The sequence below is a fragment of the Apium graveolens genome, chromosome 7 (assembly GCF_009905375.1).
Source record: "Apium graveolens cultivar Ventura chromosome 7, ASM990537v1, whole genome shotgun sequence".
Taxonomy (NCBI): domain Eukaryota; kingdom Viridiplantae; phylum Streptophyta; class Magnoliopsida; order Apiales; family Apiaceae; genus Apium; species Apium graveolens.
In genome coordinates this window covers 31,983,615-32,055,703 of record NC_133653.1, presented here as the reverse complement: position 1 = coordinate 32,055,703, position 72,089 = coordinate 31,983,615, and the positions used below count along the sequence as shown (strand labels likewise).

Genomic DNA, 72,089 nt, shown 5'->3' with positions numbered 1-72,089 from the left:
TGACTGAGTTGCCCTCCACTTTCTCCAGATAAATCTGCGAGTGGAGAATCCCGTGAGGGAGCCAGAGGTGTTGGATCTGGGAGGGGAGAAAATGACTCTATTAAAGGTGGCTGAGAGTCAGATTTTCCCGCAGAAGCATGTGACTGCTCTTCTGCCGTAACTATGGCAGGCACTGTAACAGACTCTATGTGCACTCCTCGCTCCGTGTCTTGAGTATCATCTACGGGTATGTATGGTTCCATTGTGAGTAATGGAATTGTGCTTGACTCAGTACAAGATGCCATAGCCCTATGGCGAATTCCAATAGATTCATCATGTTGAGAGAATGTCTCTAGTAACTGTTCATTGGCCATTTCAAAGTCCATGTCCTGTTGGGAGGACAAGGATGGGCTTTCAGATGCCTCAGTATATGTTCTTCTTTTCTTGGGAGGAGGCAGAGCTGAGGGTTCACTCACATTCAACAATACACTACTTCCTATTAACCTTCTGGGTAACATTTTAGACAGTGGGGGAGAGGTTGAGATAGATTGTGACTCTGTGTTTGGCTCTATGACCTGGGATTGAAGCTGTGGTTCTACAACTTCATGGTTAGTCCTATCAACCACTGGGGGTCTTTCAACAGAAGTAGGAATGGAGTGAGAGTGAGGAATTACTACCTGTAATAGAAGAGCATCTGATATTGGAGGAGCCTGGGTGGCTTGAACCACTGGAGGTTGAGCTTGTTGTTCATGACCGGGAAGATTGAAAATAGGTAAGGGAATATAAGTGGCCATGAAAGCAGATACAAGTACTAGAACTTGCATGAATTTGAAGGTTGTGTCTTGGCGGGTGTAAATCTTTTTGCTTACAGGAGGGGGTTCGGTTACTGCGGAGTTAGCAAAAAGGGCTTTGTGCTCAGGTATGAGAAGATGATCTGCTATAAGCATGAGAAAACGAGCATAGTAACACGAGACCCTACGATTTGTGGAATGATCACGTAAAGCAGTAGTGAGACGTCTCAAGAGAATGGGTAAAAGTAGTTTGCCAAAATTGATCATTTGATTGAAAACAACCGCAAGACCAATATACTGCAGAGTGGAAGTGATGTTGTGAAAGTTGGATTTAGTGCAGTTGGCAAACACTTTAGAAAGTGTATCAAAGAAAATGTCCCATTCAGACACCAAATTGGATTTTGAAAGTTTGGTTAAATTGATCACCCCCTGATAGTGAATAGCATGGAAAAAGTTTGAAATATCATTTTCAGAGGGCAAATTACAGAAATTGTCCATAGGAAAATTTAAAGCTCGATTGACGACTGTTTCATCAACCACATACTGTGTATTTACCACAGTGAATGAAAACGATTTAAAATCATCGGCCACAGTAGAGGTTGTGCAAATCAGTCTTAGCAGATCAACATTTAAAATCACATTTGATTTAATAGCAGAGCTAACAATCGAATGGTCATTTAAAAATCTAATCCACGGTTTAAATTTTTCTACATCACATTTATCTGGATTAAAATAACCAACAAGATTATGCGAAACAATTTGGAAATTGAGAGCCATTTAAAATAATAATAAGACACACACTTTCAGAACTTTTTAAGAATAATATTAAGAAAATTCGAATTAATTAAATTAATTTAATAATTCGAATTAAATTAATTATAATCGAAAAATTTAGATAGAAATGTATCTCGTTAAAATTCTTAACTCACAAACTCAGATTTGAAAAGCCAAAAGACACAAAACAGAAATTAAAATTAAAAATAAAATAATAATAAAAAAAATGATTTTAGGGAAAAATCGAATTGAAGTAAAAGAAAAGAAAGAAAAAAATGGGCAGCACTTCTGTAAGTATGTATGTGTATGTATATATCACAAGAGTGAAGTTTTAGTTTGCTGAGTAAAAACTCGAGCAAGGAAGATAATGGAGGAAGATTATCTGGTTCGAATATGAGAGAGAGAGAGAGAAGAGAGAAAAATAACTGAAGACTGTTGAAATTTTTAACAAAAATAAAAACTGATTGAATGACTTAATAAAATAACAAAAAAAAACTTATAAGTAGACAGCTGGTATGACAATTTGGGATAGTCTTACCGATTGTCATACCGATAGTCTTACAAGGCAAAATCAAATTAGAAAATAGAAGAAATAAAAGTAATAAAAATAATAAATACTAAATATATATAACTGGTATGACAATCTGATAGTCATACCGATTGTCATACCAGTATAAAAATAAAAGGAAAATATTTATATATAAGGTTTATAACTGGCAAGATAATTGATAGTCATACCGATTGTCTTGCCAGTATAAAACTATACTGATAACAAAATAAAACACAAATTAGACTGAAATGACCTTCAGCAAGACAATTTCAATTGTCTTGCCGATTGTCATAGCAGCATTAAAATCAAAAAAACACACATAAATATATATATATATATATGTACTGAAATGATTTTCAGCAAGACAATTTAAATTGTCTTGCCGATTGTCATTTTAGTAGAGAGACAACTAAATATGTACAGAAAATATTAACAAATATGGAAAACTGAAATAAAGTCTTATATTAATAGTAAAAAATTCAGAAAATATTTACAAAATTAAGATAATTAAAATATTTTAGAGATAATAATATTTTCAGTCCAAAAATAGATTTCTTTTGAATTTTAACAAATAAAATTCATAGAAAAATATTTTTAGAGAAAGTAAAATATTCTGAGACATTAAAATTAACAAGTTGAGTAAATAAAACAGATGAGATAATAATAAAAAATACATAGAAATAAGCAAAAAATTTTGGAAAATGATAAAATAAATTTGCAAATGAATTTTTCATTTATGAAAAATTCATTTGTAAATTCACTCAAGAACAGATTTCAGATATTCACAAGTTTAATCACTAAAGCTATTCAACATACCCAATTTACCAACTAATTTGGTAAATGTGGATTCATCAAGAGTTTTAGTGAAAATATCTGCTATTTGTTCTTCTGTTGGAACAAAAAATAGTTCAACAGTACCATTCATGACGTGCTCTCTAATAAAATGATACCTGATGTCGATGTGCTTTGTCCTCGAGTGCTGCACAGGGTTGTTGGTGATGGCTATTGCACTTGTATTGTCACATAAAATAGGAATTTTGTTCAATACAGAGCCATAGTCTCGTAGCTGGTTCCTAATCCACAAGATCTGAGCACAGCAGCTTCCAGCAGCAATATATTCAGCCTCGACCGTTGAGTTGGAAACTGTTTGCTGTTTCTTGCTGTACCATGAGACTAGCCTGCTACCTAGGAATTGACAACTCCCTGAGGTGCTTTTCCTATCAACAACACTTCCTGCGTAATCTGAATCTGTATATCCAACAAGGTTAAAACCAGATTCTTTAGGGTACCAAATGCCTAGATTTGGTGTTCCCTTAAGATATCTTAAGATTCGTTTAACAGCAACGAGATGAATATCTCTAGGATCCGCTTGGAACCTTGCATATAAGCATGTAGCATACATAATATCTGGTCTACTTGCATTAAGATAGAGTAACGAGCCAATCATACCTCTGTAGCTTGTGACATCTACCTTAATGGAGTTTTCACATGGTCCAAGCTTGACAGCTGTAGTTGATGGAGTCCTTGCAGATGCAGAATCCTCTAGATTGACTTTTTGAGGAGTTCCTTGAGATACTTGGATTGACAAATAAATGTTCCATCTAACCTTTGATTTACTTGTAATCCAAGAAAGAACTTCAGCTCTCCCATCATGCTCATTTCAAACTTGTTGTGCATTAACTTAGCAAATCTCTTACAGAGATTATCATTAGTAGACCCAAATATTATATCATCCACATAGACTTGGACTAATATAGTATCATTCTTATGTTTTTTAGAAAAGAGAGTTTTGTCTATGACACCTCTAATAAAGCTATTTTCAATAAGAAATTCAGAGAGAGTGTCATACCATTTTCTTGGAGACTGTTTGAGCCCATAGATAGCCTTGAAAAGAAAGAAGACAAAATCCAAATGATCTGGATCTTCAAAACCAGGAGGTTTCTCTACATATACCTCTTCATCCAGCTTTCCATTCAGAAAGGCGCTCTTGGCATCCATTTGATAAACTTTAAAGTTAGAGAATGCTACAAATGCCAAAAATATCCTGATGGCCTCTAGTCTAGCCACTGGAGCATAGGTTTCATCATAATCAATGCCTTCAGCTTGAGAATACCCTTTAGCTACCAGTCTTGCTTTGTTTCTTGTAACCACACCATCTTCATCTAGTTTATTCCTGAATACCCACCTAGTACCAACAGCTTTCTTGTGTGTAGGTCTAGGTACCAGTTTCCAGACTTGTTGACTTTCAAACTGATTGAGTTCATCTTGCATAGCAATCACCCAATCTGGATCAGTCAGTGCTTCCTCAATCTTCTTAGGTTCCATCTCAGAAAGAAATCCTGAGAACAGACACTCATTTTGAGTAGCACGTCTAGTTCTGACTCCAACATCTGGATCACCAATAATCAACTCAAAAGGATGAGCTTTATTCCAGACAGTCTGTCTTGGAAGATTTGATCTTGATGATTCGCCTTAAAATTCATTGGGATGTTGTGTCCTACTAGATGATCCTTCAGCATCTCCCCCTGAGTTGTTGCCATGTTGACTTAAAGATTCTCCGTCAGTAGCAGTGGTATCTCCATTTTTGCCAAAGTTTCCATCACTATTACCTTGAGTATCATCATGATTAACAGGTTCTTCACCAGCAACAACCTCAGGTTCTTGACCATGTTCTGATTCTGAATCTGACATATCATCAAACTTCAGTTTCTCAGAAGGATCTTCAGTTTGGATACTAGGGAGTTTAGTGTCATCAAATGTAACATTGACACTTTCAGTTACTTTGTGTTGATCAATGATATACACTCTGTATGATCTTCTTCCATATCCAACAAAAATACCCTCGTATGCCTTTGCCTCGAATTTACCACGACGATCATCTCCATCCTTGAGCACGAAGCATCTGGCACCAAATACATGAAAGTATTTGATATAAGGTTTCTGTTCATTCAAAATCTCATAAGGAGTTTTCATGAAGTCTTTGTTGATTAGAGTTCGATTCTGAGTATAACATGCAGTATTGATAGTTTCAGCCCAAAAGTACATTGGAAGACCTGATTCACTTAACATCGTTCTTGCAGCTTCAATCAATGTACGATTCTTCCTTTCTACCACTCCATTTTGCTGAGGGGTTCTAGGAGCTGAAAATTATCTGGTAATCCCTTTGTATGTACAGAATCCATTGAGAAGTGAATTCTTGAATTCTGTTCCATTATCTGACCTTATTGCTCTAACAGGGACATTAAAATCTAACTCAATCATCTTGATATGATCAATCACAACTTGTGGTGTTTCATCCTTAGAGTGAAGAAATAAAACCCACGTATACTTGGAATAGTCATCAACTATCACAAGACAGTAACACTTCTTTGACATCGAAAGGACATTAACTGGTCCAAATAAATCCACGTGCAATAATTGCAGAACACCAGTTATGGAAGATGTGTCAGTGCCTCTGTGACTTGCTTTCTTTGACTTTCCTTTCTGGCAAGCCTCACATAGTCCTTCTGGGGAGAATTCCAGCTGAGGCAGACCTCTGACCAATTCTCTTTTGACAAGAGAATTCATTGTTTTGAAATTGAGATGAGAAAGTCTCTTGTGCCATAGCCAACTCTCATCTGACGATGCCTTTGCATAGAAACAATTGACTTCAGGATTGCTTCCAGAGTTCATGTCAGCTACGAACAGATTTCCTTTCCAGATTCCCATCAAGGAGGGTTTTTCACTTTTCTTGTGCAGAATCTGACACTTCAGCTTGTCGAATAAAACATTGTAGCCGTTATCACAGAACTGACTAATACTAAGCAGATTGTGTTCAAGTCCTTGCACAATATACACATTTTTAATGATAACATTTCCAGCTAGCAAACAGCCATATCCCTCCGTTAAACCTTTGCTGTTATCTCCAAAGGTAACCACTGGGCCAGCTTTCTCAACCATATTTGATAGTAGGGCTCTATCTCCGGTCATATGTCTTGACAATCCGCTGTCAAGAATCCACACTACCAGTTGTACCTGTTTAATGCCCTGCAATACAAATGGATTAGACCTTCTTCGGAACCCAAGCTTGGCTGGGTCCGGCATACTTTTAAAATTGGCCTTTATCAGGCAAAACAACATTCTTAATTTTAATATTCTCAACGTTCTCAATGACTGAACATTTGACCTTGTGAACAGCCTTGACAAATTTCTGTTTAGGCTTAGGCACAAATGTCTCCTTTATAGATTTAGGAGGACTAGCAGTCTTAGACCTATCATGCTTTCTATTATTCACATGCTGACGAGGAGTAGTCTTATTATTAGAAACATGCTTACCATTAAAATAAGCATACATCAGATTAAAAGCACAAGACATATAATCAGGAACACCACATGCTTTATGAGAGGGATTAACAATAGGCAACTTATGCATGGTAGACATGGAATTTGTGTTATCCAACTCATGTGTGTCTGAGTTAGTCTCAGTTGCTTTCACAACCTTGACTGGAACTTTTGACACACTTGACTTGGAGACAGCTTTCTCATTAGCATTATCTTCAGCACGGATTTCTTCTTGAATAATAAATGAGGTCTCATCAAATGGTTCAACAATTGATTCTTTATAGAGGAGTTCATCAACACCCTTAAGCACATATGGTACTTCCCTGCCTTTAGTACAGACATGAGGAGGGGAGTTTATGCCTAATTTTTCAATAGCAGCATTGTAATCATAACCTATTCCAGATGTTTGATTAACAGCTTGCTTATTGTAAAACTCTTTGGACTTCGAACAAGAATTAAAGTAAGCTTTAACCTTAGCCTCAAGACCGGTGATCTTGTCTTTGAGAATAGTTTCAAGTTGTCTATAACAGTCAACTCTATTCTCTAGAAAAGATACTTGTTCTTTTAATTTATCTTGATTAATGTGCACAATTCTTAATTCATTGACCTCTTTCTCAAGGTCTTTGATTTGTTGATTTAACAATTCATTATCACGACGAGCACAATCTAAGGAACCTCCTAGATGATAAACTAATTCAGCATCAGTAAATTTTACCTCTTTTCTTGACGATGAGGTATTTGCATCACTAGCCATGAGAGCAAGATTCCCAACTTCTTCATCTTCACTGTCAGTATCATCCCAGTTTCTTCCCTTTGCCAGGTAAGCCCTTTCAGATTTACTCTTCCGATTAGAATCATAAGAGTTCTTCATAAATTGTTTTGGCTTCCTGCATTCTGTGGCAAAGTGTCCCAACTCATTACAGTTGAAGCATCGAATGGTGCTTCGATCAACCATCCCTGTTTTGTACTCACCACTGCTGGTGTTAGAGGATGAAGATCCACCTTTCTAGAATCTGTTGTAGTTGGACTTGTACTTGAACTTGGGATTCCTTTTGAATCTGACATTTGAGAATCTCTTGACAATCAGGGCCATTGACTCATCCTCCAATTGCTCCAGTTCTTCCAATGAATAAAAATCATCTCCTGATTCATTTGTAGTAGGAGGATCAAATTCTGCTACTATCACATTTTCTTCAACCTTGGAAGACTGTACCATTCTTTCTGACTGTTGAGATTGTTGATGTTGTTGATCTTCAGCTACTAGAGCAGTAGACGTGCTGACCACTCTTCCTTTCCCATAAACTTCCTTCTACTGAATCTGCTCCAACTCATAAGTCTTTAACACACCATAAAGCCTTTCCAAAGAAATCTCACTCAGATCTCTTGCTTCTCTTATGGCAGTAATTCTATGTTCGAGATAAGTTGGTAGTGTTAAAAGGAACTTTTTGTTGACCTCCCTGATGGAATAGTATTTACCATTAATGTTCAGGTTGTTGATCAATGCATTGTACCTCTCAAACACTTTAGTGATTCCTTCTCCTGGATTGGATTTAAAGTATTCATACTCAGAGGTTAGGATTTCTAACTTGTTCTCCCTAACTTCCTCTGTGCCTTCATTAATAATCTCAATAGTTTCCCAGATATGTTTGGAATCTTTATAATTCATCACATGTCTATTCATCAAGGGATCAAGGGAATCTACTAAAATTAATTGAAGGCTAGCATCCAGGGAGGCTTCTTCTTTTTCAGCAGGAGAAAAATCCTCAGGATTCTTTACATAAGTTCTAGCTTTGGTGATCACCACATCATTTTCTATTACCTCTGGTTCAATAACCATTGGAATTTTTGGACCCTTCTTTAACACTTCCAGATATTTGGGATTAGCAACTTGTAAAAACAATAGCATCTTCTTCTTCCACATGATATAATTTTCTTTATCAAATAGTGGAATTTTAACGGTTCCAACTTTTTGTGAAGTCATTATGAATTTTTGAATAAATAAAAATTCAAGGAGTGAAAGAAACACAAAAGTCTAGGATCTTGATTTGTTCGTTAATCAGAAGGCTCTGATACCAATTGTTAGGTCCCAATTTATTTGTAGAAGGGGGGTTGAATGCAAACAATACCGTTTAATCGAATAAAATACGGAATAAAAAGGTGAAACAAAATTCAAGTTAAATAAAACTTTTATTAAACTTGAAATGTGTTACAACAACGGTATCTGTTACAAGAGATTAATCTCAAATCAATTATTACAAATCTAGAATAAATTCGACATGAACTTTTTCTATTTTTGCAATTAAAAGATCAAATGCTAAATGCGATTTGAGATTAAGTTCTAGGGATTTTAATCCGCTAGATTGTTACACAAGAACAAGATAAATAATTCTAGTGGTTTGAATTTAACTTTACAATCTAGAATTTTGATCTTGAATAGAGCAGATGAAAAATGAAATGTTTTGCTTTTGTTTCTGCTGAGTTCTTGACTTGTGTGTTCTGTATGATATTTTTTGCATGAATGTCTTCTGCTTCTTTTATCATAACAGCCGAATGGAAATGAACTGCAATGACAATCTCTTTGGCTCAGCAAGACTTTTGGTAGAACTATCTTTAGAGCTAGCAAGACAATCAGAATGAACTAGCAAGACTTTCGGTAAGACAATCAGATTGTTTTTGCTGAAAATAAATAGATTTAAATCCTATAAAAATTCTGGTAAGACAATCCTTTTGAATTAGCATGACTTTCGGTATGACTATTGATTGTCATACCGATTGTCATACTAATACAATCAGTTGTCTTGTTGAATTAAAACAGAATATTAAACCAATTTAAATTCTGAAAATTCTTAATATTAATTCAGAATTAATTAATCAATTAATTCAATTAATCAAATAAATTAATCTTTGAAGATATAATTTATTTTCTTAATTAAATTATATGACTTAATTAATTAATAGAGAATTAATACTAATCTTGAGCAACATCCATTCTTCTGTATATCTTCTGAAAATCACTGAAATATATGAATCAATTCCACCACTTCAATGTTGACACTCGATGTACTGTCTGATTCATGAGTGACTAACTTCCGTGACGTTTCTTCATGCCTTGACCTTGATACTCTTGATTTTCTTCAGACTAAATCCTTGTAATTAATTGATACCCTGACGAGATCTCTGTCACTTGATTAAATCTACAATCGTGATTTATATCACTGAGGCTTGATCAATTACTTGAGCTTCTTCCAGTGAATCTTCAAGTCTGTAGATGAACAATGTTTCTTAACCCTTTGACAGATGTTACTTTGTGAGATCTCTCCGACGATAGATCCACTATTTACATATTACATTCTTATTTGAGTTGAGTTAAATCCTCGAATAAACAAATATGCTTAACATATGCCTTTCAGGGCTCTTTAATACTCGAGTTATTAAGTTCTTAGGGGACTTTGTGCCTAGTGACCTAAGGCTTTTATAGTCTGGGATCCGCTAACCTAACGCTCCCTACATATGTATTATTGCATAAGTCTTTTGTGGACCTCGCTCATTGCATGATCAAATAAGCATATTTGTGTTTATTTATGTGTTATCAATAAAAGCATGAATCCTTGTATAACTCCAATAAAATTGAAGTGTTGTCAGTCATTCTGAATTTAACATTTATTCTATTTATAACCTTGTGATTGTCTTGGTGAGTAGTGAGTCCTGGTTATTAATCTAGTTGCGAGAGTATATTTGTTAAGCAAATGCACACACGCACATTTGTGGTTTGTGAGTTGAATTGTGGGATTTGATTGATTTGTGTGCGAATAATTGCATTTGTTGAGATGTTGCTCATTGGTTGGTTTATTTGTTCTGAGGGGATAGTTGCATTCATGTTAGTTGCATTCATGCATTTTTATTTTCTTGTTCTTTGAGTCTGTTTATGCTTGAGGACAAGCATCGATTCAAGTTTGGGGGTGTGTTAAGTGGCATTTATATCCACTTAGAATGCTTTATAAAGGCTCGAATTGGTGTTTTGTACTCAAGTTGTCTGTGTATTTAATGTGTTTTTGTAGTATTTTGCATTTCAGGGCATAGATAAAGGAAAGAGGAGATTTAGCATTGTTTTGGTGCTAAATTGGTGTTAGGAAGGTGCCTCGGATGATTGCTTGTTGATCGCCATCAAAAACCAGCCAATAAAACAGAAGTCAGAATTTTTTTCCAGGAGCTTAGCGCGCCCGCGCTATGTTAGGGTGCGCCCGCGCCGGTTGGACAGAAGTACAGCGCACGCGCGCTGGGATAGCGCGCAGCCGCGCTAGGTCGATTCTGCAGTTTCCTGATTCTTGTATGATTTTGACTGTTGGAGGCCCAGGATGATTCTACATCCTATATAAAGCCTAAATAAGATGTTTTAAAGCATGTGATACATAGGAGAGACAAAACAAGGAGCAAGGAGAAGACGTAAGAAGACCTTATAGCACAATTCAACGAAGGCGAAGAGGATCTAGTTCAATCTTGTGATTCTTTATTTAAGTTGTAATCTTGGATGCTAGTTTTCTTATTTGTTGAACCTTATACTCTTATGATCGTACTCTTGTTTATTATTCAGTTTTATAAAGACCTAGTTTATTATACCATGCTTTCATCGGAACCCACAGTGATGATGAGTTTGGTTATGAACTAATCGTTATCGTGGGGTTCTAACGGATTTAATTATGGATTTCTTTAGTTAATTTTTTTCGGTATCTTGGTGTGTGGTGATTGTATGATTTCCTAGTATTGGTTGTGTGTAATCGTCTTATGAGCATCGCGAACTTATAAGATAGTGTGTTAATCTCTATTGAAGCGAATGTGAATATAGGGGTTTAGAACTTGCCATGCTAGCATAGGTACATGTATTTGTTATGCATGATTCGTTAACTTGCGCATTAAACCTTTATGTTGTCAAATTCTATAGACATATATGGTCTCAACATATCCGGTGTCTATTCAGCTTCTATCTCTTTTGTGAATGTCTAGTAGTAGGGTATTCGTACAACGAAAGTTTGCGTTTACTAGTTTCGTGTTATCTGATTAGTTGTCATCAACATTGCATGCTAAGGTTAAGAACAATGACTTTGAATGAAGTTAGTAACGAAGTTAGAATCCCATGTTTATCTCATATAAGTAATTCAACCTCGATACTCTTAGTTAATGTTAATTAGTATAATCTCTTAATTAATTAAAACACAACTTGTTATTTGTCTTAGCATTGAACGATAGCCATATCATTGTTGCATAAGTGCATAAATTGAACTTAACCTAAATCAGTCCTTGTGGGAACGAACTAGAAAGAATTCTATATTACTTGTGAACGCGTATACTTGCATGTAAATTTAGCGCGTCTTTTTTTCCTAACAGAGGGTGTGCCCTTTCTCTCTCAGAAAGGGGGAAAGCCCTAATTTGAGTTGATCGTCATAATTTTGCCCAAATTTTGTCCAATTGACCCGATTTGACCTGAAGATTGCTTGTACCAAATTTTGAGCATAACAAATACCCCTCAAATTCCGTATGTCATTAAAAATGGGATTGGAATTTTCTACTCCCTGGCAAACTTGAAAAATTTGTATGAGCGTCTACCAATTTAAAGGTGTTCCCTTATGAACTTATTCATTCATCTTTCTTCATCCTAATCTATTTCTTCCTTAAACATGATAAGGAGTGCCCTAGATGAATGCGCGTCTTATGAATCTATACAACAACTTCACATCCCTAGAGAGGTTTACCACTTATGCACCACATCTCTAAGCTTACGTGAGCTAACTCGGTGTAAGAAATAAGATAAATTGTACAAAAGTGTGCACCTCGCATACATGGGGAAAGCATAATCCATTAACAAAGGTTTGGGGGTTTCTTCCAAATTTTTCATCCCAATATTGGTCTACTATGGGCTCGCCTTAAACTGAAAGGGTCATCATATGAGGGAGCGCTCTAAGGGAAGACGCGACCAGAATAAAAGACTAGCTCTCTCATCTTCAAGTAATAAATAATATTTGATGCAAGGAGGACGTGCCTTGTTGGTGAGAGTGATCCTTCCACCGATGACACAATACCATTCCATATTTTATTTCTTGCTTCTTGCCAAATCATAACTCCAAACCATTGATCTCGTCTTTTCAACAAATAGTGTGATTAATTTATTTAAATTCAAAGTCAAAACTTTTATGATCTTCTACCATCATTTATTTTTAGAGGGCGCGCTTTTTCGAGAGGCGACGTCTTTTTCGAAAAAATTAACATTCTTAGAGGGCGCGCCTGATAAGTGGCATTTTATACCACTTAGAACGTCTTATAATGGCTTATATTGATGTCTTGAAATCAAGTATTTTGTGTATTTGATGCGTTTTTCTAGTGTTTGTGCATTTCAGGGTATTACTTGTGTTTGAGGGGAGATTTTATTAGGATTAAGCCTAAGGGAGTGCTTGGCATTGCAAGTGGGAAGTTAGGAGCAGAACGCAGCAGAAAACAGAAGCAGAATAAAGTTTTTTTTCCAGTATGGTGCCAGGGCAGCGCCCTTTTTACGAGTAATGTCTTCCTCAACAAAGGTAACATTCTTGGAGGGTGTGTCATTTGTAAGAGGAGCATCTACCTTGATAAGGTTTCTTCCTTGGAGAGTGCATCCTTTGTATGAGGTGCATCATTGGAGGGCGCGTCCTCGGTAAGAGGAGCATTTACCTCGACAAGGAGAATCATCCTTGGAGGCCGCATCCTCTATAAGAGGAGCGTCCACCTCGACAAGGGGAATTATCCTTCGAGGGTGCGTCTTCTGTAAGTGGAGCATTTACCTCAACAAGGGGTTTCATCCTTGGAGGGCGCGTCCGCTATAAGAGGAGCATCTACCTTGGCAAGGGTATTCATCCTTGGAGGGCGCGTCCTTTGTAGAAGAGCATCTATCTCGGCAAGAGTATTCGTCCTTGGAAGGTATGTCCTCTGTAAGAGAAGCATCTACCTTGACAAGGGTATTCGTCCTTGGAGGGCTCAATAAGGGTTTTCGTCCTTGGAGGGCGTGTTCTCTGTAAGAGGAGCATCTACCTCGACAAGGGTATTCGTTCTTGGAGAGCGCATCAATAGAATCTACCTCGATAAGGGTATTCTTCCTTGGAGGGCGCATCCTCTATAAGAGGAGCATCTATCTCGACAAGGAGGATCGTCCTTGGAGGGCGCGTCCTCTGTAAGATGAGCATCTATCTCGACAAGGGTTTTCTACAGAATCTTCATGTAACAAAACCAAATCAAAGATCAACATTCTTAGAAGGCTTCTACCTTCAATGAAACTCAAGGGATGCAGAAGTTATCTCATGTAGAAATATCTCTTAGTGAGGCATCTCAAGAAGTGGCATCCAATAAAGGGCATCTCATTCTCAGAGACATTTTCTTGAAGTTTAACATTTCCTTGAACGTGGGTGTTTTCCTGAACTTGAGCATCTCCCTGATTTTTATGAAAAGCCATATATTTTACCCATGCGGCAATATGTAACACCACATAACTAATGAGAGGTGATCTACTCCCTGAGCGTGCACCATGTCAGAAGTACTTTAGAAGCCTTAACATATGAGACGGATATGTTCAAGGCGTGCCCTGAAAACTCACTAAAATTATTGAGGATGTGAGGGCGTGTTCCCTGAAACTAAACTCTCGACATACTAGGAAGATCATTGTACGTTATTTGCTTCTTTCTAAATCATGTATTTAATGTCGAGGAAGATGACATGGGTATTTCAATGAAGGCGCGCCTTAAGAGATATAGCCTTGTAGGGTTTACTTATAACTGCTAAGGATATAACATTATATCTTTATATGGAAAAGCTCGTTCATGTCATGGGGCCTCACCTTGATAGTCAAGGAGCGCATCATAGGATTCATGGTACCTCTACTGTTAGGTCACACAACACTGTAGAAGGGGGTTGAATACAGTGTTTAATACAATCAAATCGATTTCGAACACAAGTAACAGTAAACATATTCAATATAATAAACTCTGTTACAATGGAACTGTTCTCCCTCAGTGATGAACAAATATCATGAGAGCTGCTAGGTTACAATGTATGATCTTCTCGATAATGATAACACATATAGTGTAAACCTATGTCTGTGTTTAAATAGTACACAGTTACAAGATAACTTTTAATTGATATAGAATATAATTTTGTCTCCTAAAATATATCAATCAGATATCTTATACATGTTTTCTTATCTTCTTACTCTTTCCATGCATATCTTCTTTTGTATTAGTCTCGATCTTCTTTCCTGTGAATCAGCTTTTTTCCTTAACTGTAAGTCCTCCCGTACTTAAGTTCTGATATCTATCTTCTGGTATTTATCTTCTGATAACCTAAGTTCTGATATCCTTAAGTTTTGACTTCCAGTAAGTACTGATTCCAGTAAATACTGATATTTTCTGTTTGTTAAGATCTGAAAACTAAACATGAAATACATTAGACATGACATCTCAAATATATCTAACAATCTCCCACAACTTGTAAATTGTGCAAAAATATACAAGTTAATAAAATTTAATGATGTCAAAAACATTTAAGTTCAAATGCAATGAAAGTTTAATAAGACTATTAATTACAACTTACAGTCCTTGTAGCTTTACCATCATCACTGGATTAATCTGAATCCATAATAATTCTTAACAAAAACTTTTACCAGCTTATCTTCAGCTTTTCTCAGAACTTCAACTAACTGTGCTTTGACCTGCATCAGTTCTTCATCTTTACTATCACCAATTTGATAAATGGTTGTTCTGAGAGCTTGAATTGATGTTCTTTCAAGTCCATCACTAAGTCTGATAACTCTTGGATGTGAAGAGTTTTCATTATAACATAAGCATCTTCCTTTCAGAATAACTTCCACCTTAGCAGAGTTCTTCAGCATAGGAATTTCTCTTCCATCACCTTCAGTAATCATTGGTATATACTGAGAAGTCTTTGTACCAGAGATTCTAAGTAGATCTCTTATAGCCTTCAAAATGTATTCTGACCATCTTCTTGTAACATCAGATTTTAATTACAAAAGATAATGAATATGTTGAAGTTCTCTGACAGACTTCTTTAGCACATCAGTATTAGCTAGTCTGTAAGTTAGTCCATCATTGAGAAATAAAATCAATTTCTCCTTTAGATTATCCTTATCATGAGCATCTATCACAATTTGAGCAGACAGCACTTTGTCAAGGTGTTTTTGTTTGATTTGTTCATATGGTTTATCTGTCAACATGAAAGGATCTCTTAGAGTAACTTCTACTCCTGTTTGTATCTTCTCTTCATCAGAACCTAATCCAGCTCTATCTCTAGGTTGCTTGGATCCCAACCCAAATGTTGCGAGTTGATTAATCATAAGATTGGATTTTGGTTCAACTGGAGTAGCTTTCTTCCATAACAGCTTCTTTTTATCAGCAATTGTCATCTTTTCCAAATCAACTTAATCAGAATTTGTTGTTTCTTCTGTAACTTGATGTTCTTCATTCTGAACAACTTGAGCAATGTCAGAGGTTGTTTTAGATTCTTCAATTATCTTTCAGCTCTTCTGAATTTGAACAGTTTCATCTTCTATCAAATCATCATCATGTATTGTAGTTTGATAGACTGGAACGGAAGAACTTATCTTTTTCTCAATCTTTAAAGGTTCACCAACCTTTTCTTTTCCCTTTGACTTAGGATCATTCTCAGTTTGTGATCTAGTCTTGGACTTTGAAGTCTCAGAATTTGACTTTTCCCTGATCACAATCCCTTTTTCCTTAGGCCTTGGAGGTTTCTTTGCATCAGAAGCTTTAGACTTAAGATTTGTCTTTTCAGCTGCAAATCTAGCTTCTTCCTCCTTGAGAGTTTCCAAATCCATTCCTGGATTTTGTTTCAGAAATAATCTTCTAGCTATCTCCTCATCAAGTGTCTGAATTTTAGGATCTTTGTAATAAACAGTAGTCTGCTTCCCCTTTAGCTTCAGAGTTTATAAAAACTTTTGAGAGTCTTTAGATCCTGACTGAATCAGAATATCAGAACTTGACATCGGACTTTGCTTATCAGAACTTGACTTGTCCAATGTAGAAGATTTGCTAACATCAGAAACTGTTTTCTGTGAAGATTTTCCTTGAACTTTTCCTTGACCTCTGCTCTTATCAGAGTTTCCCTGGTCATCACCTTTATCATCCTTTTTCTTCAGTATTTGAGTAGGTGAGCATTTGGACTTAACTACCTTTTCCCCCTTTTTGGCATCATCAGGAAGTAAGAGAAAGAGAGAGAGAACAAGTTCAACCGAAGATTGGATTTCATCCATTTGAGCTTTCTGAGAAGCTTGCTTAGCCAGAACCTCATCAATTTGGGCCTGTTGCTTCTCTTGAATCTTCTCAATGGATTCAATTTTCTCAAGAGTAGGTCTGATATATCTATTCTTGTCAAGCTTGAGTTGTAGATCTAGCTTATCAGCATCTTCCTTTAGTGTATCAACCTTTCATGAGTTGAAGAATGTAGACCTTGAAGATTTTTGGTAGATAGAGCAGTAATCTTGAGTTGTGTCTTTAAATCAGCATTTGTGAGCAACTCATTAGCTTTAGAAATATGCTCTGTCAGAATTTTAGAGCTTGGAATAAAATCAGTGTCATTCCACTTTGTGGTCCACTCCACACCTCTATGAGTATCCTCCCAAGGAATAGGTGCTTCCTTTTCAACAAATTTCTTCACCAAATCTTCCTTGCCCAGAATGGGAACTGGAGTCTCAACAGAAACACTGTCTTCAGAACTTGAGGAAGACTCATTATGTTCTGACAGCACAAGAGTGTGTGATGCTACTGGAGATTCAGGAATTGCTTCATTTAAATTCTGAGCATCAGAATTTATCTCCAGAGCTGGTGTAGATGGTCTCTCAGCATCTAAGATTGGAGAGTTTACTGTAGATGGCTGAGCTTCTGTAGATGGAGCTTCCAGATAAAGAACATTTGGTATATTCAAATTGTGAATATCTATCTCAGAGTTTTCAGTTTGTTCTTTAGCATCATCTGTAGCTTTAATAGGAGAGACAGGAGGGGTAACCACTGTATCATTAGCAGTGTCTTTGGCTTGAGCTGGAAGGGCTTCAATGATAATCGGTTCTTGTGCGATCAGAGATTCCTGATCCCCTTCCTCAGCTTCTTCAGTATCTTCTGATGGAGCCTTAGCCAAATACCTCCTAGCCTTCATTTTCTTCAATCTCCATGCCAATGAAGGAGTTTCTTCAGCAGCAATACAACTTACAGATTTCTTTCTTTTCAAAGTATCAGAACTTTGAGCTGCTGTTTCTTTCTGAGAAGTAACATTCTCAGCTTCAACTGTCACAGGTTCTGATGCATGAACCTGTGCTTCAACTGTGTCTCAAATTATCACAATTTATTAATGACCATAATTTTAATCAAAACATTCATCAAAAGATATAGTTCAAATAGATGAAGTAAAGATTAACAATTACTGTGCACATGTAGTTTTTCAAGACAAACACATTTACCACTAACCATTAATAATTATGATTATTTTTATCTCACCTAATTATATTTTGATTAAATATGACTGTTTCAGTTTTTACCACAAATAAGTCAAGTAAAGAATAATGTCACGTAAGCATCAAGGATTCCATCAGGATTTAATATCAAAACTTAACTTATATCAGATTTTAAAACTCATCAGAATATGGATTATCAACTCAAAAAGTGAATATCTTTTTCTATGATTCTTCATACAAATACTGACTTGTTTCTTCAGAGTTGAATCATCAGAACTTCCATTAGAACTTGTCCTCAGAATTTATGCAAATGACACTTAACTGTTTTTCAAAAACAACTTAATCACCACAGTAATTTTCATCATTTATATGGAGTGAAAGTGTGTGCATTCAGCAGAATATCAGATAAAGATTAAAGTCTGATAAATTTCATTACATCTTAGAAATAAGGCATAACTAAGAAAAGTGTGTAAAATCTGTCATCAATCATGAAGTCTACTATAGAACAAATTAATGCAAGAGTCCACCTCGACTGTTTGTGCTAATTTTATGCATCTTTTGAAATTCCTTTTAACAATGGCTTCTCAGTGTAAGTTAGTCACAACTGCTTATCAGAATTTATGTTGTTGTCAGAGTATTTCTCCAGTAATCAGAGAATGTGAAAAGTCACCAAGAAAATTTATTTGCTTTTCTAATGCATATTACTTAATACCAGCAATGCACTTGGGTCTTCCCTTCCACATATTTACTCTAGATCTCAAAGGAGTACCTGACTTTTATTTTCTTTTATTTTCTTTTAATAAGTGAGGCTTATCAGCATTTAGTCCATCCTTAAGATTTACTGACATCAGAATCTGACAGATAAGAAGCAAGAATCTAGTTTGTGACTTAGTAATAAGATACACAAAGTAAACTTGACTAAACTCAATATCAGAATTTGCTTGTGTTAATGAGTTTCCACATAAACAACTAATTCAAACATGGGATTTCTAGTATGTTAAAGACTACTAGGTCAGCATCTAGCACAGTTATCCTCATTGGATTGAATAGTCACAGAACATTCAAAACACTTACAGAGTTGAAAGATCTACATCAGATAACAATCAGCATTTAATGAATTTTCAAATTAAGTACAGATTACATTAAGATAAGATAACCTATAAACAATGATCATAAAGTCTGATGCATGAGAACAAAAACTAAGCAGATTTAGAGAAAGAACCTGGAACCATTCCAAGTTCATTTACCAATCTTGTAAAAGTAGCTTCACGTAGTGGTTTTGTGAAGATATCTACTAGTTTTTGATCTGTTGGAACAAAATGCAATTCCATTGTACCTTCCATCACATGTTCCCTTATGAAATGGTACCTAATGCTGATGTGCTTTGTCATTGAGTGTTGAACTGGATTACCTGTCATAGCAATAGCACTTTGATTATGACAGTAAATAGGGATTTTAGAAAATTCTAACCCATAATCCAGTAACTGATTCTTCATCTAACGAATCCGTGCACAACAATTTCCTGCAGCAATATATTTTGCTTCTGCAGTTGATGTGGAAATTGACTTTTGTTTCTTGCTAAACCAAGAAACCAGTCTGCCTCCAAGAAATTGGCAGCTTCCACTAGTGCTTTTCCTGTCTACTTTGCATCCTGCAAAATCTGCATCTGAGTAACCTATTAGCTTAAAATCTAATTCTCTAGGATACCACAATCCCAGATCAGTTGTACTCTTAAGGTACTTGAAAATTCTTTTCACAGCTATTAAGTGAGGTTCTCTTGGATCATCCTGAAATCTTGCACAAAGACAGGTAGCATACATGATATCAGGTCTACTTGCAGTTAAATAGAGTAAAGAGCCAATTATACCTCTGTAGTTAGTATTATCTACTGATGAACCAGTATCTTTATCTAACTTGGTTGATGTGGCCATGGGAGTGGACGCAGTTGAACAATCTTGCATTCCAAATTTCTTCATTTAATTTCTGGTATACTTGGATTGGCAGATAAAAGTACCTTCTTCATTCAGCTTGACTTGAAAGCCCAGAAAATAACTAAGTTCTCCCATCATACTCATTTGCATTAACTTTGCAAACCTCTCACAGAGTTTGGCATTTGTAGAGCTAAATATGATATCATCAATATATATCTGTACCAAAAGTAAGTCTTTTCCATGGTTGAGGTAGAACAGTATTTTATCAATTGTACCTCTATGAAATCCACTTTCCAGAAGGAATTGAGTTAAAGTCTCATACCATGCTCTAGGAGCTTGCTTAAGGCAATAAAGTGCTTTGTCAAGCCTGTAGACATGATTTGGAAATTTTGAATCTACAAAGCCTGGAGGTTGTTCAACATACACCTCTTCTTCCAATTCTCCTTTAAGAAAAGCACTTTTCATATCCATTTGAAAGACTTTAAACTTTTTGTGAGCTTCATAAGCCAAAAAGATTCTTATGGCTTCTAATCTAGCAACTGGTGCAAATGTTTCATCATAATCAATACCCTCATGTTGAGAGTAACCCTTAGCAACCAGCCTTGCTTTATTTCTTGTAATTATGCCATCACTGTCAGTTTTGTTTCTGAACACCTATTTTGTGCCAACAACTGATCTGTTCTTTGGTCTTGGCACTAGGATCCAGACTTTATTTCTTTCAAATTCATTTAACTCTTCCTGCATTGCTTGCACCCAATCAGCATCTTGAAGAGCTTCTTCCACTTTCTTTGGTTCATTCTGAGATAGAAAAGAATGATAGAGACATTCATTTGATGTTGCAGTTCTAGTTCTGACACCTGCTTCAGGATCTCCAATAATTAAGTCAGGTGTATGTGATTTGGTCCACTTCCTTGCAGATTGAAGTTGACTTCTAGAACTGGATCCTCCCCCATTATCCAAGTTGTCTCCATCAGCATTTTCTGATGCTCCCGTGTAGTTATGCTCTCTGAGACTTCAGAATTTGACTTGGATCCTTCAGGATTTGAAGTATCAGGATTTCCAGAATTATCAGAATTTAGCTCATCAGAACTAGATGAATCAGAACTTGAAGAGCCAGTGACAGGTTCTGATGCTTCTTGAGAGTCTTGAGATGTGTAGGATCTTCAGCTTGCTCCCCCTCGACAGGTGCATTTTCCTTTGGAGTTTTTACCACAGATTCAGTGACAACAGTACTTACAGGATCAGAGCATAAGTCATCAAAATTTACAGAATCAGAATTTAAGTCTTCATTTTCAAATCTCAGCTGATCGTGATCATTGAAATCTTCAAGTCCAGTAATCTTCTTATCATCAAAAGATACATTGATAGATTCCATGACAACCCTTGTTCTTAAATTGTAGACTCTGAAGGCTTTTGTGGAAAGTGAATATCCAACAAAAAATCCTTCATCAGCTTTTAGATCAAATTTTGACAGCTGTTCAGGATGAGTCTTAAGAACAAAACACTTACATCCAAATACATGAAAGTATTTCATATTTGGCTTCTTTCTCTTCACCATCTCATATGGTGTTTTTCCATGCTTGTTTGTGAGTGTTGCATTCTGTGTAAAACAAGCAGGCTGCACAGCTTCAGTCCAAAAGTAGGTTGGCAGCTTTGCTTCATCAAGCATAGTTCGTGCAGCTTCAATGAGAGTCATGTTCTTTCTTTCTACAACTCCATTTTGCTGTGGAGTTCCAGGTGCAGAAAATTCATGTTTGATTTCATGCTCTTTGCAGAACTCTTCCATGATTGAATTCTTGAACTCAGTGCCATTATCACTTCTTATAATTTTAACAGAATCTTTGACCAACTTATCCAGCTGTCTGACATGATCAGTTAGAGTAGATGCAGTTTCATTCTTGTGCAAGAATTACATCCAAGTGTACCTTGCGAACTCATCCACTATAAACATAGCATATTTCTTCTTTGCAATAGACATGATATTTACTGGACCAAATAGATCAACATGCAGTGGTGATAAGGCTCAAGAATTGATGTCTCAGTTTTGCTCTTGAAAGAAGATTTTCTTTATTTTGCCTTTTGACATGAATCACAAAGGTCATCAGAAGCAAATACTGATTTTGGCAGTCCTCTCACAAGATCTTTCTTTACAAGCTCATTTATGTTGTTGAAGTTTAAATGAGAGAGTCTTCTGTGCCAATTCCAGCTTTCTTCAATTGATACTCTACTCAACAGACAGATTGCAGAACCATCAGAACTTGTTGAAAGTATGGCTTCATAAATGTTACCATGCCTGTAACCTTTCAGAACCACTTTGCCTGTAGAATGGCTTACAACTTCACAGTGTTCTTCAAAGAAATCCACATGATAACCTCTGTCAAAGATTTGACTTACACTCAGCAGATTGTGTTTAAGTTCTGAGGCAAGAGCTACTGTTTCAATGATGATATTCCCAAGATAATATTGCCATATCCCAGAGTTTTTCCCATGTTGTCATCTCCATAAGAAACTCCTAGTCCAGCTTTCTCCACAAAGTCTGAGAGCAGGGCTTTATTTCCAGTCATATGTCCTGAACATCCACTATCCAGTACTAGGATGTTTCTCCTGTTGCCCTGCAATCACGAAGACCACTAATGGTTAGTTTTAAGGACCCGGACTTGCTTGGATCCTTTAGCATTTTAAGTTTGTTAACATTTGCAGCGGATTTAATATCATAGTTTATGCTAACATGTTGTTTTATCAGAACTTATATCAGACTTTGCATCACACTTTACACTAGAAGAAATTAAAGTAACTTTCTTCAAAGAAGGTTTTATTTTATAATAATCATAGTACAAACTATGATATTCCTTACAAGTATAAATGGAATGCCTTAAACTACCACAATGAAAATAAGGATTTTGTGGCTTAAACCTAACAGACTGACTCTTAACTCCTGACTTAGGAGGTAAAGAGTTTATATTCTTATTCTTCCTGCAAAAAGAAGCAAGATGGTTAGAGTTTCCACAGTTATAACATATCTTTCCGGGAGCATTAGGAACAGGCATATAATTATTGCTTTTATTCACACCTTCCTTTCCATTCCTATTTTTCCTAGCTACCTTTACCTTGTTGACATTCCTTATTTCTTATAGCTTATGCTTAAGCTGCTTCTTTGTCATCAAGCCTATGTTAACTTTAGCTGGTTTATCATGTTCTAATTTGTCAGAAGTTGATTTCTCCTTAACTTCTGTCACAGACTCTTTCATCTTTTCATAATCAGACTTTACAGTTTTAGCTACAAACTTAACAGGATTTACCTTTAGCTTAGCAGTTTGTTTAACAATAATTGGCTCAATTTGTTCAGTTCCTTTCTCACTTTTATCATCTCCATAACCTAAGCCCTCTTTCCAGTTTCCACTACTTAATAAATTCTGAGTTGTTCTTCCAGAGTTAGTCCAAGTCCTGATAATCTCTTTTTCTTTTTTTAACTCAGTTTTGAGAGATTTATTCATTTTTAGCAATTCATCTCTAACATAAAAAGCATCATCTCTCTCTTTCTGAGTTTGATAGAACATAACTAACTCTTTTTCTAAATAATCATTCCTGTTCTTATAAGCAATATTTTCATAAGTTAACCTTTCACATGTTAAAGTTTGATCTCTGTAACTAATAAAAATGGTGTTAAGATATGATCTCAACTCAATAATATTATCAGTATGAAAGGCATAAGTTGTTTGAGTTACCTTCAATTCAGCAGTTTCAGGGCTGCCATCAGCATTTTCCATCAAGGCATAGTTCACCTCATCTTCAGAATCTGAAGTGTCTGTCCAGCTTTTCTTCTTTGTGATAAGTGCCTTGCCTTTGTCACTTTTTCCTTTCTTGCAGTCAGGAGATATGTGGCCTCTTTCACCACAGTTGTAGCATTTGACATTTGAGTTATCTCCTCTGTCAGACTTTGCACCTCTGCCTTCATATTTTCTGAAACCTTTCTTATCAGTACTTTCACCTTTCTTGGAAAACTTCTGAATTTCCTGTAGGCTATCTTTGTGATACCCTTCACCATAAGAGCACACAATTTCATCATCTCTTCATCAACATCTATTTCAGGTAAACTTTCAGTTTCTAAATCATCATCATCAGAACTTGATGATTCTGAATCAGACTTTATGATGAGAGCCTTTCCTTTGCCTTTCTTTGAGACAGCCACTCTGGGGAATTCCTCCTCGGCCTTAAGAGCAACTGTCCTTGACTTTCTCCCATGTCTCTTGCCCCTTTGATCCATCTCAAGTTCATAAGTCTTGAGCATACCATAAATTTCATCAAGAGTAGTTTTATCAAGAGCATAGTTGTCTCTTATAGTAGTAGACTTCAAATCCCAACTTTCAGGAAGAGCTAAAAGGAATTTTAGATTTGAATCTTCAAGATCATATTCCTTGTCCACCAGTGACAGATCATTCAAGAGTTTGACAAACCTGTCATATAAGTCAGTTAATGACTCATCACCTTTTGAGTCAAAGTGCTCATACTCTTGAGTGAGTATAGTCCTCATGTTCTTCTTGATTGCATCATTTCCCTGACATCTTGTCTCCAAAGCATCTCATATCTCCTTTGCAGTCTTGCAATGAATTACCATGTTTGACATGACATTATCAATGGTACTATGCAGCAAATGCCTTACCTTTGCATCCTTGGCAATGGATGAGATATCTTCAGCTTTATACTCACTTTTCTCCTTTGGTATGGTCTTTGCTGGATGATCTGCAACTACAATAGAGAGCTTGGTTGGCTTATGTGGTCCTTCATTAATTCTATCAAGGTATTCTGGATCTGTAGCTTCCAGAAACATAGTCATCTTCACTTTCCATATGGGATACTCAGAAGGTCTCAGTATGGGAACCCTAATAGTCTCATATTGACTGTGGTTTGAGTCTTTTGAGTTTCTTCAGTTTTAGTGTGCTTGGTTGGATTTTCTGCTTCTTCAGACATGATTATTTGGATCTATACTATATGTGTGTTAACAGATAAGCTCTGATGCCAATTGTTAGGTCACACAACACTGTAGAAGGGGGTTGAATACAGTGTTTAATACAATCAAATCGATTTCGAACACAAGTAACAGTAAACAGATATATTCAATATAATAAACTCTGTTACAATGGAATTATTCTCTCTCGGTGATGAACAAATATCACGAGAGCTGCTAGGTTTCAATGTATGATCTTCTCGATAATGATAACATATATGGTGTAAACCTATGTCTGTCTTTATATAGTACACAGTTACAAGATAACTTTTAATTGATATGAAATATAATTCTGTCTCCTAAAATATATCAATCAGATATCTTATACAAGTCTTCTTATCTTTTAACTCTTTCCATGCATATCTTCTTTTGTATTAGTCTCGGTCTTCTTTCCTGTAAATCAGCTTCCTTTCTTAACTGTAAGTCCTCCCGTACTTAAGTTCTGATATCTATCTTCTGATATTTATCTTCTGATAACCTAAGTTCTGATATCCTTAAGTTCTGACTTCCAGTAAATACTGATTCCAGTAAGTACTGATATTTCCTGTTTGTTAAGATCTGAAAACTAAACATGAAACACATTAGACATGACATCTCAAATATATCTAACATCTACTATGATAGCTTCTTTTCTTCTGAAGTTCCAGTATTAAGATTTTCCTTATAGTCAGTAAAGTTTATCTCACCATCAATTTTTTTAGGGCGCGCCCTGAAGAAATGGCGTATCTTGAGAGACAAAGAATTGATTCCAATCTAGCCATTCTTCAAGTACTGAGTATAACTCATCTGCTCATCAAGACATATTCATTGAAAACTTTCATAGGCTTTCTCTTGTGAGGGCGCGCCCTGGGAGGGCAATTCTCCGCTGAATACCTCGCATGCATAGGGCGCGCCTTAATAGATTGTGACGCAGCGCTTGGTAACTCATGAGATTTTTTCCAGATAAGAATTTCTACCTGCAAGAAACACAATTAATATGGAACTTTAAATGTCACCTGGAGGACGCGTCCTAGAGGGACGGACGTGTCTAGTCGGTGAATTCTCCTGGAATTTGTTGGAAGTCGTCTGAGCCCCAAATTTCTTAATCAAGGTTTAAGATTTTGTGGAGATCTCCTCCATGCCAAGTCTCTTTCACAATCTTCTTCCTACACAAGTCCCGGAAACAACTATCGGAAAATGCAACGAAACTTGTTGGGTATCACCTCGAGGGATCATCTTAAAGGCAATGATTAGCTCCTGGTAATAAGGCCTTCTTCTTATAATGTTCTCATCTTGATCGTCCTCGGATTTACCCATGGTTAAGTCCTCTGAAATGAATAGTGTTCTCAAATCTTCTCAATCAAATAGGATTCTTCAGTCCTCTTATTGGAATAGGATTCTCCAATCTTCTAAATGGAATAGGATTCTTCAATCTTCTAATTAGAATATGATTCTCCAATCTTCTATATCGAATAGTATTCTTCAATCTTTTAATTAGAATAGGATTCTCCAATCTTCTATACCAAATAGGTTTCTTGCAATCTTCTAAATCAAATAGGATTTTTTGGTAAAAATTTGCATCTGTTGTTTTCCTCTGTTTCCGGGCTGCTCAACTTGGATTCTCGAAACCATATCATCTCTGAATTAAATATAATTCATTAAGATTCGCGTAGACTGTAAGATCGTCCAAATCTGACTTACAGAATTCGAGATAAGACCCAAACAGTGCAAGCAAGTCGCTTAACCCACCAAATCCGAATTTTGCATCCAACTTCCCTCCTACGTTGCCATGGATGTAAACTTCAACCCCCATGGATGTAAACTTCAACCCCCATGGATGGAAATCATCATCCATGGATCTCCCTCGTGGTCGCGGATAGTATATTCAAATCTCCTTCGACCCCCTGGCCAAAAACAGTTATTCACGGATCTCCTTCGTGGCGTGGCCGTTGTTTGCAACCTTCTCCGTGGCTATCCTTCAATTCTTACGTTAAAGAACGTTCATCGTGATGAGATATCTCTTCCTCCTGAGATTATGATCTTGATCAGCACCCCTCCTTCTAGCGCCAATTTGTTGACAGATGAATTTGGTATCAATAAAGTATGAGGTTTGTCGTCGGAATCAAGATCTACGATGGTGGTTATTCGCCTGAAAAATGAGCGGAGTGTGGTGGTTGTGATGAATTGGGGGATGAGATTGCTTAGGGTTGGTGGCGGCTCCTTAAGGCTCTCACTTCCGACCTCTTTCAATTTGCCTATGTATCCTTATTTATAGGAATCAAGCCAACGTAGTTCTTGGGGAACAAGAAACTTAATGGGCTTAGATTTCCCATCCCGAGACCCAGTAGGAAACCTACTGGAAACCGTATTCTACTAGCTTTAGGAATGTACGCCAATGAGGCTCAACCACAAAGGCTCAAAGCTCGTCCACGGCTTCGAGACTTCGCGGATAAGGCATCTCCCCAACCGAGGATAACCCTCCATTACCCGTTGTTTCTCTAGTCCACGGACGCAGGTATTGTCGTGGTTCACCCCAAATGTTGGGCGCATCTTTGTCCCCCGGATAAGGAGTCCCTACCAGATTGCAGAACAAGTGATCCCAAACTTTTAGGTGCAAAGTGCATGATACTCCGAAGTCTCTCAACGAGGACACCCGTTGACTACAGAGACAGAGCTCCCAAAACACACACCAAAGTTTACCGCACATCCCCAATAAGGACACCCATTAACTATAGGAGGAGACCTTCCATCCAGGCATACCCGTGGAGGTCTCTGACCACGGACACTGCTTTCCTGTGGTTGCATGACAGTAATGAGTTATTCAATTGAGTACCTGCGGAAAATATGTTAGTAATAATTATCCAACGTCTTCTATCTTCACTAGCATCCAAAAAATCTGTCTAAAAATCCATCTGTTGCTACTCAGAAAGGGGGCAATCCCTAATTGAGGTGATCTTCATAATTTTGCCCCAATTTTGTTTAATTGACCTGATTTTGACATGAATATTGCTTGTACCAAATTTTGGGCATAACACTTTGTGTTTTAGTTAACAATGTTTTGGCTAGAAAATGAGTGACTTTTAAGAGAATCTTGTAGTTAATGACAAATTTATATTTGAAACACTTAAAAGAAATGAATATTGTGAGTTTAATTTTTTTTAGAATCTCTCGAGTGTTTTCTTAATTACTAATAATAAATAATGACAACACTTCAAAAAATTCTCTATAAAAATCAATTCAAACTAATATATGAATAAATCATAAAATATTTATCAAAATTATGTAGCATCACTAATAGTATGCCTAAGCTCATATAATTTATAAAGTAGAGTATAATTGAAGCATTGATTAATAGATAAATGAAAAAAATAGTTTAACCTGATCTCCACAGATGATAATATATATCTGGGGAACTACAGAAATACCAGAACTAAAAGTTTCGTAGATACTTAAAAGGCTCCAGAGGAGAAAACGGCATTTTTCTAAAGTTATGTATAAAAACTTGGACAAAGTTAAGACTAAATAATTGCGGTAGTGAAATAATTGAATCGAAATCCCACCACCTAGAACAAAGTCTAAAAAAGATTAGAATCACCAACACAGCTGACATCTACGGTGATGACTATTCAACTTCATTCTATGGTATGACACCAGCATGTAAAGGAAAACTAGGAGGAGTCTACTTGCTTTCTCTAGATGTAAAACTGATGTATCGTTTAAAGGTATTGAGCTTGTATTCTGTCCCTGTTCTGTTCCCACCATAGCTTTGCATTCACCTCCCCGAACTTTTCTCGGCTGATATCAGTATAACAAAGTAGCATTAGCATTATTTCAAAACATAAAAACTGATATAAAGATTGACTAAATATCTGGTTCTTATATTAGTAATTAGGAAAATCGCATATAACAATATTTGGCTGCGCATTTCATGATTTTACTTTTAGTAGAATGTCGGCTGGATATAAATTTAGAAATCTTAAAGACTACGGATAACCTTTTTTAGTGTAGCTTTAATTCCTAACATGCTGGAATAAATAACAAATGTGGATGCCATTACCTGAATCTCATCCGCCGAAGTTCTCTAGTGCCATCTGCTAATTGTCTGATAGTGATGTATACACCAGGTTCATCTTCCTCTATCCACTCTGATTCTACATCACTGGCATTGCTAATGGAAACTGAAGCCTCATCTCGGGAGGAGGTTGTTGTCCGCGAAGCTTCCATAGATGACGCCTCACCTTTTGGCCCAGCAGTGCCATAATAACTTGAACCAGCATTGTATTGGTGGTTGCCTCCTTGTTCTGAGGGATCTCCAGGGTAATAACCTCTACTTCCTGTAGGTTTGTAATAATTTTTTGGGGTCCACTCTTTGTTCATTGATGGATTCATAGGGCTTTCTCTGGCTGATCCAAGCCTTGAGTAAGAAGAATCTCTCTGCAAATAAAAGTAATTCTCTTATATAATGTAGCCTGGTATATATGGTAAGTAACTCTATAAATTTAACCTCCAAGTTTTCACTGACGTACTCAATATAAGTTTTCAAATACCATCAAGTTCATGATATTAGCTGAATAGAGATCAAGAGCCGCTTATAATATTGATTCCATTGCGTGATCAATTCTTATATATCATGAAGAGCTCACTGATGGTTTGATTAGTGAGACCAAGTAAAAGTATTCTTAAAATCGAAAGAGCTTAAAATTTATAAAATGATGGTTTTCAGATGGACTATTTGTCATATTATGTTTGATGAACAACTATGATAAGCTGCTTCAACGCAGAATTTTGCAACAAAAAAAATTGCCTTGCAGCAAGTTGAATAAATAAGGCGATCAAGTCATCATAGTAGAAGGTAAATTACCCCATCCTCAGAGGCTGAGGGAGTGCCAAAAGCTTGACGATTAAATCTTTGGACATTGTAGAGCTCCATAATCCGATCATAGTTCTCGCCCCACCACCTCTGAGCTTGCCATTTATTAAACATCTCCCGGCTTCATACAAACATGCATTTAATTCAATTAACACAAAGCGAGACAGAATCAATAAAATCAGTAAATTGAATAATCATTTGACTTCCTAATAATTTATGTCATACTTGCATACACCAGTATGAGTTGAAAGGTATTTGGTAACACTATAATTAATTCAAGGAGACCCACTAGGCAGACAACTTCCTCATTCACTCAATTAATGTATATATAAAGATGTGACTGATCAATAATAAACTACGTTGTCAACAGATAATTAAATTTCATAATTATTTCCATAAACCACATCTTGCATATTGCAGCTTTCAAGCTGGAAGCACATGCATCAAACGGTACAAGGGCCAAGTTTAATCCAAGGGAACACTGGCCAGGTTGGGTCTACAGAAAGTAAACCAAGCACTATGTTCATATAATAAATGGTATGTACTAGGCCCTCCCAACCTCTCTTTCAATCTTTTTTACTAGATATCTTGAGAAACATATATTTAAGCAATTCAAACACTTTTGATGTACAAAATCACTGTATACTTTACATATTGCGAGGAAAAAGGTATATGTGGGTGCTACATCTTGTGTTTTGTTACATCTAAATATTAATACAAGTCATTAAAATTTCTTGATTGCACATGGCAAATGTTAGTTAGGAGTACCTGAAGCGAATTCGTTTGAGATCATTCCCATTATTAGGAAGAGACACAAAAGTGATCTGAACACCAGGCTCCACTTGTGCCATCCACTCTTTTGGTTCATCCTCATTCTCCAAAAAGACTTCACCAGACTGAGCAGATTCTGAACCACCATGGCCCCTTGCTTCTCTAGCAAACCTCGACTCAAAACCATGGGAATTGTTGTAGCCACTGCTGGTAAAATCCCAGGCTGGTGTAGAATTTGAACTTCCAGGTTGAATGTCAGGGTATGGTACCCCTTCTGAAATGGTATCAAAATCAGGGTATGGTCTTTGTCCTTTCCTGAAGCTCGGAGAGAAAGCCTTGCTTTGCTTACTTGAACCTGATATTTTCAAAGCTATATCCTTGATCTGCAAATAATTGAAGGGAACTGGAAATTACACACAAGAATACAGCTATAAGACAAGCAAGCCTTAAGCATGTACAATTTAATGACTCAGTTCCAAATCCTGCATGATTAACGAGTACTAAACTGTATAGCATCTTCCTCTTAAATATGCCTATATTGGTAAAATGTGAAGCCTATTATACATGAAACTGCTAAAGTGCAATCGGAAAATTTTGTACACTTTCAAATGCGACATCTAAATGTTGCGATACTTAAAATATGAACTTTAATCTTCAAAGCATGATATATTTGCATAAAAAGAAAGTGTCAACTAAGTGTTTGCTCCAGTCAGAAACTTAATAATTATTATTTAAAAATTTTATATTTACAACCTCCAGGTCTCCCACAAATCACCTTACCAGAGATCGACTACCTAAACCCCCAAAGCGGAATAAAATTCCATCCACTACCCAAACCCCTAAAGCAGATTAGATATCAAATTGTATAAATTATGTATTGCCAGTTTGTGCATATGAATTATTCATAAAATAATATGATACATGTAGGTCCTGCAATCAGTTAACCAAGTTGGCTTTTAGTAGTTTCCAGCTCAAGCATATAATGTAACAAGAACGAAAGATATTGACACCAAAGTCTACAAAATGTGGGCAAAATATACAGGCCCCAAAAGGTTAAACTTATAATTAGAAACATCTATAGGTGCTTTGTATTTTAGTTAGATTTAGATATAAAGGCAATTATGTGCTACACACCCTAACCTCAATGTTAGACATGGTCATGGCCCATGGGACCTTGCAATGAGGTAAAGACTACAACATAGTGGGCCGTGAAGAAATTTTTTTATACACTTTGGTATCCTTATTTCCTGTTTTTTGTCAGCTAATTATAATCTCCATTATACAAAAAGAAATCATTCATTTAAATATATAAAATTACTGCCTGCTTCTATCTTCTCCTATTATATTGTTTATTTATGTTTTAAATATTCATACTTTATTAAATGCGTATTCTGCTGAAAATCTGGTCCCGGTTATCTAGTTTGAACAATATTTTTGTTTTGTATTACTACCTAAGTACTAAACTATAGCAGCCTTAGTCCAAGATCCATAAGAACTAAGAAACATTTGCACTAGCTAAACCAAAGTCATTAGTAAAATGTACTATGCAGACTTATTAGTTGGAAAGCCCTCAATTGAAAAAATTCATTGTAGTATAACTTACATTATGAACACAGTAACAGGCCAGTTTTCAACCTTTTCTCTAGGTAAAATTTTGAATAGTTTAGACCAAAATTCAATGGTGGGTCACATCAAGGACAGTCAGATATGTCTTCAAAATATATAGTCTTGTCTTTTCTAAATCTTTACTTTGGCATACCATCACTATTACTTGCATACGTTGAATCAACCAAAGCAACTTCAGTAATACTACTCCAATAAGATTTAAAAGGGTACATAGATCTTAATTAAAAATCGTGACAAAGATTTTGCTGCCTACTTAAAGGAAAGCCAAAATCAAAAGCCTTGCTGTAAATTTCCAGAAATGTTTAAAGGAATATAAATTAAGAAATTTGGGTACTCTCAATTATACAAATTAAATACAAAGACAAACCATCAATCTAACAAAAAAAGTAGGTTACATCTGGTAAACAAAATAAAGTGTAAAAATAAAGTGTAAACCACACATATAATGTACGCGTATGTTAAACATATCAAGTTATGACATATAACATATATGTTTAAAAATCCGGACTCCAACCATCAATCTAGCAAAAAAAGTAATATTTCCTAGGTTTTGTTTTGCTAACACAGAAAAATATAACCCCTACCGCCTCATATATATATATATAAGATATATATTATATTGCATACCAATGTGATTTTAGGATTGATATCTCAAGGTCGAGATGCAAACATTAAATTGCAATAGATTTAAAATCAATATCGGATATAGGGATGGATATGAAGTCGAGAGGTTTTTGAGTAAAAAAGAATAAGATATATATTATATTGCATACCAATGTGATTTTAGGATTGATATCTCAAGGTCGAGATGCAAACATTAAATTGCAATAGATTTAAAATCAATATCGGATATAGGGATGGATATGAAGTCGAGAGGTTTTTGAGTAAAAAAGAAGTAGACGATATAACGATGTACCATCAAATTAAACTTAATATTTATTTTTTCCTGATATACGGGTTATAGTCGAAGTAGTATTCAGATATTCTCCTAACACATGACAGACAAATGACAGATACAAGTCAAGAATCATGACATTATAAACAAACATAAACATAAGAAATGTGCACTCTGCAAAAGAATGTGTGCTGCATAGATCAAAGTATATGTGACCACGCATGAGGGGGAAGGGAAACATTGGACCCGTTAATGTCTTTAATTAAAGGGATGGGATGATAACAACAGTCTCCAATAAACAAGAAAATTGCAATCACAGTCATTAATGGTAAAGATTAAAATTGCATTCTTTCCAATGAACTTTAGCTTTATTATCATAATAAATGAGGGGCAGAAGAAAGCAGATATAGAATTGCAAAGACCAAAGAATTACTCATAAACATAGACTGCTGTAAGTAGATGGACAAATAACAGGCATGCACATCCCTATTCTTTCTAGACACAAGTATACATTTCTATGTATATGAATCATAGGAGGGATGTGGGGCCCACTCTAAACAATGCATGTCACAGTGGGGCTAGCATCGTTTTTCATCAACAAGGGAAATAAAGAGAAAAGAGAAAGAAAAGAGAAAGGGATGAATAAAAAAGCAAAAAAAAAAATAGAAAGAATATAGTAGACTTGTTGTATGTAGTATGTATAGGCATAGGATTAGAACCTGCGACGTCAGGCTTTTGACGGCTTCTTTTGTACTGGGAGTCCCCCTCACGCCTTCATCTCCTCCCTCGTCTACTTGTTTCGAACATGTTATACACGTCAGCATTTCTCCTCCTTTGTTTGTCAAAACACTGATACAAGAATGTGTTATGATGAGGTTGTCTATGGTGCATTGATATATATACACGAGCATAATAAAAAAAGTCAAATATGTGATCTGAAAAAGTGGATTTTATAATATCAAAAGGAAATTCATTCTCCAAAATACCATGTCATTTATTATTTTTGTAAAAAGAATCAAGAAAATGCAAATAATAAAATCCAACAATGTGCATGACATGAATATGCCTTTTTGTACAGTGGTTTTATAATTATTTTTATAGATTTAACAAAATTTAAGGGAGGAAATACAAATAATCAACCAGATACACTTTTTGTAGATGAATATCTCACTTATAGAAGATACACATCTTGTGTACTGGATATCTTAATTTTATTTTTTATTTTATGTAAAAGAAAGATATCAAGGATCATTATCTCTTCAAAATACACATTCTTTTATATAAACCATATACGCGTTTGGCATCCGAGTATCCAAATTAGTTAAACTTGGGCGGAATTGGGACTTGATCAACCTTGAGCACCATCACCCAAAACTGGGTATATTTGTCATTATCTCACATAGGATAGGAGCATTACATTTGAATCTAAATAATGTTATGTAGGGGATTGTTGCTTTAAATGGTATTGGAATTAGGGGAGAAAAGGTAGGCTTTGGGATTAGAAGAGGGGGGGGGGATATAGGGAGCTAGTCATTGAGAAAGCAAAAGAGAAAGGAAGATGTGGCACTTGCTTTTGTGTAACAATGTTGGGACCCAAATTTTGGTACAATGAAATAAAAAAGAAAAAAGGAAAGATGAAAATGTAGATTTCGAGGGAGCCGAAGTTTCTGACGCTTCATTATTCTCCCCCCTCCTTTTTTCTGTATCATCACCATTTCTTTGCCCCTCCTCGGTATCAACAATGAAAAATCCCCCTCCGTCCCTCCCAAAATAATTATGGTGTGATTCGACGACCAGTAATGTCGAGTGAGTGGTATGAAGTGGGGGCGTGTTAAGTGAAGAAAGGCAGTTGATGAGGGGATGTTCAGAGGTGACAAAAAAACACATTCATTTAACATTATGTGCGTCTATCTGTAGATGTGTGTGACTGTGTGTGTGTGAAAACTAACTCACCTAACCAAACAGCGACAACTTTCCTTTCTTCACTCCTGCTTAACTACTGTCCAAACTACATCACTTCTCATTCATCCCCATTTTTACATCCACACTCGCACTACACAACACAACTAATCATACTCCGATTTATACATATGCATTTCCACATCACAAAATCAAAATAAAATAATGAATTTAATATTTCAGGCATGTCAAACAATTGAAAACCGCTCAAATATATTTCAAAAACACAACAAATCAAGAAAGCAGAGTATAAATGAATGTGTTTAGATATGTATGTATGTATGTTACCTTAAGGCTTAGTTTGAGAATTGATTCTTGACAAAGCAACTGAGAATCAAGAATATCAAGGTGACAGCAACATAAGAAGAAGCCTTTCAAATCATACTAGAATATATTCGCGTGGAGTGTTGGACATTTGCAATAATAATAAAATAATATTATTAAGACACTCGAAATCTTCGGAGAAAACAGCAGCCGGCGGCGAGAAATCCGGTGAGTAAAATAGAAAGTTATTGGATATTAAGGTGCAGGGTTTAAGAAGTCATCATGAATATTAATGTGGGTGTACGAGTGAATAAATTAAGCAGCTGAAATGGTTATGTATGTTATAGAAAAGCACAGAGAAGGGGGTGAGGGAGGAGAGAGATATATATAGAGACAAGAAAAGAGAACAAAGAGGGTCTGATTCTATTTATAGCAAGGAGATGAGGATTTATGTAACGGCATCCTTTTTTACTCCTATTTCTGTATTTTGGATTACTAGTTGGTAACCTTGGCATGGTCAGAAATTAAAAATAACATTATCATATAAAATTAAAACTCATAATCCGTGCAAAATACAAATCTAAATATAATATATAAAATGTTTTTAAAATATGTAGTTAAAAAATCGAAGTTAAGTGTAACTTTAAAATTTATAATTTTAGTAATGCATGCGTCTAATTATTTACATATATATATAAATCTGACATGTTAACTTACTAATAAGAATATTTTAAAGTAAACCGACGCTTGCATGTCCAGCAACAAATAAAAATTTAAGGAAAATAAAATTTACAGAGAGTAAAAGTTAATTTTTGTTAGTTGATATTTTATTACATAAAATTTTAAAAATAGTTGTATAATTTTCTAGTGAGTACCGAGATTTGAGACCTAAACATGGTTTGATTTATTATTAGTTCATAATCTGTGCGAAACACGGGACCGAGACTAAAGATATCAAATTAATATTTGTAGAGAATTATTTATAATCCGTGCGAAACACGAAGTAAAATTAATATATTAATATCAAATATTAAATTGGTACTTGTAAAAAATAGTTATGTAATTAAAAAGAATCTAATCACTTATTGAATTTTCCACTATAATTCTACTTTTGCATTATATTACTTGATATAAAAAAATCTAACATATTAGTTTTATTTTTGTAAAACGAATTGTATCTCTATCTTATGAACCAAATATATGTTATTTAGAAAATTTAATATTAATTAATATAATTTGATAAGTATCTTATAATTAGCCTTTTCAATATAGTTTATTTAATATTACTTAATTATTGATAAAAATTAATCTACAAATTAAATTATTTAATATTATTTGTAGTTATTCTAAAATTAAAAATAAATATAAGTTATTTTACTTAATTTAACGTAACTTAATAAATTTTTAATATAATTTACAAATCGTTTAAAAAATATTTTCATTTTATAAATTAAAAAGACGATTGGATGAACATTAACTAAAAATAAAATTTACAAAAAAAGAAGTCGGGTTGTGTTAAAACCAAAGTTGACGGAGAATAAAAGTTAACTTATGTGAGGTAAGTACCAAAATTTGGTACTTTTGTACTTTTAGCACCAAATTATACATAGTTTCACTTATTAATAAAGAGTATAGATTCACAAACATTGTAAAAATAAACTTATATTTTTTAGATTTTTTTTTTTGGATTTTCAAAGCATGTTACTATTTCATCTAGATGTTAAAAAAATCTTTAAAATATGAAGGTATTTAATTTGAATCGTAAACATTTAATTAAAATCTCATCATATTTAATCTAAATTTTGAAAAAATTATTAAAATCATATAGTATCAATTTAAAATTTAAAACATTCATCGAAATCTCGTGATATTCAGAATTTCAAATTTTATTTGAATGAATAAATTGATGAATTCTAATAAATTTGTCGTTATATTTTTTAGAGTAATGTTACATGTCCCAAAAAAGATCCCAAAAATGTATTAAATGAAAATGTATTAAATGATACGTTGCGTTATTTGATTCGCGAGACTCGTATTAATGCACGAGATGTCAATTTCACTAATGAAAAAATAACCAATAACAACTAATCATTTCGTAATGATTTTTGGGACCATAACATCTCTCTATATTTAATCTTTAGAAATCTTTGTAAAATGCATGAGATTTTTTTTATCAATTCTACAACGAAAATCTATTAAAATTCTTAGATTATAATCAAATTTTCAATATCTAAAATAAATACACCACCTTAAATTTTAGTAAACGGCACTATCTATTATAAATTATAATAAAAATAATGGGTTATAATTTGGTACACCCTTAATTTTGGTTAGTTTGTTTATTCTTTCGATTATGACTATCCTATTTTTTAATCAAAAGAGTTAAATTCAAATAATAAATAAATAAAATACTCAAGTTCTTAAAAGTCACATCAGCAACAAATATTTACATAATTATTTATATATTATCCAAGTTCATAAATTTGGATCTCGACAACAACAAACCCAAAAAATAATACTCACGTGCGAAACAACAACAAGTGTTTATATTACTATATATACACTTTTTCAAGTTTCCAAATTTGAGTATCACATAAAATAAATATTTATATTATTATTAATATTTTAAAAAAATACGTAAACTCTGATTTTCGAATCTCACAAAAATTAGTTATTTATATTATTATTTATAAAATACAAATACCCATTTACTATTATAATATTTAACCATTCAAATAAAAAAAAATTACAATGAGATTGAAAAAATGTCCAAAATACACCACTTTTCACATTCAATTGCCCAAAATGCCCAGATACACGCAAACCGCCCAAAATACCCACGAAATACGCATTTTAGGGATGCGTAGTCAACCTTTCAAATTTTAATAAAGAGTACGCATCGCGTATTCACTTTTTGATTTAAGAAGAACACGTATGTGCAACATGCGTATTCACTAAAATATAAAAAGTGAATCTGCATGTGCCATATGCGTAGTCTTTATAAAAAATTGAAATAATGAATACGCATCTCTCACATGCGTATTCATGTATTTTGGGCATACAGTCCTGCCAATTGGCATTTTGGACTTTTTTTCCTCAAATTGTGGGTATTTTGATTTTTCACCCGATTGAGATTATAGTTATATGTTATTTATTTCTATATGTTTAATGAAATATTAGATCTATGGCTCAACCTAAAGATCCTGTTCTCTGATTAATGACCCTCGGAATAAATTAAACACAATGATGCATTTTCTTTAAGCATTGAAAGAGCACTAAGACGACCGTGATCTTCATAAAATGAGTGTTGTATATTTGGAAAACTATATACTCGAATTTATAAAATAAAATAAATAGTCGAGTTTATAAACATTGGCCACCCGGTCATATAAATACTAATATGGACCGGACCAGTAAAGGTGACAGTGGAGACGTTATGGCTAATGAACGAATATGGTCTATTCACTAGGGGACATCATGGCCCAACATGTCTAGCATTACACCAGCCATCATTCCACGTGGCTAGTTATGAGTGGAGACAGATGACCTGGATCAGAAGAAATTTACATTTTGAAGCAAAAGATTTTGTAAATCAAAACAATCAAATCATGATTATGTTCATAATTAGTACTGCTAATGCTCTTAACTTAGAAGTAGGCTTGGGGAATATAAATTGGAGTGATTGATTTGAACTACACATTAGGGTTCTATATGTACTGAGATTCTTCATCTATCTCATGCGTCAGACATTCTTACTCGTTTCTTGATATTCAAATTGAATAATATTATATGAAATGACTTTATTAATTTACTAGAGTAATTAAAATATATCAATTAATTTAAAATACGTATTCAGTTTAAGACACTTGTAATAAAGCATTTATACACGAAATAATTTTTGTAGCATGTGCATCCCCAATGCACTAGGAATGTGTACGGTACAGTTTGTAGCTCGAAATTTGTGCTTAAAATAGCTTCTCGATCTTGAATGGGAAAAAAATAAAATTAAAGAGCTCTAAACATTTTTATGTTAATTGATGTGTTTACGTATCTATCATACTAAAAATGTCCAATATATGGTGTAGTACAGCCGTAATTGATCGTAACAAATGCCAACTTGCTCGCTCGGAATAAAAGTGGAGAATTGAATTCAAGTTTGCCATTAATGAAACTAGCATAATAAATAATAGGGTTGTTCACGAACCGAACTACCATAATAAGAGCTCGTTCGGCTCGGCTCGTTAACGAACTCGAGCTGGAACTCGAACAAAAAAATATGTTCGTTAAGCAAATCGAGCTCGAGCCGAGCTTTGTGTTGTTCGGCTCGAGCTCGGCTCGGCTCGAACTCGCTCGTTAAAATTCAAAAAAATTCTAATATATCCTAAATATTTTTATATAGGCATGATTTTTTTTAAAAAAAATCCGACTTCACTGAATTTTTTTTATCTTCAAACGATCATTTTGCATACCATATGTGATATATTTTGACGTGATTTAGAAATTTTATATTTTAGTTTCTAATTTTAAAATGTGGCTTCATAATTATATTTTAGTTAAGATTTTTTTTAAAATATTTTTCATCAATCCAACCGTATGGATGTAGTAATATATATATATATATATATATATATATATATATTAATGATATAACCAAAGTTTCACATAAAAAACAATTTTATTTGATTTTCTATTTTATGGTCAATCATTAGTTTGACTATTAACGCTAACTAGTGTTTAGTCCGGATTTGTTGTTTCGATTATTTTAAAAATATTTTATATCGATCCAACTGTATGGATGTCATAAAATATATATTTTATTGATATAACCAATGTTTTAGATCAAAATAATTTTATTTGGTTTGTTATTTTAATAGTCAAACATTAGTTTGACTAGTCTTGGTAACTAATGTTTAGCCTTGTATTGGTGTCTCGATTTATTTAAAGTTATTTCTAATTGATCCAAACGTATGGATGTCAAAATAAATATATTTTAATGATATAACCAAAGTTTCAAATCAAAATAATTTTATTTGGTTTGTTATTTTAACAGTCAAGTATTAGTTTGACTATTACCGCTAACTAGTGTTTAGTCCTGATTTGTTGTTTTAATTATTTAAAAAATACTTTATATTGATCCAACCGTATGGATGTCATAATATATATTTTATTAATATAACCAAAGTTACAGATCAAAATAATTTTATTTGGTTTGCTATTTTAACATTCAAACATTAGTCTGACTAGTACTAGTAACTGGTGTTTAGTCCTGTATTAGTATTTCGACTTGTTTAAAATTATTTCTAATTGATCCAACCGTATGGATGTCAAAATAAATATATTTGAATGATATAACCAAATTTTCAATCAAAATAATTTTATTTAGTTTGTTATTTTAATAGTCATGTATTAGTTTGACTATTACCGTTAACTAGTGGTTAATCCTGATTCGTTGTTTTGATTATTTTAAAAATACTTTATATTGGTCCAACCGTATGTATGTCATAATATATACATTTTATTGAGATAACCAAAGTTACAGATCAAAATAATTTTATTTGGTTTGCTATTTTAACAGTCAAACATTAGTTTGACTATTACTAGTAACTAGTGTTTAGTCATGTATTAGTATCTCGACTTGTTTAAAATTATTTCTAATTGATCCAACCATATGGATGTCAAAATAAATATATTTTAATGATATAACCAAATTTTCAAATCAAAATAATTTTATTTGGTTTGTTATTTTTACAGTCAAGTATTAGTTTGACTATTACCACTAACTAGTGTTTAGTCATTAATTGGTGTTTCGATTTTTTTAAAAGTATTTTCCCTCGATCCAACCGTATGGATATCAAGATATATATATATATATATATATATATATATATATATATTTTAGTGATATAACCAAATTTTCAAAAATAAATAAATTTATTTGATAAGTTATTTTCACAGTCAAACATCGGTTGACCAGAATTTTTTCTGGCTCGGCTCGGCTCGGCTCGGCTCGGCTCGTTTATGTTTGCGAACAAGCTCGTGTTTGCCTCGTTAGTTAACGAGCTCGAGCTCGAACATGATTTTTGTTCGATAAGAAAGCTCGGCTCGGCTCCGTTCGTCAGAAAAAAAAATTAAAGCTCAGCTTTGTTCGATCAAAACTCGGCTCGGCTCGGTTCGTGAACAGCTGTTAGGTCCCAATATGTTTGTAGAAGGGGGGTTGAATACAAACTATACCGTTTAATCGAATAAAATGCGGAATAAAAAAGTGAAACAAAATTCAAGTTAAATAAAACTATTATTAAACTTGAAAGGTGTTACAACAATGGTATCGTTTACAAGGGATTAATCTCAAATAAATTATTCCAAATCTAGAATAAATTCCACATGAACTTTTTCTATTTTTGAAATAAAAGGATCAAATGCTAAATGCAATTTGAGATTAAGTTCTAGGGATTTTGATACGCTAGATAGTTACACAAGAACAAGAAAATGATTTCTAGTGGTTTAGATTTAACAATGAATACTAGAAATTAATGTTCTGGGAAATTGCAATAAGTTCTCTGCTGTTTCTTTGTTTTGTGTTCTTCTGTTTGTTTTGATATTCAATGCTGACTGTTGAACATCAGCTGCTGCTCTTTTATATTCAATTGGCAAGACAATCCGGTTAGCTCAGCAAGACAATCATTTTAACTGGTAGAACTTTCGGTAGGACTATTGATTGAACTGGTAGAACTTTCGGTAGGACTATTGATTGAACTGGTAGAACTTTCGGCAAGACAATCTAAAAAGGCTTGGAAAGACTTTCAGTATGACAATCCAATTGTCATACCAGTTCAAATATTTGTCTTGCTGATTTAATTTTGAATATTAATTCAAAATCATTTCTGAAAAATGCATAATATTAATTCAGAATTAATTAACCAATTAATTCAATTAATCAATAAATTAATCTTTGCAGATATAATTTATTTTCTTAATTAAATATGTCTTAATTAATTAATAGAGAATTAATACTAATCTTGAACAACAACCACTCTTTTGACAATCTTCTGAAAATCACTGAAACTTATGAATCCATTTCACCACTTCAATGTTGACACTCGATGTACTGTCTGGTTCATGAATGACTAACATCTGTGATGTTTCTTCATGTCTTGATTTTCTTCAGATTAAATCCCAGTAATTAATTGATACCCTGACGAGATCTCTGTCACTTGATTAAATCCACAATCCTGATTTATATCACTGAGACTTGATCAATTTCTTGAGCTTCTTCCAGTGAATTAAGTCCTCAAGTCTGTAGATGAACAATGTTACTTAATCCTTTGACATATGTTACTCTGAGAGATCTCTCTGACGATAGAACCACTATTTACTTGTTACATCCTTATTTGAGTTGAGTTAAATCCTCGAATAAACAAACAGGCTATGACATATGCCTTTCAATCTCCCCCTATTTGTTTGTTAGACAATAACAACAAATACCTAGAGGATAACTCAACTAACAAATAAGAAAAAGATATAAACAGTAATGCAAAGTAAATAGCAGAAAAGTTCTGGATTATATTTAACATTTTCCAGATTCCAAAAAAAATTTACAAGTGAATACAAGATAGATGTTCCTCTAGACTGAACATATAACTACATTAGTCTATCTTGATTCATAAAGCTCTAAGCATATTACATTAAGCTTTGAGCTAATTGAATACAGTTGTCTTCCCTTCCGAATTCACCTTCTTCCAAATCTTGAAGCAACTCCTTGTCAAAGACACGATCCTTTTCTGAAGTGAAGCTGGCTGGTCTGACTGGTTGAACTCCAACCGACTTTAGCTTATTCTTGAACTGATTGTACATTTTAATATTCTTTTCACAATAAGCTTGAATCAGATCAGTTGCTTGAGTTTTCAACATGGATGAATATCCGGCAGTTCTTAAGTGATGTTCCATCCAAGATGCTTAGCAGAGTAGTCTTTAAGAGATTGTGAATCGAGCTGGCAGATTTGAAGACAGTCAGACTTAAAGAATCTTACCTGATGAGGATTGTTGACCACTTGAGGACTTAAATACAAGTGCTCCATCCCTTCATTGAGATGTTCAATGCCCGTCTCTATCTTCAGAAATCTGGAGGAGTCCAGTGAATGATTCATTTCAACCAAGTCTTCAAGAGAAGTCATTCTTGTATGGAGAGAGCAGAAGTTTGAAATGTCTTCAGCTGATAAAGTTGGAGATGCCTGGATTGAGTTAAGCTTTGGTACAACAGTGGACTTCAAAGCTGAGATATCATTTCTAAGGAATGCCAGCTGATTGTCGACAGAGGTGGAAGAAGAAGACCGTTCAACCACTTGTGCTTTGAATGTTTTAGCCTCAACCTGACTTTTTGCAAGTTGTTCTTTCAGATCAGCAATTTGAGCTAACAGATTTTCAGTGTTTGTGTCTGTGTGTGCGCTCACCTGAATATCTCTCATGTTTGGTTTACTCAACTCACGTGCTTGTGTATCTCTTAATATAATTGCTCGTGAGGAGCCTTCCTGTTGCTGATCTTATGTACCTGCAATTGAAATCACCCTAGCCTCTTCAAGAGAGGTCAGTGGTGGTGCAATGGGAATTCGCGAGTCCCGATCCTCAGTCAAACCTATCTTTTAATGTGAAATAGATGTCTGAATTGCTTCAGGGATAGATTGACCGAGTTGCCCTCCACTTTCTCCAGATAAATCTGCGAGTGGAGAATCCCATGAGGGAGCCAGAGGTGTTTGATTTGGGAGGGGAGAAAATGACTCTATTAAAGGTGGCTGAGAGTCAGATTTTCCCTCAGAAACATGTGACTGCTCTTCTGCCGTAACTATGGCAGGTACTACAACCGACTCAATGTGCACTCCTCGCTCTGTATCCTGAGTATCATCTATTGGTGTGTATGCTTCTATTGTGAGTAATGGAAGTGTGTTTGACTCAGTACAAGATGCCATGACCCTATGGCGAATTTCAATAGATTCATCCTGTTGAGAGAATGTCTCTAGTAACTGTTCACTGGCCATATCAAAGTCCATGTCCTGTTGGGAGGACAAGGATGGGCTTTCAGATACCTCAGTAAATGTTCTTCTTTTCTTGGGAGGAGGTAGAGCTGAGGGTTCATTCACATCCAACAACATACTACTTCCTACTAACCTTCTCGGTAACATTTTAGACAGTGGGGGAGAGGTTGAGATAGGTTGTGACTCTGTGTTTGGCTCTATGACCTGGGATTGAAGCTGCGGTTCTACAACTTCATGGTCAGCCCTATCAACCACTGGGGGTATTTCGACAGAAGTAGGAATAGTTTGAGAGTGAGGAATTATTACCTGCAGTGGAAGAGCATATGATGTTTGAGCCTGGGTGGCTTGAACCACTGGAGGTTGAGCTTGTTGTTCATGACCGGGAAGATTGAAAATTGGTAAAGGAATGAAAGTGGCCATGAAAGCAGATACAAGTACTGGAACTTGCATGAATTTAAAGGTTGTGTCTTGGCGTGTGTAAATCTTTTTGCTTACTGGAGGGGGTTCAGTTACTGATGAGTTAGCAAAAAGAGCCTTATGCTCAGGTGTGAGAAGATGTTCTGCTATAAGCATGAGAGAGCGAGCGTAATAGCAAGAAACCCTACGATTTGTAGAATGATCACGTAAAGCTGTAGTGAGACGTCTCAGAAGAATGGGTAAAAGTAGTTTGCCAAAATTGATCCTTTGATTGAAAACAACCGCAAGACCAATATACTGCAGAGTGGAAGTGATGTTGTGAAAGTTGGATTTAGTGCAGTTGGCAAACACTTTGGAAACTGTATCGAAGAAAATATCCCATTCAGAAACCAAATTGGATTTAGACAACTTGGTTAAATTAATCACCCCTTGATAGTGAATGGCATGGAAAAAGTTTGAAATATCATTTTCAGAGGGTAAACTACAGAAATTGTCCAATGGAAAATTTAACGCTCGATTGATGACTGTTTCATCAACTACATACTGTGTGTTTGCCACGGTGAATGAAAAAGATTTAGAATCATCGGCCACAGTAGAGGTTAGGGGTGTACACGGATCGGGCTGGGCGGGTTGGGAGAATTTAGCAACCCAACCCAATTAATTCAGGTTTTCAAAATTTCAACCCAACCCAAACCGTTTAAATTTGTAACCCAAACCAATTTGTATACTTCGGTTTGGTTCGGTTTGGATCGGTTTGATCGGTTTATTAAATATACAAAATTAATATAAAAAAATTATAATAAAACATAAGGTTTCAAAGTTTAAAACACTTGAAAATAGTTCAAAACAATATTACAATTCTCCATATTGAATAGTCTTAAGCATCTAATTTTAGACATCAAAAGTACTAATAATATTGCTTACGCTTTAAATATTGGAATGAATCATAAATGCAAAAAATATAACATTAATCAAACATCTATTGTTGTTACGAAATGAACTATGAACATGGAGGTTATAAGTTACATTTAGAGTCAGAGATATATGGATCTATGTAAATTGCCTAAACATAATTTTGGATTAACTTATTAGCATGTACATATATATTTTAATCGGGTTGGGTTGGATTGGTTTAAAATTATCGGAAACCATATCCAACCCAATTAAATCGGGTTGACCTTTTTTCAACCCAACTATATATCGGGTTGAAAAAAATCGGTTTGGTTCGGCCGAAATAGGGTCGGTTCGGTTTGGATTGGTCGGGTTGGCCAAACCGTGTACACCCTTAGTAGAGGTTGTGCAAATCAGTCTGTGCAGATCAACATTTAATAGCACATTTGATTTAATAGCAGAGCTAACAATCGAATGATCATTTAAAAATCTAATCCACGGCTTAAATTTTTCCACATCACACTTTTCTGGATTAAAATAACCAACAAGATTATGCGAGACAATTTGGAAATTGAGAGCCATTAAAAATTATAATAAAACACACACTTTCGGAATTTTAAGAATAATATTAAGAAAATTTGAATTAAAAAAAAAATTAATAATTCGAATTAAATCAATTATATCCGAAAAATTTAGAAAGTAATGTATCTCGTTAATGTTCTTAACTCACAATATAGGATCTGCAAACTCACAAGACACAATATTAAATAAATAAAAACACCCAAAAACAAACAAAAAAAAACTGATTTTGAAGGGAACAAAAAACGAAGTGAAAATAGTTTAAAAAAAATCGGCAGCACTTCCTTACTGTATGTATACACACGAATATATATATATATATATATATAATCAGTAAAGTGTGCTGAGTAAAAACTCGAGCAAGAAGACAACAATGGCAATTGATCGAAGAGAGAGAGAGAGAAACAAGGCACGAGTGTTAGAATTGAAAAGTTGAACTGATTACAATCATAAAACAAAAACAAACAAAAAAAACATTTAGTAGAACAACTGGTATGACAATCGAGGAAAGTCATACCGATTGTCTTCCCGATTGTCATACCAGGCAAATGGTTGGAAATTAAAAAAGAAAAAATATAACTGGTATGACAATCTGATAGTCATACCGATTGTCATACCAGTATAAAATACATGAATTATAACAGAATAAACTAGAAAGGCAATCGATAGTCATACCGATTGTCATTCTAGTACAAAATAAAAAGAAATATATCTAATATAAATTTTATTACTTGCAAGACTATTGATAGTCATACCGATTGTCTTGCCAGTATAAAATTAATCTGAAAATAAAATTAAACACATATATATATACTGAAATGACTTTCAGCAAGACAATTTCAATTGTCTTGCCGATTGTCATTGCAGTAATAAAATAATTATAAACAGAATATACACTTATAGTTACAGAATATATTTACAAAAATAATAATATTTCAGAAGTAATTATATCTTCTTCCAAAAATAGATTTCTGTTGAATTTTAGCAAATAAAATTCATAGAAAAATATTTTTAGAGAAAATAAAATATTCTGAGATATTAAAATTAAATGAAAAATTCATTTGCAAATTCATTCAAGAACAGATTTCAGATATTAACAAGTTTAATCACTAAAGCTATTCAACATACCCAATTTACCAACTAATCTGGTAAATGTGGATTCATCAAGAGGTTTAGTGAAAATATCTGCTATTTGTTCTTCTGTTGGAATAAAAAATAGTTCAACAGTACCATTCATGACGTGCTCTCTAATAAAATGATACCTGATGTCAATGTGCTTGGTCCTTGTATGCTGCACAGGGTTGTTGGTGATGGCTATTGCACTTGTATTGTCACATAGAATAGGTATTTTATTCAATACAGAGCCATAGTCCCGTAGCTGATTCCTAATCCACAAGATCTGAGCACAGCAGCTTCCAGCAGCAATATATTCAGCATCGGTCGTTGAATTGGAAACTGTTTGTTGTTTCTTGCTGTACAATGAGACTAGTCTGCTACCTAGGAATTGACAACTCCCTGAGGTGCTTTTCCTATCAACAACACTTCCTGCGTAATCTGAATCTGTATATCTAACAAGGTTAAAACCAGATTCTTTAGGGTACCAAATACCTAGATTTGGTGTTCCCTTAAGATATCTCAAGATTCGTTTAACAGCAACGAGATGAATATCTTTAGGATCCGCTTGGAACCTTGCACATAAGCATGTAGCATACATAATATCTGGTCTACTTGCAGTAAGATAGAGTAACGAGCCAATCATACCTCTGTAGCTTATGACATCTACCTTAATGGAGTTTTCACATGGTCCAAGCTTGACAGCTGTAGTTGACGGAGTCCTTGCTGATGCAGAATCCTCTAGATTGTACTTTTTGAGGAGTTTTTTTGAGATACTTGGATTGACAAATAAAAGTTCCATCTAACCTTTGATTTACTTGTAATCCAAGAAAGAACTTCAGCTCTTCCATCATGCTCATTTCAAATTTGTTGTGCATTAACTTAGCAAATCTCTTACAGAGATTATCATTAGTAGACCCAAATATTATATCATCCACATAGACTTGGACTAATATAGTATCATTCTTATGCTTTTTAGAAAAGAGAGTTTTGTCTATGACACCTCTAATAAAGCTATTTTCAATAAGAAATTCAGAGAGAGTGTCATACCATTTTCTTGGAGACTGTTTGAGACCATAGATAGCCTTGAAAAGAAAGTAGACAAAATCCAAATGATCCGGATCTTCAAAACCAGGAGGTTGCTCTACATACACCTCTTCATCCAGCTTTCCATTTAGCACATACATGAGGAGAGGAGTTTATGCCTAATTCTCCAATAGCAACATTATAATCATAACCTACTCCAGATGTTTGATTAATAGCTTGCTTATTGTAGAACTCTTTAGCCTTAGAGCAAAAATTAAAGTAAGCTTTGACCTTAGTCTCAAGACCGATGATCTTGTCTTTGAGAATAGTTTCGAGTTGTCTATAACAGTCAACTCTATTCTCTAGAAAAGATACTTGTTTTTTAATTTATCTTGATTAATGTGCACAAGTCTTAATTCATTGACCTCTTTCTCAAGGTCTTTGATTTGTTGAGTTAACATTTCATTATCACGACGAGCACAATCTAAGGAGCCTCCTAGATGATAAACTAATTCAGCATCAGTAAATTTTACCTCTTTTCTTGATGATGAGGTGTTTGCATCACTAGACATGAGAGCAAGATTCCCAACTTCTTTATCTTCACTGTCAGTATCATCCCAGCTTCTTCCCTTTGCCAGGTAAGCCCTTTCAGATTTACTCTTCTGATTAGAGTCATAAGAGTTCTTCCTAACTTGCTTAGGCTTTCTGCATTCTGTGGCAAAGTGTCCCAGCTCATTGCAGTTAAAGCATCTAATGGTGCTTCGATCAACCATCCCTGTTTTGTATCCCCCACTGCTGGTGTTAGAGGATGAAGATCCACCTTTCTTGAATCTGTTGTAGTTGGACTTGTACTTGAACTTGGGATTCCTCTTGAATCTGACATTAGAGAATCTCTTGACAATCAGGGCCATTGACTCATCTTCCAATTGCTCCAGTTCTTCCAAGGAGTAAAAATCATCTCCTGATTGATTTGTAGTAGGAGGATCAAATTCTGCTACTATCACATTTTCTTCAGCCTTGGAAGACTGTACCATTCTCTCTAACTGTTGAGATTGTTGTTGTTGTTGAGCTTGTTGTTGTTGTTCTTCAGCTACTAGAGCAGTAGACGTGCTGACCACTCTTCCTTTCCTGTAGACTTCCTTCTGCTGAATCTGCTCCAACTCATAGGTTTTTAACACACCATAGAGCCTTTCCAAAGAAATCTCGCTCAGATCTCTTGCTTCTCTTATGACAGTGATTCTATGTTCGAGATGAGTTGGCAGTGTTAAAAGGAACTTTTTGTTGACCTCCCTGATTGAATAGTATTTACCATTTATGTTCAGGTTGTTGATCAATGCATTGTACCTCTCAAACACTTCAGTGATTCCTTCTCCTGGATTGGATTTAAAGGGTTCATACTCAGAGGTTAGGATCTCTAACTTGTTCTCCCTAACTTCCTCTGTGCCTTCATTAATCATCTCAATAGTTTCCCAGATGTGTTTGGAATCTTTACAGTTCATCACATGTCTATTCATCAAGGGATCAAGGGAATCAACTGAAATTAATTGAAGGCTAGCATCCAAGGAGGCTTTTTTTTTTCAGCAGGAGAAAAATCCTCAAGATTCTTTACATAAGTTCTAGCTTTGGTAATCATAACATCATTTTCTATTACCTCTGGTTCAATAACCATCGGAATTTTTGGACCCTTCTTTAACACTTCAAGGTATTTGGGATTTGCAACTTATAAAAATAAGAGCATCTTATTCTTTCACATAACATAATTTTCTTTCTCGAATAGTGGAATTTTAACGGTTCCAACTTTCTGTGTAGTCATTATGAATTTTTGAGTAAATAAAAATTCAAGGAGTGGAAGAATCACAAAAGTCTAGGATCTTGATTTGTTCGTTAATCAGAAGGCTCTGATACCAATTGTTAGGTCCCAGTATATTTGTAGAAGGGGGGTTGAATACAAACTATACCGTTTAATCGAATAAAATGCGGAATAAAAAAGTGAAACAAAATTCAAGTTAAATAAAACTATTATTAAACTTTAAAGGTGTTACAACAACGGTATCGTTTATAAGGGATTAATCTCAAATAAATTATTCCAAATCTAGAATAAATTTGACATGAACTTTTTCTATTTTTGAAATAAAAAGGATCAAATGCTAAATGCAATTTGAGATTAAGTTCTAGGGATTTTGATCCGCTAGATAGTTACACAAGAACAAGAAAATGATTTCTAGTGGTTTAGATTTAACAATGAATACTAGAAATTAATGTTCTGGGAAATTGCAATAAGTTCTCTGCTGTTTCTTTGTTCTGTGTTCTTCTGTTTGTTTTGATATTTAATGCTGTCTGTTGAACATCAGCTGCTGCTCTTTTATATTCAATTGGCAAGATAATCCTGTTAGCTCAGCAAGACAATCCTTTTTAACTGGTAGAACTTTCGGTAGGACTATTAATTGAACTGGTAGAACTTTTGGTAGGACTACTGATTGAACTGGTAGAACTTTCGGCAAGACAATCTAAAAAGGCTTGGAAAGACTTTCGGTATGACAATCCAATTGTCATACCAGTTCAAATATTTGTCTTGCTGATTTAATTTTGAATATTAATTCAAAATCATTTCTGAAAAATGCATAATATTAATTCAGAATTAATTAACCAATTAATTCAATTAATCAATAAATTAATCTTTGCAGATATAATTTATTTTCTTAATTTAATTACATGACTTAATTAACTAATAGAGAATTAATACTAATCTTGAACAACAACCACTCTTCTGACAATCTTCTGAAAATCACTGAAACTTATGAATCCATTTCACCACTTCAATGTTGACACTCGATGTACTGTCTGGTTCATGAATGACTAACATCTGTGATGTTTCTTCATGTCTTGATTTTCTTCAGATTAAATCCCTGTAATTAATTGATACCCTGACGAGATCTCTATCACTTGATTAAATCCATAATCCTGATTTATATCACTGAGGCTTGATCAATTTCTTGAGCTTCTTCCAGTGAATTAAGTCCTCAAGTCTGTAGATGAACAATGTTACTTAATCCTTTGACATATGTTAATCTGAGAGATCTCTCTGACGATAGAACCACTATTTACTTGTTACATCCTTATTTGAGTTGAGTTAAATCCTCGAATAAACAAATAGGCTATGACATATGCCTTTCAATCTCCCCCTATTTGTTTGTTAGACAATAACAACAAATACCTAGAGGATAACTCAACTAACAAATAAGAAAAAGATATAAACAGTAATGCAAAGTAAATAGCAGAAAAGTTCTGGATTATATTTAACATTTTCCAGATTCCAAAAGAAATTTACAAGTGAATACAAGATAGATGTTCCTCTAGACTGAACATATAACTACATTAGTCTATCTTGATTCATAAAGTTCTAAGCATATTACATTAAGTTTTGAGCTAATTGAATTCAGTTGTCTTCCCTTCCGAATTCACCTTCTTCCAAATCTTGAAGCAACTCCTTGTCAAAGACACGATCCTTTTCTGAAGTGAAGCTGGCTGGTCTGACTGGTTGAACTCCAACTGACTTTAGCTTATTCTTGAACTGATTGTACCTTTTAATATTCTTTTCATAATAAGCTTGAATCAGATCAGCTGCTTGAGTTTTCAACATGGATGAATATCCGGCAGTTCTTAAGTGATGTTCCATCCAAGATGCTTAGCAGAGTAGTCTTTAAGAGATTGTGAATCGAGCTGGCAGATTTGAAGACAGTCAGACTTAAAGAATCTTACCTGATGAGGATTGTTGACCACTTGAGGACTAGCCCTGTTGGCAAACTTAAACGTTGTCGTGTTAAAATGTCAATACTATGTTGTTAAGTACATGACGACGGTATATGTACGTTTATCGTTTATGCATGATGTATGCATATGTTGTGTTCTATTTTAAGGACTAATATAGCGTTATTTAAATACTTGTTTAGTTTTGTTCGTGAATAATTTCAACCTTTTTTCATATGCTAACATAGTAATAATAATAATAAAATGTATTCTTTTTTCAAACAAAAAATTCTTAATTTGTTTAAAGTGTCATAAATATATTTTTTTGACGAACAATAAGATTTTATTGAACATAAAACATAAGAACACAGTCGGGACAAACCCCAAAACTGACAACCACAACCTGATTGTGAAACAAAAACGAGCTAACCAAATAGCCGTTTAGTTTTCAGATTGCTTAACAGATAGAATATAAATATTCTTGATAATAAAAATGATTACAAAAGTTTCTCGAGCAATCCAGTCGACACCACTATCACTGAAAATAGTAGAATCACAATTGACCTGCGCACATAAAAAACCGGTGATAGACCAGTGTTCATATCCATTAGTTAAACCAACTGAGGTTGGGGGTACAGATTCCCCATATATTGAACAATCCTTTGTTGTGCGAGGTGAGCTCTCGCGATAAGTATCACAATTCCAGATTTGAAGCGGGTTGCCCAGATATCCCAATACACCGTTGTTAGGTCACACTTTCACTGTAGAGGGGGTGAATACAGTGTTTATTACAATCAAATCAAACTTCAAGAACTTATGTAACAGAAAACAAACTTTATTTAAACAATAAACTCTGTTACAATCTGGAACTGTTATCTCTCAGTGATGAACAAAATATCACGAGAGCTGCTAGGGTTATAATAAATAATATTCTCGATAATGATAACACTTATAGTGTAAACCCTATGTCTGTGTTTATATACTACACAGTTACAAGATAATCGCTAATTGATATGGAATATAATTCTGCTTCCTAAAATATATCAATCAGATATCTTCTATTCCAAGTATTCCATTCTTCACGGAATTCCTTCTTCATGCATATCTCTTCTTATGTTTATCTTGATCTTCTTAACTTTAATCAGCTACTGTCCTTATCTGATCGTCCTTCAGCACTTAAGTTCTGATATCTATCTCCTGATAACATAAGTACTGATATCCCTTAAGTTCTGACTTCCAGTATAAGTACTGATCAGTTAAGTACTGATTTGTTCTGTTCAAATAAGATCTGAAATCTAAACATAAAACATATTAGCCATGACATTATCAAATATATCTAACAATCTCCCCCAACTTGTAAATTAACAAAATATACAAGTTTAACAGATATTTGATGATGTCAAAAACATTAAGTACAAATGCATGAGAAATAGATAAGATAACTACAACTTACAGTCCTTAAAGTTTTTACCAATTCAACTTCTGATAACAACTTCAATCTGTATAAATATCAGAATTTAAGCAGTTGTAGATCTTCGACTTGGCTTCATCATTTTCTGATCTCTCTGATGTCAGGAGTTGTTCTGAGATAATTCTTCAACAAACATTTCTCAGCATATCTGAGTTCATCAATCATTCTCCGTTTGACATCTTTAAGCTCTGCAGTATCTTCACCAGTTTGAAATATTGCAGCTCTGAGATCATTAATCTTTGCTTTTCTCAACTCCCGATCTAGTCTTATGACATAAGCTTTATTAGACTCTAGATTGAATTCAAGCCCCTTAATACCAAGATATGTTCTGATCTGTGCAGTATTAGGCTTCATATCAACAATATCACCATTGTGATTTCTGTACTTTGGAACATATCTGCTGTCAGACTTAACAAAATAAAGTCTTTTCTGTCTCTGAATCTGTTCCTTTAAGTAGTTTGCAGCAGTCTCTGTTATTCTGTCATCCACTTGAAGTAAGAATAATACATGCTCCAATTCTTCAAAATACTTCAATGGAATGGCATTTTGTCTTATATGATAAACCCTACCATCTGTCATGAAATACAACATGATGTATTCTTTCAAGTAGGTATGGTAAACCATCTATACAGATTCTAGTTGATTCAATCTCTCAGGAGTTGCTCCAATACCTGGTTCACTCAAGGAAGTTGGATCATCGGTAGTGTTGTGTACTCTTCTTTCATCAGCACTTCCCAATCCAGTTTTATCTCTAGCTTCCTTTCCAGTAACTACTCTTGCTTCAAAACCACTTGAAGTAGTCTTCAAAGATTGAGTCTGTTTTGCTTTAGTGAATCCTGGTAGGAGTGTTTTAGATTTATTTTCTGATATCAAGTTAACTTGAGCACTGTCAGAGGTTACTTGCTTCTTCTGAATATCAGAACTTACAATTTCTTGACTCTGAACAACTTGAGCCATGTCAGAGGTTGTTTTAAGAACTTTTCTTGAAGTCAGAGCAAGATTATCTTTTCCATCAGTAATTTCTTCTTCCTCAGGAGGTACATAAGGCTTGATAGGTTCACCAACCTTTTCTTTACCCTTGGATCTTGGATCTATCTGTGGTTGTGATCTAGCCAAAGTTTCTTCAGTATGTATCCTTTCTTTGATCACAATGCCTTTAGGTTTTGGAAGTAACTTTTTACCAGAAGCTTCAGATTTAGATGTGACTTTCTCTGATTTAAGTCTGGCTTCTTCTTCCTTTAAACTTTCCAAGTCCATCCCTGGATTTTCTTGAAGAAATAACTGTCTTGACATTTCCTCATCAAGATCTAGAAGTTCATCAGAACTTATCCTTTTACCAGCAGCAGAACTTATTCTTTTCCCAGTATCAGAACTTGTTCTGTGACTAGCTTGTCTTGATGTAAACCTTCTACCTTGACTATGACCACCACCCATTCCAGAGTTTCCTTGGTCATCTTTTCCATCATCCTTTCCTTGCAGTGACTTGTTGGTTTTGCATTTGGACTTAATTACCTTCTCCCCCTTTTTGGCATCAGCAGGTAATAAAAGAGAGATAAGTAGTTCCACTGAGGTCTGGATTTCAGTAAGTTGCGATTGCTGAGAAGCTTGATTTGTCAGAATTTGATCAATCTGAGCTTGTTGCTTCTCTTGAGTTTTCTCAATATAAGCAACCCTGTCAATGGTAGGTTGGAAGAACTTTTTCTTATCAAGTTTCCAAACTTGTTCCTGTTTAATAAAGTTCTCCTGAATCTTGTGTAGCTCTGCATGAGTGTTGGAATGAAGACCTTGTAGATGTTTAGTACTCAATGCAGTGACTCTAAGCTGGATTTTAAAATCATCAGAATGTAACATTTCATCAGCTTTAGTCAAGTGCTCAGCAAGATGTAAAGCATTTGGAACACATGAAACTGAGTTCCATTCCTTAGTCCACTCCTGACCTGCAGGAGTTTCACTCCAAGGTACTGGTGCATCCCTGATAACAAACTCCTTTAGCAGTTCAGACTTAGAAGGAGTATGTCCTGAAGGACCTGCTTCATCAGCATCTACAGTTGTAGCAGCTTCACCAGTATCTCCAACATTTGCAGCATCAGAACTTAAAGAATCAGTATCTTCTGATAAGACAACTGTATGAGTAGCAATGGAGGCTTCAACATCCTCTAATTGCTGATCTGATACTAAGTTCTGATCAACAGCCATATCCTGATGCTCACCTAAAATCTGATCATCATCTTGATGCAGAGAAGGTGTTAGTGATAACTCAGGAGTTTGAACAGCATCAGTAACAGGTGTTGTGGAAGGATTATTTGCTGTTGGAGCTTCTAAGAAAAGTATTTCAGGCACAACCAAGTTCTGAATATCAATTTCAGCACTTGTGCCTGGATCAACAAGAGATATAGAAGGTGAATTAGCCTTGTCAGATACAGGTTCCTGAGATGGAGTTGATGGAGAAGAAGTGACTGGAGCAAATTCCTTGTCTTGTGAGATCAGAGATTCCTGATCCCCTTCCTTAGCTGCTTCCTCCTCATCATCTGAAACTGGCCTCTGTGCCCTCTGTTTCTTGTACTTCCTTGTTGATTTGGATTCCTTGGGAGTTGCAGGAACCGTCATACGTCTAAGCCTCTTGAGAAGCCTAGAACCCCCAATTGCAGAATCCTTCTGAGAAGTTGCCTTCTCAGCTTCATCTATCATAGACTATTAATCTTCCACTTCAACATTTCGAAATTAATCTGAGACTGTTACCAAATTTTACTCACAGATAAGTCAAGTAAAGGGTTAGACTGAAAAATCAGAACTTAGACCTATACCAGAACTTAACAGTCATCAGACCATAATGTCTTAACTCGAACAAGGAATATCTATCTTAGTAAATACTCATACAAGTTCTTAGTTATGAACGTCAGAACTTAATCATCAGAACGTGTAACTAGAACTTGTCCTCAGAATTTGTGCAAAAGTGACACAATGACTGTTGATCTAAAATAACATAGACCACCACAGAAATTTCATCATTCATATGGAGTGATGTGTGTGTGCATTAAGCTAAATAACAGACAAAGAGTAAAGTCTGATCTACTTCAGTACATCTTAGAAATAAGTCATAATTAAAATTTTGCTAAAGAGCTGCCATTATCCTGAAACCTACTGATAAATGAGTTTATGCATGAGTTCACCTCTACTGTTTTTGTGCTAATTTTATGCATCTTTTGAAATTCTATTTTACAGAGGCTTCTCAGTGTAAGTGAGTCACGACTGTTTATCAGAATTTATGCTATTATCAGAGTATTTCTCCAGTAATCATAGAGTGTGAAAAGTCACCAAGAAAATATTTTGCTTTTCTAATGCATATTTACTTAATACCAGCAATGCACTTGGGTCGTCCCTTTCACATTTTTACTCTAGATCTCAAAGGAGTACCTGATATTATTCTTTGATTATTGTTCTTCTTCTTTTGATAAGTGAGGTTTATCAGCACTTAGTACATTCAGCAGTTTTACTAGAATCAGAACTTAAACAGATGAGTAGCATTATTCTAATTTGTGACTTAGTAATAAGATATACAAAGTAAACTTAACTAAGCTCAGTTATCAGAATTTGCTTGTGTCATAAGATTTCCACAGAAATAATTACTTCTTTCATGGGATCATTTGTTTATTGAAGACTAGTAGGTCAGTATCTAGCACAGTTATCCTCATAGGATTGAATAGTTACTGAAACAGACATATCACTTATCAGAGTTTAGAAACATATATCAGACAACAGTCAGTACTTAAAGACATTTATCAATTAATGCACAGAATATACAAAGAGATTAATTCTGTAAATACTGATCATAAAGTCTGATAACATAGAACAAGTTTAAGCAGATTTAGAGAAAGAACCTGAAATCATTCCAAGTTCATTTACCAATTTTGAAAAGGTAGCTTCACACAGTGGTTTTGTGAAGATATCTGCTACTTGTTGATCTGTGGGAACAAAATGCAATTCCACTGTACCTTCATCCACATGTTCCCTGATGAAATGGTACCTGATGCTGATGTGCTTTGTCATAGACTACCTAACGTGGTACTGACAGTTAAAACCCTTACGGGAACCCTTATAAATATTCAGATAGTAACATAGTTCGTTCTCGTATAGGGCAGCGGGGCACCGAACCCTGAGGTTCAGGAGCATCAACATGAGGATGTTTTATTTCAAGTTGGAGATCAAATTGTGAATCCGATGGAGTACCCTAATGAGGGACCGAATGAGATTCATATTGAGAATGTTGCGGTTGAGGATGTTATTCCGGAAAGGATTGTGGCTGAGGAGGATCTCATGGAGGATCCTGATGAGAATGAAGAGAGGACCGCTGAGGAATTGATGACCGTAGTCAGGGCGACTACCAGAGCAAGAATGGCCGCGAGGGTGGCACTAGAGGATGAAGAGTTACCAAGGGCACAAAGGTTAATGAGGGCAGAAGGAGTGGGGCCTTCCATGTCCCCAATTATACCTGTATCAGACCCTCTTCCAGAGGTTCCTGTAGACATCCATGAGGTTCCACCAATTCCTGTTCCCTCCCCTGTACAGAGCCCAGCACATACTGAGGAAATGCCACCTTTATCTCCTGCACCATTGTCACCTGATACCGTGCTTGGTTATCCGTTTGGATCTCCTGGGTCTGCGCCACCTGCACCCCATGGACTGCTAGATGCTACCACTCAGGCTTCTCTTATCGCCAATTATCACATGACTTTGGGTGGCCTGTCCGAGGCCCGCAATGTTAGGAGTGATCTGTTGGATCGACTTACTGCACCAAGGATTGAGGGCGGGGTACTTCCGGCGGGATTAGCTCATAGCATGGAAAGGATTGAGGCTACCACCCGTGTTACAGCTAGAGGCCATCTTGAGGGTCAGATTGATCCAGCTCTACTTACAACTATCTTAGACCTCATCACCTCTGTGATGGAGCAGGTTAGGGATGTCGTGCGTGCTCGCATTTCTTGATCCATGGTAGTGTGCAGAGCCAGAGCAATCAGACAAGGGTTTCATGTAGCACCGCTTTTGGAGGATTAGCCTAAGTTATGAATGATTAGTTTTAATGACTAGATGATTATTTATGGTAGTACTTTTGGGATAGAAGCGATCAGATCAAATGATGTAATTCTCTTTAATGTGTTCAGTTGTTGTACCCTCGAACAAATGGTTATGTATATATTCATTAATTTCAGTTCAGATCAGTTTGTTTGTGATAAGATCACATTGTTAATTGCTCTATTAACACTTAAGAGAGTGTCATGAAGTTTATCGAACTTGAGAATTCATAATTTGTAATCGTGCAAGGACTGAACGAGGGAAAGACTTAAGCAAAGTAAGTAAGACAAATATCTAGAGATTCTCAAAATTTTTCCAAGTAATATGCCCCCACAAGGAATAAGATTAGGGGCAAACCTTGAATGTGATAATCAGGGAGGTCGCAATTAAGATATAAGGAACCCAGAATATAATGAAGTGGAAAATGAAGACTTTAAATTAAAAAGATGACCCCAATTATGGGGAGTAGGAAGAAATATTTAGACTGAGAAAACAGAAGTCGAGCAAGATAGGAAGAACCGGAATGGTACTCCTATTGGGCAATCCATGGACCTGCCTAAAACAAAACTTATACTTTTACCCCTAACCATCACCTTGAGGAAACAATGTGGTGTGAAATTCTTTCAGGACCTATAAGTCGCTAAGCTCTCAGAGTTCCAAGGAACAAGCTGACCCAGTCGAGGCAAGAGCCTGGCTAAAGGAAATACAGGAATCATTTGGGATTCTAAATGATTGACGAATCACAAAAGAGTGTTTTTGTCACTTACCCTCCTAAGAGGAAGACCACCCGCTGATGAAAGACCAAGGAAGGCACGGAGCAAGAGACTATAATAAACTGATTTAAGTTCAGTCAATTGTTTATAGGAAAGTACTTCCCAAGGTTGTGGAGATAGTGTAAAAGCTTTAGAGCCAGAACAAAGGCGGACGAGTATGATGAATCATGAATCTAAGTTGTAAAAGTTGTCAAGTTCGTTCTGAGGACACGAATCCAGAATGACGGGATGTTTGAAATCAATACTTATGTTGTGTTGGTTCATGAAATAAGGATAAGAGAAAGGAAAATAAAAAGAAACTGAAGTGGAAAGGGATATAAAGGCAATAAAGTTTGAGGAATGATAAAGGAATTGGGTATGAGGAAACCCTAAAGACTCGTAGCAATAGAAATAGAAAAGTATGTAATCATCAGGATAAGGGTGATTCACCATGAGTTAAAATTGCTGGTTGAAGGCATAAGAGATACATATATTTTATCCCCAGTAAGTTGGGAGGATTCGAGGAAACCTTGAGATAGTTCGAAGGATAAATATTGAGACACGGATAGACCGAGGAGACAAGAAAGTAAGAAAGTAGGGAAATTGGATGAAGGAAGTGACCTTCAAGAATGTGAAGTGTAAGACCGGTGGCTTGATACCCAGAAAGGGAGACACCAGGTATGAAAGATATCGCAACATTGAGATGACTGTTGAGATAAACAACAAAAGTAAATAAGGAATTATTAAGAAGAAGTTCATGTTGAACACGACCAATATCTTCCAGAACATCCTTGTTATCGTTACCAAATTAGGCAAGAAAAGCGGATAACCGTTGTTGTCTTTTGGAGGCCATATTGATTGACCTCATTTTGAATACAGATGTTATTGTGAAATTAGGCATATACTATCGAGGTGGGAATGATTGAATAAGACACCCTTATCAGGGATATATGACTTGATTTATCCATGGAAGGATGCATGTACCTTTTTAAAGGTGGAATTAAGGATAGAACATCGGTAACTTAAAACGAATCCTAGGTGAATGCATACAGGTTGGCATTTCACCCTTAATAGGGATAGTATGAGTTTTGACAGTATGAATTGGAAAGGATTAAGGTAATAACAACCTTTAAGTATCGGTGGAGAATTTTTTTTCCAGAAACATATAGATAATGGTTCTAGTATTAGTAAATGGTATTTTGATATGCCATGTATCTAGGGAATACAGGAGGAACGATTGAAGGATAACCTTAGAGGTTTTACAAGGAGAAAGGAAATATTCAAAATTCTCAAGAATAGAAATGTTGATAAAGGAAATATGACATTATTATAATGATGTCAAGTGGGGCACGTGTTAAACCACGAGAAAGTATGGATCGAACCAGTAAAGGTTGAAATTGTTCAGGGCAATTAGGACCTAAGATAAAAGATGTTCTAAGTATGATTGAGAGTCAGTCGTGACGGTGATTAACCTCTAAAGACTGAGGCAATAACTTATGGAAAAATGGTGATTTTTTTTTACTCATCAGATTTTAAGGAAGACATCTTCACATAAGCAGTGATTGAAATGAGGTAGAAAATTTATTTGGAGGTGGTTAAAATGACATTGACTGTAAGGAAATTTTACTATCAGGAAAGGCCAAAGAGGTGGCCGACACTTTAAAGGTAAGAGGATAATTATAGGCGCTTGTGCCAAAAGAATACATTGATGATGGTTAAAGCTGTGAAGGTTGTATTATGGTTTGGAAGATTGACATTCCTTCTGATGACCGTGCAATACCCAACCGTAATAGTAGTTGGTAAAGGTTTAATTCGTCTAATCGCCATGAGCGGGCTATCTATCTTAGAAGGTCCTATCTTGAGAATAATCCAGGAGCATATTTCAAAAAGGACTAAACGAACCTTTGAGTTAAGTCTTCTATTGAAGGCATGTGATTAAGAATGGTATTAACCTGCTATCGTTGCTTTGATTGAAACTCTTCTGCACTTTTATCTGCTTCATGTCATGTATGTATGTCAGGATCATGAGTGTTCTTCATGAATCAGGAATGGTGATTATGTTACCTCCTTAGAAGAATTAGATACGAGATGTATGGACTCCGTATGGTCAGTGGTGGACCATAGTAAGGCAGTAATGATTCTGCGAGTAATGAGCTAATTACAACCGTGAGAGTTGTATTGGAATGGATGTTGAGATTGAGTACCACTAATCGGGTTGTGGTAGTGTATAAGTTATCATTGATAGACTAATTAGGTAGAGTATCTACCTATTGAATATTTATTCTTTCTTATCAATAGAGAGTCGTATTATTATACGAGGAAGGTTGCAGTGCAAGCATAGAATTCAAGTAACGATGATGTCTAGAATGAGATCCCAGGTTCGATTTTCGATATCGAGGGAGTTTCAAAGGTGATTGTGTATAAGCTCGAGGAAGAGCATGCGTCCATAGAATGATGGACGGAATAGCGAAAATATTTAGGCATGTGAAACACGATGCTATAATACTTGATGTATATATATTTTGTTCTCCTATGACAGACCTCTATAGTTCAGAGGTAGATTCCAAGCCAGATATTTTGTGGCAGTATATTTTTTTATATATATACAATTCTCTTCAATTCGTTCTTTTCTCTTCTTTTCATTCCATATAAACTGAGAAGAACAACCCTTCCAGAAGGGGAGGTATTGCCGAATGACTATCTATCTGTGTGATAGAAGCCGAGTAGGATACCAGCTATTGTTTAATTGCTTGTCAAGTACTAAAGGCTGGCCACCTTCTGTACTAACTATGCAATAGAACAAGTGTTCATGATCATAGTGATCTCTCAACAAATTCCTTTACTTCTATATGATTGATCAAACTTTGGGAAATAGAAACAGCTGAAAAAGGAGTAATAAAGTTGTGGTAGTATTCGGAATGGAAACACATTCGTGATACTAAGGTTGACGTGGTTATTAAAAGGTTATAGAACGCTAACGAGCAAAAGTATAACCAGTATAATATTAGGAACGGAAGGTAGTAGCGATTACGAACTGGAAAAGAATGGGTATTGAGAAGCAAAAGCTCTAATGCTAAACGCTATAATGAGAGTCTGTGCAATAGACTTGAAAGAAATTGGAATGATCACTTAACACGGATTGAGTTTTCTTACGACAATAGATCATATGTTAATATCGAGATGTCACCTTATGAGATCATTGAGGGAAGACAATATCGATCTCCCTTATGTTAGGATGAAGCTGTAGAGCGCAAGATGCTCGGACCCACAGTAGTCCAAAGGACCGAGGATATAATAGATCTAATCAAAGGACGGCTGGTAGTAGCCCAAGATGGACATAAGAAGTATGATGATTTGACACGAAAGGACAAATAATAGGAATTAGGGGACCTAGTATTGTTATAGGTATTCCCTTGGAAGGGATTAATGAGGTTCGGAAAGAAAGGAAAACTAAGCCCAAGGTACACTGGACCTTTTGAGATATTAAGACGAATTGGAAAGTTAGCTTACGAGCTAGCCTTACCCCCTAACTTGCAACAAGTTCATAATGTGTTCCATGTGTCAATGCTAAGGAAGTATCATCGGGATGCCAGACACATAGTGGAGTACGAGCAGGTGGATATGCAACCAGATCTGACTTACGTGGAGAAGCCAGTAAGGGTTATAGATAAGAAGGAGCAGGTGCTCCGGAACAAAGTGATCAAGTTAGTCAGAGTGCTATGGCAGAATTATAATGTGGAGGAATCAACTTGGGAACTAGAGAGCGCAATGCTAGAAAAGTACCCCCACTTGTTTTCTATCTGATTCCGGGACGGAATCCTTTTAAGGAGGGGAGACTGTAATAACCCCAAAATTTTGAACTTTTTGTAACCCTTATGAATAGTGTTTTAGCTGAATGAGAAAACTTTTCATGCCACACTATGTAGGGGTTCTGTTATGGATATTCTGAGATTTTATTAGTACTCTATATGGTATATAAGTGTATGTAAAGATCGTCAGAATCCAATTCCGAACACTTTGATTTTTCCCGGAAACCCACTAGATACAGAAAGAATTGAGTATAAGGTAACAGGATAAAAAGGATTTAAATTAAAGGATTATAATAGAGGATCATAAAAAGGAATATAATGTATTGAGAAAGGTTAAGGGAACCTAAGTAATAAGATCCCGGGTATGATCCCTCAAACGATAAACGAAAATGAAAGTTAAGCGAACCGTATAACAGATCAGCGGTCATTAGACAAACAATTAGAAGCTAATCAAAGAGATTAGTGGGGATGATGTCATCGAACCAATAGAAAGAGGACAAAGGAGGGATGATGACATCACAAAGTGATGCAAGCATGACATAAGAAGGAAGGAAGTGTGGTTGAATTATAACCACACAAAATCAAGGTTAATTAGGTAATTAACCTCAAACAACTCAAAATTCAACCAACCAAGCAAACATTTCATTTTCACCAAACAAAACACAAAAACTCCTCCATTTCTTCATGAAGCTCTCGGCTTCTTTCTTAACAAAATGAAGATCCAAGCTCCACCACTTACTATTTAGCAAGGTATTTATCTAAGCTTCCCCATGGATAGTTACATACTTCCTATAAGTTTAAGCTTCTAATTCTAAGCCAATATTTTTTTATAAATCAATGAAGAAGACAATGAATAGTGATTTCAAAGTTTTTAACTTGATTTTTTCTTGTTTTCCTTTAAGATCCAAGCATCCCTAAGACTTCTCAAGGCTTCTTAAGGCTTCCTAGCTACTCCCACCACTTCAAGGAAGGTATATCATCTCCAAACCCTAGATTCCTTTGTATAATAAGATGATTTTGATTGTTATGGTGATATAGTAGCTTAATGCTTGTGGTTTAGAGTTTGGGTTGGAGTGGTAGTGAAATGGAATGGTGAATCTTGTTGTTTTGGTTAAAAGAACTTAAGTATAGTTAAATTCAAGCTTAAGCATAAGTATAAATGTTAATATTGAATTTATTGGGGATGTTATGATGTGATAAGGATGGACTTTGGTTGTATGAATGGATTGGGGTTGTTTGGTGATGAATTGGAGTGATATAAAATTGGGTAATCACGTAAACATAGTCGTCGTAATGTCCGATTTACTTTAGGCTGTTTTTATTCTTAACATTAGGACCCGATAAATCACTGCTAGGTTTTGACCATTGCCATATTTAGATAGTTCATGTTACGAGCTTCGTTTTGATATGTAGTTCGTTTGATTCCGATGCACGGTTTAGGAGAAACGACCGTTTTAAGTAACGGTGTTTCGCGAACGAAACTTTTCCCCTCGCCTTACTTTGAAACATAGGTTAAAGACCAAAAAGGGTTAATTAATGTATGAAACAATTATGGTAAGTCTGTTAGGCAGTTGGTAAGACACTCGCGAAGGAATCGCCTTAAAACTCGTAATGGTTAAATTATTAAAAATGGTGGAGCCGAGGGTACTCAAGTGACTTAAGAGAACCAGTAAGCGCAAAACGAGCGTTAGAGTCTAAGTGGGTTAGAGTATAGATTTACAAGTGACTTTGATTTAATTCCAACTTACTTGTTGTTTATAGGTTACCAGACTCGTCCCGAGCCTTTTTTCACCCCCAGTCGCTCAGGCAAGTTTTCTATCCGTTATACTGTTGTTGTGATGTATACACTTGTATATGCATTATCTTGTAATAGACGCATGATGGTTATATTAGCAAATTCTTGCGATATATTGTAGCATGTGATATGGTACATATGCATGCCTGTTTCTTATTCTTGCCATATATATCTGTTGGTTCAGTTGATAATACCTATGCTAGTGAATAGCGGTAATTTGCATATACCCTTAGTATAGGGACCCAAAGGTGAAAACATTTTCTAAAACCGGGAGTTGAGGATCCCGAGTAGATTTGATATATATATATATATTTATATATATATATGGTTATAGTTTTCAAAACTATTAATCGAATAAGGTTTATTCGATAACTTTATTTTATTAAGGAATATTATCTTGAATATTCATTCGAGGACTTATGACTCCTTTATATTATTTATTGAATATTACTTGAATATTCATTTGAGGACGTATGACTCCGTTATTTTATTTAATGAATATTATTATAATATTCATTCGAGGTATTATGACTCCGCTTATTATTTAATAATATTCTTTAATTTATTAAAGAATAATGTTTCGATAATCAAACTTATTTTCGATTATTCAAGTAAAGATAGTACTTTTGTATAAGTATATCTTTGATTATTTAATTTTCATTCAAGTAAGAGTTTTAAAACTTCTACTTCAATTATTTTTATAAAGATTATTCTTTATGGAAATATTATTTAAATAATAATATTCAGTTATTTCTTTTATATTGAGACTGATTTACTTCATTAAATCAACATCATTACAAACACTCTTTAAAGTGTTTTCAAGTCTTTAAAATGATTTTCAAAAGTTAGAGCGGATCCCAAAACCAGAGGGATCCGGCTCGGTGGTGTGTTTTATATTCGCAACAAGGTTGCTGTCTTGATAAAAGAGTTTTTGATTACTTACCCAATATTCGGGAAGTAAAATTCTTGGAACAAGTTAATCCATTAACAGGCATCTCCTGGGAAATATCGGCGAGTTTTCCTTTCCAACTAGATACGACTTCTTGGTGGAGCCGTATCAACAAGTTTCTACTTGGGGAAAGTGGGGACGAGCTTTACGTTTCAGAGTCATGGATTTCATCTGAACTAGGAGTGGCGTAAGTGGTCGAGTAGCGCCGGCCCAGCCTTATTATATTGGCCCAAATGGCCTGGAAGTTTCGCTAAGGCGGTCCATTCCATAGGAGTTCAGTGTTCGGTTGACAAGTAAATCCGACAGGTTCTCCTCTACATGTAGAAAATGGTGGGGTTGTACTACTACGACTGATCATCGTAAGTGGTCTTCCTGGCGCGGCAAACTCCCGTAATGAGTTCATCATCCAGTTGGATAATTCTGCAACACTACCCATAACATTTCGATCGAAAGGCTACGAATTGGTGGTTGCCGAAGCATTGACAGGGTCAAACAGTTTTATTGGTGTATCCATTGAATGAAGTATCTCATAACTTCATTTCTTTTCAAAATATTTCAAAGATCAAATCTATTCAAATCGGGTCTTGTAGTCTCATCTATGTGATGAACTTTTGAAACTAATTATAACTTGAACGGTGGTAGTTCAAGTAGTATTTGGAAAAGATATAAGTATATTGGAGTATCTTGTAACTTCACCTTTTAAACTTATATCTAGTTAATGGTTGTCTTATGAATGACAAAGACTTTCAGAAAAACGTTGAGACAAGGTTAGATATATGAGATCACCTTGCAACGATATTTTTATACAGTTATAAACTGGAACTTTATGTATATTATGCATGGAAGAGGACTTCCAAGATTTTGAAAAGTATATATGTATATATACTGAATATTTTGCGACTTCATCGCATTAAGATATCAAACTTGGTTTATTTCTTTTGACCAAGACTTTCATGAGTACTATGAGAAGGCTCATATATTGTTAATCATTATATATATTATTTTGGTGGGCTTGTTGCTCACCCTTGCTTTCTTCTTTCATCACACAACATCAGATAGACAAGATGAACAGGACCAAGCTCCCGATTCGCAAGCGGTTAGAAAATGTTCTGCAGTCTTCTGGAAGCGTTGATGCCGCTGTAGCTGAGGTAGGAACTATCAATAGGCTAGGCTTTCAACTTTTGATGTACCAGACTTATGTATAATATGAATTGTAATAATGGCAAAGAAAATGTAAATTTATTCAGAAAACCTTTTAAGGTGTATTGGCATATAATTGTGGAATAAAACGACTTGTGTTATTTTTGTGTATTCATCTCTGAGACTATAACTTGTGGTGTGTGTGTGTATATTGTGGGGTCACAGTACAGAGTAGTTGATGGTTTAATGAGATTGGGTGTTGTTAAGGGAAATGGAACTCGTGACAACCCGGATCCCCGAGCCCGGATTTGGGGGTGTTACAGACAACGAACCCTTCAGGTTGCTCTATATAGATTTCCTCGTCTATATCTCCATTTAAGAAAGTTGTTTTCACATCCATTTGATGTATAGCTAAATCTCGCATTGTAGTGATAGCAAACATCATCCTTATATACGCTATTCTCATTACTAGAGAATATATGTCAGAGTAGTCAAGACCTTTCTGTTGCTTATATCCTTTAATTACAAGTCTTTCCTTGTACTTGTCGATAATAGCATCAGTTTTCAACTTCTTCTTGAAAACCCACTTGCTACCTAACGGTTTATAACCGTTTGACAAATCAACTAATTCCCAAGTATGATTCTGTAGAATTGAATCAAGTTTATTTTTAAATGTCCTCTTTTCATATGGGGCCATCGGGTGAGGTAACCGCTTCCTTATAGGTTTCCGGGTCACCTTCCTCGAGAAAATAGGTCATAGAGTTAGACCCATATAATTTCTCCGTACATTGTCTTTTGCTCCTTCTCACTACCCCCACATTCTCGTCCTCACTTTCTTCACTCTCATTATTGTCATTTATAGACTCATGAGCTCGTTTAGACGTTGTAGGAGGTTCATTTCCTAGATTACAAGGAATCGTTGTCTCAAAAAATGAGGCATTCCTAGATTATATAATCGTATTCTTCTGAATGTCAGAAATCTTGGAATCATACACGAAAAACTGATATGCAGTGTTATGTGATGGATATTCGATGAAGATTCAATCCATAATCTTTGGACCAATCTTCACCTTCTTAGGTGTAGGTATCGGTACCTTTGTTAGGCACCCCCACCCTTTCAGATGTTGGTAACTTGGTTTATTTTTCTTTCATATTTCATAAGGACTTACATCCTTATTCTTGCGCATAGTAATATTTAAAATATTATTCGCACTTAATTTGGCTTCCCCCACATCGACTGTGGAATTTCAGAGCTTAGCAACATCGCATTCATCATCTCTTTGAGAGTGCGATTCTTCCTCTCAGCCACTCCATTTGACTGAGGGGAGTATGGTGAAGTGACCTCATGGATTATACAATATTGTGAACAGAATTCCCCAAAGGATTCAACATATTCACCTCCACGATCAGTTCATATTGTTTTGATTTTCTCAGTTTGTTGTGTCTCAACTTCTTCCTTATAGATTTTAAATTTATCTATAACGCCGTCTTTGCTTTTCAGCAAATATACATAGTAGTATTTTGTACAATCATCTATGAATGTAATAAAATACTTGTTTTCTCCTCTTGTTGGAGCAAATTTTAAATCACATATATCGCTATGTATTAGTTCTAACACTTTGGTGTTTCTTTCCACACGTTTAAATGATGATCTCGTTATTTTGCCAAAATACAAGTCTGACACTTATGTTTTGAATCAATTGTTAATTTTGATATATATTCTTTTACACATAACCTTCGTAAAGTGTCATAATTAACATGTCCTAATCTAGCATGCCATAAATTAGGAAACTCAAGCAAGCAGAAGAATTTTTCATTTCATAATCATCCTTAATGGACATAACATTGAGCTTAAAAAGCCCACCAGTTCTATAGCCCTTGCCTACAAACATACTACTCTTAGACAAAATAATTTTATCTGACTCAATTACAACACGAAATCCATGCTTATTCAACAAAGAACCAGACACAAGGTTCTTGCGAATATCAGGTACATACAGTACATTCTTCAAAGTCAGATTCTTCCCAGAGGTATTGTGTATTCACCTTCAATGGTAGAAGTCGCTGAATTCCCCATGTAAGCTTCTCACCAGCATCGGAAGCTTTGAGACTAGAGAAAATCGCCTTATATGAGCAAATATGCCTAGTAGCACCCGTATCAATCCACCACTCACGCGAATTAGAGCCGATCAGGTTCACTTCAGAGACCGTAGCATATAGGTCTATGTCACCTATCTCCTTGGAGATAGGATCGACCATGTTTGCTTCTTTCTTCTTGTTGGCCTTTTTGGGCTTCTTGCAATCAGAAGACCTATGACCCACTTTATCACAGTTGTAGCACTTCCCTCGAAATATTCGACTTCGAAATCCCTCCCTTGGGTGCCAGTTTTTCCCCTTTACCAGAAGTGGTCTTCTTGGGCTTGGAACTTTCAACATGTTTCACCATGTTTGCCTTCTCAGTAGCAACATTCACTTTCTTCTCGGATCCTCTATTGTCTTCTTCAATATGAAGTCTGAGAATTACATCCCCCATGGTCATCTCCTTTCGCTTGTGCTTAAGGTAGTTCTTGAACATTTTCCATGCAGGTGGTGGCTTTTCAATCACAGCAACAACTTAAAAAGATTCACTAATGACCATTCCCTCAACATGAATTTCATGAATGATCACCTGTAGTTCTTGCATCTGACTGACCACAGTCTTAGAATCTGCCATCTTATAGTCAAGAAAGTGACCAACAATCCACTTCTTTGCCCCAACATCCTCGATTTTATACTTATGGTCAAGTGACTCCCATAAGGCCTTAGTTGTTGGCTTCGAGCTGTACACATTATACAACGAGTCAGCCAAGCAATTCAGCACATAATTCCGACATATGTAGTCGGAGTGCTTCCAAGCATCCACAACATACAGAGTCTGTGTGTTGCTATCACTAGTGAGCCATGACACCTCTTCCTTCAGGAAGCAATCCAGATGCAACGTGGCCAGATAAAAGTGCATCTTTTGCTGCCAACGTTTGAAGTTCATTCCATTGAATTTCTCGGGTTTATCAGCATGTGCTGCAGGCAAAGTTGGCATAACTAACAGGTGCAAAGGCACCACAGGTGTGACAGTCGGTATGTGCGTCTGTACTACAGGTGTAGGTACACCAGTAGGAACCGCAGGTATAATCGGAGGAATGAATCCTGCCGACGTCTGTCCAAAAGGCACACTAAACTGTCCAATGACAGTGTGTCCCACAGGCACATATCCCGAAGGCATATGTGCAATAGGTGTCTGACCCCCATCAGATACTGCGATCCGTGCGTTAGGATGAGCCGTCGTGTTCATCATATTGTTCACAGTGTGCTCTCCATAGATCTGTTACTCAACAAATAGGCAGATGTATCAATCATAAATAATAAATAATAATAGCTTTAAGATTGTTACCACAATCTGCGATTAATACATATAACATAAGTGTGTGCGAATAACATAATTCAAGAAAAAGGATATAAAGGAGAAGTCTCGAGTCCAGTCGCATCACTGTCTCCTTAAAGCTATTACGGCTCTCACCATATGTGCGAGTCGTTAGCCTCCCATGATAAAACGAGAAGACGCAATGTTACGCGAACAACACCTTCGGCGAACTAGAACGGAGCAAGAAACTATTACCAGAACAGAGAGGGTAGGGTTTATGTTTAGGAGGCGGTTGTGTGTTGTATTTTGAATGAATGAATAACCCTAAGCCTGATACGTTATTATATAGGCTCGAGGAAACGTGTGCGCTACTCCACGCGTAATTAATTAAAATGCGTTAATTAATCAGTCGATTAGTAAATCAAATCTGTAACTGAATCTAATTATTATTACATCAAATCAATTATAATAATCCACAGTCAAAATGAATTAAACTTTTAAAAGCCCAAGCTAAGTGGAAATTAAATTTAGCAAAATTAGTCTGTAATTATTCGGGCCAATTTTCTGCTACATTCATGTCCGCACGTCGCACACGCCGCACACACGGGCAAGCTCGAAGGCTTCGCAAGCCTCGGATTGTCCTTCAAAATCCCATGATTTGCACCCCCGCGCACGCATGTAGGTGTTGGAGCAATACATAAGTAAGATATTTGAGTACTACATAAGTATTTTGCTATATAAAGCTATGTACGCTCCTTTGCAAAATCAATGTGGGACTTTCTTTTCTTCCACAAATTTCCACTACTAAGAGGCTAACTTGGATGATCATATCTCATCCATCTTTTAGTCATTTTGACTGATTTAAAGTGCCTCAGAAAGCTCTCTCGGAGGAGAACATATTCCAAGTGTCACTCGTTGCGCGCATGTAACATTCGTCCACTCAAACTATGGCTCAAATTGACTTGACAATGTGGGACTATTACCTACATTTTCCAACAGAACTAGAACTAATGTGAAATTTCTTAATTGTACCTCAGTTCAATTCACTAACTACATAATTTAATATTATTTATTTATTATAGGTTCTCATTATGTTTAGTTCTTTACAAGTACCAATTTAATATTTGATATTAATATTTTAGTTTCGATCCGTATTTTATACGAGTTTAGTTTCGATCCGTATTTTATACGAGTTATGAGATTTAATTATCAGCAGAAACTAATTTGATATTTTTAAATCACGTACGGGCATGTGATTCATACGAGTTATCAACTAGTATTAATAAAGCAGTATTAAAGGAAACTATAATAACAAGAAAACTATTATAACAAGAACACTATCCAATAATAATAGGATAAATTACAAAAATTACTCATTTTTCTAAATTTGTTTGTGATTTTACCATCTTTTGAAATTTTTTTGCAAACATACGGTTTTCAACCAAAAGTAAACACATCTTAAGCTTCTTTTAGGTTTTAAGAACAATGACCGATTTTTTTTGGTTGCATTTGTGTTTGCAACGGGTTGCAACGGGTTGCAAAATTTTTAAAAGAAATTGAAAAAAACATATTTTTGCAAATGAAAACTTCAAAAAGTCGTATTTTCCAAAAAAAACTTCTAAAAACCGTATTTTAAAAAAAACCTATAATACTAATATTATATAGAGATAAATGCACTTTGCACCCTCAAACAAAGTTG

General features: G+C 35.3%; 1 protein-coding gene across 2 annotated transcripts; it reads right to left on the bottom strand.

The window, feature by feature from the left end:
- Nucleotides 1–28,149: 28,149 nt before the first annotated feature.
- Nucleotides 28,150–35,600, bottom strand: LOC141670574 (protein Brevis radix-like 1). Of its 2 annotated transcripts, none has more exons than XM_074476502.1 (6): nucleotides 35,233–35,600; nucleotides 33,705–33,834; nucleotides 30,462–30,847; nucleotides 29,685–29,814; nucleotides 28,881–29,257; nucleotides 28,150–28,618 (listed from the first exon to the last, which is right to left on the bottom strand). In XM_074476502.1, the coding sequence occupies exons 2-6, from the start codon at nucleotides 33,807–33,809 to the stop codon at nucleotides 28,540–28,542; spliced, it is 1,077 nt and encodes a 358-aa protein (XP_074332603.1). In that variant the 5' UTR covers nucleotides 33,810–33,834; nucleotides 35,233–35,600; the 3' UTR covers nucleotides 28,150–28,539. The 2 variants fall into 2 exon arrangements, with proteins under 2 accessions (XP_074332603.1, XP_074332604.1); XM_074476503.1 differs by lacking the exon at nucleotides 35,233–35,600 and adding an exon at nucleotides 34,939–34,958.
- Between the last annotated feature and the right edge of the window lie 36,489 nt (nucleotides 35,601–72,089).

Coding starts and splice junctions, on each gene's coding strand:
- LOC141670574 (XM_074476502.1), bottom strand. CDS start 33,809: ATGCTGACGTGTATAACATGTTCGAAACAAGTAGACGAGGGAGGAGAT. Junction 30,848..33,704: donor TCAAAAGCCTGACGTCGCAG/GTTCTAATCCTA, acceptor AATTATTTGCAG/ATCAAGGATATAGCTTTGAA. Junction 28,619..28,880: donor CTTCGGCGGATGAGATTCAG/GTAATGGCATCC, acceptor TACTGATATCAG/CCGAGAAAAGTTCGGGGAGG.